Genomic DNA, 62405 nt, shown 5'->3' on the forward strand with positions numbered 1-62405 from the left:
AACAAGGAAGAAGTAATGCTGACTACACTTAGATCGTCCACAAGGGGGCAGCATTGAAGCATGAATAAAGCAGAACAACATTCATAAAAGAAACTTACAGCTTTTAGACCTCCAAGAGCTCACACTAAACACTCATACTGTAAATGTTAAAAGGGAAAAAAATTACGTAAAGAAATCGAATTGATGAGTAGATATTTATTGAATAAAAAAAATATTACATACAGATAGGTGGACGAAATACATTTATTTTCTGCAGTTTATGACAAAGCAGTGTTTATGACATTCTTTAATGTTTAATGACTTTTGGCTTAGTTGTTGTACACCTATCAGTATTTAATATGGAGTCCTTTCTTCTTTAAAACCTGCTGGATCTAAAGTGATAAAGACGTCTGCAGTACTCTGGTGTCACTCACTCAGTCCATGGCTGCTTCATCACATCCTGAAGATCATCTACACAGATTTACCACATAAGTTCACAATTTACTCGAGAATTCCTGAGTTATTTTTGTGCTGATGTGGACAATCAGGCTTCAGAGAGTAAAAGTTCTGCCACATATCTGTTTCATCAATTAACTAAAGCAGCTGATTGTAATTAGCTCAAATAACTCTTCAACCAGATCGACTTGAAGTAATTAGTGACATCACCCGTTTTGTGCTCAGGGAGAACCATGTATGCTGTCCTAATACTTTCGGCCACCACTGTGTCTCTCTGTCTCTGTTATGTGTGAGAGAGAGTGAGTGAGACAGAGAGATCTACTGTTACTGCTGTTTTGTTCCTGCAGCACTTAATTCCTCCCCGTCCTCACTTGGGCGGTGTGTGTCAGTAATATTACACTCTGTAACTCTATGACTCTGATGATTTGCTATAAAACACGTCCACCTCATGGTGAATATATTCATGACTGAGCTTTAAAATATCCAGGGAGTGATCAGACCCAACACGATCACTGTCACTCACTTTATTTTACCTAATCTGGTATTTTTAACTCTAGTTCCTGAATATCTGCATTAACAACGCATGTAACATAACTTACAAACCTACCTAGCGGGGCTGGGTTGCACTTGCACGTGCAGCCCCGCCCACATAGATTCTTATTGGTTGTAAGTAAATTAATGACATCGACGCAGGCTGCAGACAGGGGTACTTGGAAGTCTTAGACACACAGGCTACATATGTTGCAATCTAAGACCTCACCAGCAGGGGGCCTCATGGAGCAATATGAAAGTAAATATATATTTTTTAATGCTTAAAAAAACGTATATTTCATATGCCTTTATTTTTTAATCATTATGTGATTATACAAATCTATCTCTCAATAATTTTATTCATAAAAAAGAAAAAGAAATCAAGTAGGCTGAGGTTTTGTTGTTGTTTTTTCCCTCTATTTCTGAACTCAGCACCTTGTAATGTGTCTTTTGTGCTTGGTCTCTGGTTTCAGGCTCATTCTTGCCATGTGGCCTGTGAGTTCCCTTATCAGATACATTATTGTGTTTGATTGTTACATGATTAATCTGTACTTGGATGTAACACTACTGATAGTGTGCATACTGAGGAAAGGCGTTTTTCCACAAACTGCTAAAACTAAATTGTGACATGAATTAAGAATCGTAAATGAACAGAAGCTAGATTTGGACAATAAAAGCACCACTTCATTATAAGAGATAAAAACTGTTTTGAAAACAACAATCATGCAAAAATGAAGGATGATTCATTAAGAAATTGTACAAAATATAAACAAAATATCTATTGTTATTGAGATCACAGCACATGAAAGCAATATATGGCTACAACATGGCAGTGTTGATCAGAAATGAAAAAAGACTCTCAAGTTATTTCAAATATGGATTTGCTCAGAGCATCATACCACAATATATTTTTAAGTTTTTAATGAAACCATTCCAACACAAAACAAGCAAACAAACAAATAATGGACAGAAAACATCTGTAAAACCATCAACACATCTGCACTTACAGTAAGAATCAGTAGGTTCTCTGACACTTTATTCTTTGTTTGAATTCAAATTTAGTACAAATTTTATTTATTACGTACATTTATAAAGTCATACACAGTATGATATGCAGTGAAATGGTTGTATAACCGCCCATGACCTAACAGTCTGGTGATTGTGCTCCTAGATGTTATAATACTAATTATAGAAGCAACTAGTGTTTTGAGGATGTACGACAACATGAACTGTAAATATAAATAGATATAATGGGCTTCTATATTCACATATTATTTTGTCAAAATTCTAATGTATAAAAAGCATAGAACACATTGAGGCATAATATTATTTCTTATGAGAGAGAGGAAATACATTTACATTCTCCTGATTAAACAAATGGGTTCTAGCAGACAAGAGCCATGTGGATGTATATTCGTCTGGGTACAGGATATAGAAGGTGTTACCACATAAGACATCAGGAAGCACAGTGAGGGGTCTGTTCTCAGGGCACAGGGATCTTCTTATTAGATTCCTTCTTATTATCCAAATTTTCTGACATGTACTGTACATGGGTGGTGTCCATCTAGACCAATACTTCCACTGTAGTGTTGAGCTGCCTGGAGCAAAAAGGCCAGGGATGATTTATTTATTTTTTGTCCCAGTTTAGTCCTGTCTTCATTTCAGACTGTTTAAGTGTCTGTGGCTTTACAAACTTTGTTATCCAGTGACAAAATAGTCAGTCAATGACTGAAAGATTCCCTTCGACACTTCTCCTGTTACAGCTGCTCTCTCTGACTCTGAGCTGCTCACAGTTTTCCCATAAACCTCTTTACACAGACTGTGAGTCTCTGTGAGATCTGAAAGTTTCTGTTCAAGAGTCTCCAGCTCTCTGTTCTTCTCCTCCATCTGTCTGTTGAACTCTTCTTGCATCTTTGTTTTAGAGGCCAAAATGTTTCTCTGGAGTTCAGGCAGGATGATCTTTATGAGGTCCATCCTGACCTCTCCCTCATACACCTCCCTGATCTCCTCCATCTCCTGTTGGTGCCTCTCCTCCATCTCTCTCCTCTCCCTCTCTCTCTTTTCTTTGAGTTTCTTCACCTTTTCTTCCATTTCTGCCCTTCGGTCTACCTCTTGTTTCAGCTCCCTCTCAAGTTCTTTCTTTTTCTCTTCATCTCTCTCTTCTTTCATCTTTCTCTCCAGTTCAGTTGTTCGGTCATTCAGTTGTCTGATGTCTCCTTCATGCTCCTGGATTATTCCTTCCATTTTTCTCAGAGAGTCCTGCACCTCCTTATCTATTTTTTCCTTCACTTCAATTTCCTCTCTCATTCTTTTTTCTTCTCTTTCCCTCAGGATCTTAGTCTCCAACACTCTAATCTGAGCTTCTGTCTCCAGGTAGATCTCACTGCTGTAGAATTTCTCTCTGCTTCCTTCCACCATCTTCTCTATCTTCTCCAGCAGCTCTGAGACCTGAGAACCATCGCCACTCTGCTTAATGTTGAGACAGTGAAACCTGTTCCCACATTTCTCCACCAGTCTCTGGACCTCCTGGTCTCCTGATTGAATAAACTCCTCAATGTTCTTCTTCTGAAGTTCATCAGTGACATTGAATATGATCATGGTGTTTCTCCAACATCTCTCTCCAAAAATATCCTCCATTTTCTCCAGCATCCCTCTCTCCTCCCCTGTAGACTGCTTTACAGGTATGACCAGGAGGAAGGCGTGGGGTCCTGGAGCAGACAAATGGACACAGAGTCCCACGTCATGTCTCAGCTTCTCCAGAGAGAGTCCAGGAGAGAACCAGTCAGGAGTGTCCACCACAGTCACCTTCCTCCCAGCCACCTCCCCCTGTGTGCTCTCACTCTGCTGGGTGGATGTAGATGTAGCTGTAGATGTAGCAGCCTGGTTCCTCTCCTCTCTGCTCAGGATGGTGTTTCCTGCTGCACTCTTCCCAGACCCCGTCCTCCCCAGCAGCACCAGCCTCAGTTCTGCTACAGGAACCGACACTGGAGAATGTGGACTAGACGATTCTCCACCTACTAATGATAAAGAATAAATAATTTAATACAGAATCACTTACTGCATTGTGGTGATTATATTGTTCTCTGGAGTACGGTGGTGGCCTGTCTGAACATTAATGATGAAAAGGCTATGGACTGTATGACTAGAATTAAACGTTTGTGTTATTGGAAACCAAACCCCCCCCCCACCATGAGTGATCTTTGCCCTATCACATGACAGAGACCAATCATGGCAGGTGAAGGCTAACATGTGCTTCTATTTCTCATTATTAGTTACTAATACTGTTTTATGCTAGAGTTACAATATTGATCTTTTCACTGTAATCTAATTAAGTGTCTAAATCTGCTTATTCTGTCTCTTTATATACATCTACCCCTAAACTAGTGTTGAGTTACACAGTGAACAACTAACATTAATCACTTACATGAAGGACGAGTTCCCTCCATACTGTTTCTTCTCCTGATTGGTGCTGCTGAGTCCTGAGTCTCTCCACTCACTAGGAAACATCAGAACCAGTCAGAATGAGAGAGACATTCTTCTATAATTAATCACTTTCACTGTTTAAATTACACTTCCTTACAGTAGCTGAAGAGTTGCATCATTAAGTATCATTACAGTATATTTCATGTTCTTACATATGATTTATTAGGTGTAGATTTACTAGTTGTACTGATGTTTTTTTTTTAAACTTATTTTAATTAATACAAGTAACAAATTACTCACTATATGGATGTAACCCTTCCTTGCTGTTTCTTCTCCTGATGGGGGCTGATGATTCTGGATCTGTCTGTTCCTGCAGCTGCTGTGTTTTCTCCTCTAGAAGTCTGTCTTTCTCCTGAAGCTGTTTGTCTCGTTCAGTTAGTTTGTTTTTACTGGATTCCAGTTCATTCTCCACACTCTCCATTTGTCTCTCTTTGTATTTCAACTCTTTTTGATTCTCCTCTAATGTCCTCTTTGTTCTTCCTAGTTCTTCTTTCACCTCTCTGAGCAGTGTGTCCTTCTCTTCCAGTGTTTTATTCTTCATGTTAAGTGCATCAGTTCTCTCATTTAAAAGTCTGTCCTTCTCCTGCAGCTCTTTGTGTCCCTCCTTCAGTTTGGTTTTACTGGTGTCTAGCTCTTTCATTACACTCTCCAGTTGTCTTTCTTTCTCTCTCAACTGAGACTGATTTTCTTCTAACATGTGATTTGTTCTATCTAATTCTTCTTTCACCTCTCTGAGCAGTGTGTCCTTCTCTTCCAGTGTCTTGTCCTTCATCTGAAGCATTTTTTGATTTTCTGTCAGGTATTTGTCTTTCTCCTGAAGCTGTTTGTCTCTCTCCATTAGCTGTGTCTCTCTCTCAGTTAGAAGTCTCTCTCTCCCTCTAAGCTCTTTGTTTTTTTCTGTTAACTCAGTTTTCTGTTGCTCCAGTACGATCATCATCTCCTGTAGTTGTCTCTTCTCATCCTGCAGCTCCTGTCCCAGTGTCTCCAGTTTGTTTTTACTGGTTTCCAGCTCTTTATCTGTGTTCTTTAGCTGTGTTTCTTTCTCACTCAGCAGTTTGTTCATATTCTCCAGTTGTGAGATTTTCTCTTTAACTTGTTCAGTAGCATGTTGAAGTTTATTATTAGTTTCCATTAACACTGCGTCTCTCTCAGAAAGAGTCTTCTCATTAGTCTCTAAACGTTCTTTTAGAATCTTCAGCTCTCCATTTTTCTCATTTAATTCTTTCTCCTTCTCCACAAGTCTGTTGTCCTTTTCCTCCACTTGTATTTGTGTCTCCTGTATCTGTGTGTCTTTCAGTTTCAGTTGTTGATCTCTCTCATGTAGAGCTCTGTCTCTCTCCTCTAGCTCTTTACTCGTCTTCTCTAGTGTTGTATTTGTATCTTTGAGTTGTGCGTCTTTCTCCTCGATGATTTTCTCTCTGTTTCTCAGTTCTGTATCTTTATTCTCTATTTGTCTTTTATAATCCTCCAGCTGTTGGTCTTTATGTTCCAGAGATTTTAATGCTTCCTTCGGGTCTTTAAAATATTAAGCAGAAGAGTGAACTGAATGATTAATGTGATCATAATCAGTCATCAGTTACAGAAGTACAGCTTGTTATGACTAAAGCCAAATTTACAATATGTAATTATTTATTAGAAAAACTAAAGTGAGCAATTTAATTAATTAAAAACATTGACTGATTGATTTTAGTATAGTAAAACCATAAAGGTACTTTACACTCTTACTTATTATAATATCATCACATTTTATATACCCAAATGTAGGTCAGTTTAAAACTGGCTAAATGTTCAAAAGCTTTAATTTTAACTTTCTCAACCTTTTGAATTTTAAGGCCCAAAATAAAGAAAAAGCATAACATGAAAATAAATAATAAATTAGACTGTAATGTGTTTTGCCACCGTCAGCTGTAACGACTAAAATAAATATTCCATTTCCCACTAGTGAGACACCTGGACTTGCTTGGAAATAAGGAGATCAAGCCTAGGTGGGACGGGTGAGAGGCTGGCATGCAGAGTAGCACTCAATGTTGTATTCAGTTTGTTTTGTGCTTTTGATTCTCTGACAGTCACAATGGAAACTCTGACTGATATAAACAGGTGGTTGTAAAAGGGAACAGAAATGTGATTGTCCATTTTGACATGAATGGACACTGACTGTCAGGTTGTATTCAGAATGAATCAAGGTCAACCTGTTTGAACTGAAGCTTCAGCCTGCTGTCTGCTGATTCATCCTTCAGTTTATCTTCCAACACAGTGGACAGAATCATGTCTTCTGAACCAGAATCCACAGATAAAGGGTCCAAAAACCAAACAATTCTTTGTCCACTGAGAAGTAAAACTGCAAACTTTTGTGACAACAGAGTCTAATGCTGGGTTATACTGGATATGTTGACATGAGGTGAGGCTTCCAGACTTTTACTTAGGAATGAAAACATGACAAATCGTCCCTCCTTGACTCTTCTGTTGCAAAGAATAACTTCTCTTAATTCTAATTCCTCTTGAAAGCCATTATATTTATATATATACATTTCAGTGGTACAAGAACTGCAGATGATCTGCATCTAGTCTTTCACACAGAGCTGCACAACACATTGAGTTCAGTGCATTTTTATAGATATAGTTCACCATTTCCAAAGACACGTTCATGACTTCATGCAGTTCTGGTGACATCTGCTTTATAGCTAGACTTTCCCTATGTACAGTAAGAGACTGTGTGTCCACTTGGTGTCAGAGGTTCTTTTTTGGATCTGTTTTACAACACCACGATGTATCCCTGTCATCATCTTAGCTTATTGTCTGTGCAAACACCATTACAGTATTTCCAATCAAGCCCTATTTTAGTGAAGAAATCATCAACGTAACTCATAACATTATCTGTAAGCCACTGTTCTTGTGTAAAGCTCTTTGCAAAAAAAAAAATCTTCTCGCAAATTACTGTCCATGTGGAATCTAACAAAAACTAACAATAAAGCAGTGTTGCTAACGTTAGTGAACTTGTCCCCCTATATGGCAAATTATAGGCGTGTCTTTATTCTTTCCACAAGTTGACATTCAATGTCATCACTCATGAGAACAATTCTTCTGCTCATGGTGTCAGTAGACAGTGGTATGGACTGAATTGTGTTTGCAGTGGGTTCCCCATTAACTCCCTGCACAAATCTTAACCTTTATACAAAACAAGCTCCATCTATATGAGCAGAAACCAAATAACTATCTTTCAACAACGCTTCTGACTGCACTGTTAATATTGTGATGACTTTCTGTTGTGCCAGAAACACGACCCTTTTCATTATAAAATATTCTTTTGGCTTCCCAACACATCTTGGGTGCTTTGTGTTTAAGTGTCTCTGAGCTTTGATGGTTTTTTAGCTTCATTTGACATGATTTCAGAACATTCAACACACTGCCTGCCACTATAAATACACAATTAATGTATTTACCGTCACTGAATACATTACAGTACATGTCTTGGAGCATTCACTAGCACAGGTTTATCTCCCACATCATAGTTTTATTTCAAAAAGTTCTCCATTTTGTAACTGTGTCCAAACATTAGCTAGCTAGTGGCAAAACATTTGTCTCTATCTGATGATGTGTCCATCGGCACTGATATTCTAATGTAACAGTACAACAGCCACGCCCCACTGGGTGAGAACGCCAGCTTTAGAGCAGGATGTCAAACTCAAATCACACCCAGTACATGTAAGCATTATTTAACATTATTTAACTGCCCATGAACTACAACTATTAATTTTTAATTATTTATTTATTTATTTTTCTGGTAATTAACATCTATTAAACTAGGCATCAAGTCTTAAAAAAGAAGAACAAAGTAAACAACTGTTAAATAAATAATCAATAATCAAGTTAAAGAAATATCAAGTGATAACATTAAATATATTGATGCTGTTTTTGTTGTTGTTTTAAAAAAAAAAAAAAAATTCCCCAACATCAAAAATATCTAACATTAAGAGATTTATGGAGAACTCACACAGGACTGTCTCTGTTAGGAACTGACATGTACTTAGTCTCCTGTCTCTCTCTCATCTTTTCTTTTCCCCAGCAGACTGTATTTATTGCTCTGTACACTGGGTGATGTGTTTCAGATGTGTTTCAGGATTTGGCATCAATCACTGAATCCCATTTAAGGTGTGTTTGGACCCAGCGCCTTGAGTTTAAAACGTGTGACTTAGATTAATTCATAGTTACAGATATTAAAAGTTAAGTGTGCATAGTGAATATCACTAAGTTTTTACTCCTCCATAAACTCTTTCTGTGTGCTTTCTCTATAATATTTAAATAATGTTTATAATAGAGAATATAATAATAGAGAGTGTGGGAAAAAAGTTGTGAGTTTGAGATGCTTACTGGAGATCTCACTATTGAACACTTTACTGTACAACACATGATCAGGTGTGTTTACTTTTGTAGCTCCTTCCACACTCACCAGTCTGTAGAGCCGAGTTCTTCATTTTCATTCTCTCATCTTCTGTCCATTTTCTGTCTCTCTGTAGAAGGGAATAAATCAGTGTGAAGGTTTTATACCTGACTCCATACTGTATGTACATAAAGTGTTAAATACACATGAAGTGTTTCTCTGTTCACATCACTGTGTGTGTGTGTGTGTGTGTGTGTGTGTGTGTGTGTGTGTGTGTGTGTGTGACAGGTGATATGACTAACATTATACACTAACCTGAATAATATACGTATACGACACTGATTGTGTTTGTTGTAATTGTGACAATAAATATTTTCTTTTTAATGTTTGTTATACTTTCATGACCATCAGTCAGCCATGATTAAAACACACAACACAATTCAGACACTGAGAGTTTGTCATGGATTTGTTCTCTGAAGTGACATTAAATTTGCCCTACAGATTTTAATAAAATGGTTTTCAGTAAATTAAAATTAAGTAATGGGTTAGGGTTAGTAATGTATTTTGTTTTGTTTGCTTGTATTAGGTTTAGCATTAGCACGATCATTAGCATTAGCCTTTAGTTTGTAGCCGAGCCACAGCCATAGTTCACATGTGTTTAATGTATAAAGGAAAAACTTTTTTATTTAACATATTAATCTGTACTTGCATCCTGCCTGTTAAATGTCATTAACAAACAGCTCAATGTCCATGTTTCTATTCAATGTGTCAGTCGTGTGATAGTTTTTCTGACCATCACTGTGAGCTGTAACCATAGTAACCCATCACTGGGTAATAGACTTATTATAACAATTTAAGAAGTTTTTAAGCTGCTAGTATCAGTAAGAGATTTATGAACATTAATAGTTTAGTACAGTTTACTCACCTGATGAACACGGACGTCTTTTACTTGATAATCTGACAAAAATACAAAGAAAGTTTGATTAGATTCCTAAAAATGCTTTGGTAATTTTTGTAAATGTCTCTGTATTATATGGAATAGTATTAGATATAAACATTCTGTGTCTGTTCTCAGTAAATACGTTTTGTCCTGCATTAGTTTGTCTCTCTTCTGTTTCTCTGCTGATTTTGGAAAAGAAATGGCTTTAGCTTTATCATATTAACTCTGTAAGAAACAAATTTACTGAATCACTCACTCACATTCTGTTATAATCTCTTTCATGCACTATTATCTAGCGTGGACTCTCTAACTCACTTCTCTCACTAAAGTTATATACAGTACACTACCTGGACAAAAAAGAAAAAACTGTAAACTTCATGAAAAAAATATGAACTGAAAAAAATCATAAACGAACGTGATCAGATATCAAACACTTGGAAAAGTTAAATCATTTAAAAAAAAATCCTCACTAAAATGACATTAAAAATCACAGAGCTCACAGGATTGGGACTAAACAGCTGTGTGACTATCAGAAAACCACTTGTTAATGAGGCTAATCAGAACAAAAATAATCTAATTAAATGTACTGAATGACCAGGTTATTACATCAATACATCATTATTCTTCCCAGATGTCCTGGACATACGCTGGGCTCTGTGAGCATAAGGAAGCATTTATACACAGGAATTATCCACCACATTACACACCATAAGGAAAGAGCGTGATCAAATGTAATATTAGTGTGTGTGACTTTTTGTAATATTAGTCAGTCTCAGTAACTTTATAAAGGAGTTATTACTATGAAATTACAATCCAATAAAAACCTTCAGTTTTTTATCTCTCAGTATCAGTGTGTAGGTCAGATTTGTGTGTGTGTGTGTGTGTGTGTGTGTGTGTGTGTGTGTGTGTGTGTGTGTGTGTGTGTGTGTGTGTAGAACACTAATGATAAACTAGACAACAGCATGATGAATGTTCTGCCAGCGATCACAGTCTGTTGTGTTCACTACACTATGCTCATGATGCTCATATATCTATGTGCTATTGCACTCTGAACACACAGCACAGTCCAATCTATTTCATCTGCACAATAAATATATTATTCATGCAGCATCAACACATCACTATCAGAGAAAAGACTTTATACTCACCGAACGAGTGCCTCTGTGAAAGTAAATAATAGAGAGTGAAGATTTAATGCATGATTACAAATGTGAATTGTTCCATGTGAAAATGTGAAAGTAACTGTTACTCTGGTTAAAACACAGCTGATGTGTGTCTTAATAAAAAAGAGGAAAACTAGACAACAATCAGTCATCACACACAGTAAATCTGTATAATGTAGCATTGTGCTAATATACCGCTAGTTCCCCTTAAGGAACAGAAATATCTTGTGATTTATTGGAAAATACTATTTTCTGATATCTGCATGTATTTACCAATATACAGTATGTCAGTATATGTGCATTTCCCCCTGTGTATTTTAAATCTATAGTTAAATATTCTGTAATATATCTATGTGCTATTGTAGTACATGAAGGAATATGTTACGTGGTGCGGTATGGAGAGCCGCACCATGAGATATTTTGATGTTTATAAGAGCCCTAACGAAGGGCTTCAGAGGGGGTGAATGAAACAGGAGGTTGTGAAAGTGCTTATGATGCGGATGGGAAGACCTTCCCGTTTTGAGATGGCGTGGGATTATTAATTAGGAAAAGGAAACAAAAAAAAAACTAAACACAAAAAAATAAACAGAGCTCCACCAAATACACGAGAACGGATGGGGCTCTGATAACTATAAATAAACTTTAGATCCTCTCAGGGCCTTCGATCTTACCGAGGATTTATAAGAGAGAAAACTGAGGCGTGTTGCTCTCTCTCTCTCTCTCTCTCTCTCTTTCACATCGGTGTCTTATGGAGACAGAGGCTGGGTCTTTGCCTCTCTCCCTCTCTTGAGAACGCTCTGTCTATCTTTCTTTCTGTCTTTCCTTTTCTTTCTATATTTTTATCTTTCTTTCTTCGTTTATATCTTTCTTTGGCCCTCATACCGTACCGGTGCTACCTAAATGATCGCATGAAGTGCGGAGGTATCAGACCCTAAATAAACACACCACCAGGTGTTTCGCGTTCACACTGATTACGTTACCGCAGCGTTGCCTGGCAACCGCGTGTCTACCTGGCCGCGCCTCGGCCTGTTCAGAACTCCGTGGGGTAGCAGCCTGTGGACCTGCCCGTTCTGAACAGTGCAGAGTATTTATGTGTGGTTCTGCCCCTCGTGAGACCCGTGTTACAGAATATACAGAATATCAGAACACAATTATGATTGACCTTCTTATATAAATAAAATAAAATGCCGATATCGTACTTGGACACTTGTAAAATATATATATTTTTAATCTTATATGATTGTGTATGCTTTTATATTCATATTTGAATCCTGAATTAAAATCTAATACACGTGATAAGTTTCTAAAATATCAGTGTTTATTATTAGTGTGAAGTCGAGTTATTTACTTACCCGTGCTGAAGGTGTCGTGTGAAACAACAGAGAGAGAAATGTAATGTTAGATAAAATATAATGAGAAAAACTACAATCTTCACACTGTGATTTCAGTACAAAGATGATTAACTACACCTTCTTTTTAGTAAATATAATAACAGATAGTTAATCATCTATCTATAGCTAATATTTAAATTATTAAATAAAAGTTGTGAATAAAGTAGAAGCATCACCATGTTCTTCTGTCTTCATAAATAAATTGATTTAATATGATGAGATTGTTCACTAATGTGTGTGTGTCATTTGTAAACACACTTAGAACCTTTTATCTATTAGGATCAGTGTGTAGGTCAAATTTGTGTGTGTGTGTGTGTGTGTGTGTGTGTGTGTGTGTGTGTGTGTGTGTGTGTGTGTGTGTGTGTGTGTGTGTGTGTGTGTGTAGAACACTAATGATAAACTAGACAACAGCATGATGAATGTTCTGCCAGCGATCACAGTCTGTTGTGTTCACTACACTATGCTCATGATGCTCATATATCTATGTGCTATTGCACTCTGAACACACAGCACAGTCCAATCTATTTCATCTGCACAATAAATATATTATTCATGCAGCATCAACACATCACTATCAGAGAAAAGACTTTATACTCACCTCTTTGCCTCTGTGAAAGTAAATAATAGAGAGTGAAGATTTAATGCATGATTACAAATGTGAATTGTTCCATGTGAAAATGTGAAAGTAACTGTTACTCTGGTTAAAACACAGCTGATGTGTGTCTTAATAAAAGAGAGGAAAACTAGACAACAATCAGTCATCACACACAGTAAATCTGTATAATGTAGCATTGTGCTAATATACCGCTAGTTCCCCTTAAGGAACAGAAATATCTTGTGATTTATTGGAAAATACTATTTTCTGATATCTGCATGTATTTACCAATAATCCTCTCAGGGCCTTCGATCTTACTGAGGATTTATAAGAGAGAAAACTGAGACGTGTTGCTCTCTCTCTCTCTCTCACTCTCTCTCTCACGTGGGTGTCTTAGGGAGACAGAGGCTGGGTCTTTGCCTCTCTCCCTCTCTTGAGAACGCTCTGTCTATCTTCCTTTCTATCTTTCTTTGGCCCTTATACCGTACCGTTGCTACCTTAATGATCGCATGAAGTGCGGAGGTATCAGACCCTAAATAAACACACCACCAGATGTTTTGCGTTCATGCTGATTACGTTACCGCATCGTTGCCTGGCAACCGCGTGTCTACCTGGCCGCGCCTTGGCCTGTTCAGAACTCCGTGGGGTAGCAGCCTGTGGACCTGCCCGTTCTGAACAGTGCAGAGTATTTATGTGTGGTTCAGCCCCTCGTGAGACCCGTGTTACAGAATATACAGAATATCAGAACACAATTATGACTGACTTCTTATTGAAATAAAATAAAATGCCGATATCGTACTTGGACACTTGTAAAATATATATTTTTTAATCTTATATGATTGTGTATGCTTTTATATTTCTATTTGAATCCTGAATTAAAATCTAATACACGTGAAAAGTTTATAAAATATCAGTGTTTATCATTAGTGTGAAGTCGAGTTATTTACTTACCGGTACTGAAGGTGTCGTGTGAAACAACAGAAAGAAATAAAATGTTAGATACAATATAAAGAGAAAAATATATAATTTACAGTCAGAATATCTTCATTAATTGCTTTTAGTTTAAAGATGTTCAGCTAAAAGTTTAATACTTTTATTAAAATAACAACATAGTGAATAATATATTATTTATAATTAAACAATTAAATACACGGTGCAGTAACACACATCTGTGATCAACTGGTGAATAAGACACGTCATATCGAATGAAAATGCTGAGCATCACCACGTTCATTCACATTTCTATCTGTATCAGGAAAAAAATATGGAAGTTACAGCATTAATAATTATTATTAGAGTTATTATTACACCATAAATTAGTTCCGTTTCCGGTGGTGTTTCCTCCTGAACTCTAATAAGCAGCTCATTTAGTTGTCATTAGATGTGCAGAGAAAATTATTGTTGAAAACTTCAGTCCAGTGAGACTGCTATGTGCAGTGCCTTACTTACATGAGTGATCTCTGCCTAAAGCTCAGACCAGACTATTAAAGACTAAAGAACTTCCACTCTGACAAATTCCATGTAACAACGCTTCTGTCTCTGACGCAATTTTACATCTTTACTTTTCCAAAGTCAATAATTTCCCATAATGAAGTGCGAGGCTTTAACTGTAATGCCACGTGCAAATCCACGGCCCACTACACACACACACACACACACACACACACATACACACACACACACACACACACACACACACACACACACACACACACACACACACACACACACACACGCACTGCTCTCTCGCGATTCTTTGTAAAGGTAAAGCGCAGGTTAATTTGTTTTATTTTTACTTCATATTTTGTATTAATTATTTTTATCTATTAATTTTTTTGGGCTGTGGACCGAATTAGTTTTCATTATTTCTTATGGGGAAATTCACTTTGATTTACAAGTGTTTTGAAATACTAACACACTTCTGGAATGAATTATGTTCGTAATCCAAGGTTTCCCTGTAGATATTTAGAATCTTTGTAAGAGTGCGCTTCACTTGTAAGAGTGTGTTGTGACGCCTTATATGCATAATCATACAAAACACTGTGAATCTGAATGTGATCTCAGGTCGTCCCACAGGCTACAATCCACATTGTGATGCACCTGGAACATTCCACACCCTTTGGAGGTCACCTTGGGAGGTGCAAAACACTATCGAGAAAATAAAGGACAGATTTCACTGGCAGGGGCTCAATGTGGAGTTATGTGACTTCTGTCAGGACTGTCCCACCGGTCAGTGTACAGCACCTGCTAAACCCGTCCCAAAGAAGTACTCACAGACCAAGGTACGCCATTCATGTCAAAACTAAAGTGTGATGTGTGCCAAGGAAGCCTTTGAGGAGCAGCCCTCACCATTCAGGTTGATTTAAATATCAACAAAGTTCTCCCTATCATGTGACGGCACCTGCAAAAGGCACAAGAGAAGAAGAAGCACACCTACGACCAGCCGGCTCAGTCATGCGTAAGGTGGGCGATCGAGTACTGCTGCTTCTCCCCAGTGCTACATTCACGTTTATGGCACGTTGGCAAGGACCCTTAACCGTTGTGGAACAAGTTGGGCCAGTAAACTATCATCTGCAACAGCCAGGTATGTGCAAAAGCACTGAGCTGTATCATATTAATCTTTTGAAATGGTGGATTGAACCAATTCCTCGCTCCTTAGCCGTTGCCTCTCTCTTACTGCCACAGAGCAAAGCCGCCACCTTATTCATCAGGGAGAGGATCTGATGCCAATGCAGAATCAGGAGCTGAGTGAACTTGTGGATCAGTTTGTGGACTGATTTGTGTAAAACACAAGTCCAACACTAAAAGCTGTAACTCCTGTTATTAGTCTCTGTTATTAATTTACAGCCGTATAGAAGTGGAGAAGTGTGTACACAGTGCATTAGTGTGTGCCAAGTCAGATACCTTACTAACTAATGTGTGTTCTCTGGACTGTTATACACCTGTTATTAACCACTAGTCAGATATTCTTACTCTAAAAATCTCAAACATCAGACATTTACATTTATGGCATTTGGCAGACACACTTATCCAGACCAACTAACATTTTTACATTTTTTAATAGTTACTCGTTATAGTTGAGGTTAGTTGAGGTTAGTCAGTAGTCCAATGTATGTCTCACTTTAACCTCAATGTGTGTGTTTGGTTTCTCAGCACTATATTTATTATCTGTTCTATTAAATATCAAATAACTCTAACAATCTAAAGGCCACATTTAGTGTGTAATTCAATTTCCTCTCTGATGTAAAAATGTCTCTGATGTAAAGTTATATTGAACGAATCCCTGATTAGCTGGAAAAGTAACATGTGATTCACTTATCAATCACTATTTAATTAGTATTTGTACTATTTAGTATTTTTAAAAGCTGCTTTTAGGCCCTTGTGCAGGTGTGTATCAGAGTGAAAAACACACTCACTGTTTATTGGACTAAAATAAACTCCACTCCACATAAGCACCCTGTATACTGAACCTCATACTGAATACTGAGTGTGTGTTTCATGTACTGAGATGAGAAGCACAGATGATGATGTAGAGTTTATACAGTGTGGAGTTCAGGAACACTTACCCATCACTACTGTAATCTCCTCTGTTCTGTCTCCATCAGTGACCTGACACAGGTAATGTCCATAATCTGACCGTGTACAGTCTCTCAGCTGTAAGGAGACGTTTCCTCTCTCCAGCTCCTGAGTGAACAGACTCACTCTGCCCTCGTAACGTCTCCCCTCTGTCACCTGTCTGTTCTTATAGACACAAACACAGTCTGTCTCCTTAAACCACCGGATCTCCATGTTAACAGCACTGATTTCAGGAGACAGACGACACGAGAGAGTCACAGCAGAGTGATTATACAACTCTATATCACTGGGACCAATGAGTTTAAACTCATCTGTGTAGGAAACACACACATACACACACACACACACACACACACACACACACAAACAGTTAGTTTAATATTCAATAAATAATACAGATAAATTTATCTCTGTAAATGTAACTTACTGCTTGCAGTCGCCATCTTTATCTCTTTCTGTCGGTTCAAACTAATAAAATCCTAAACACACACAGAAAGAGAGAGTCATCCTTTTAAACAACTTAACTCACACAAACACACTGTTAGAAAGCACAATTCCACGGTGTATTTGGAGGATTAGTTTAACAGGTTATTGAGTCGTTGGTGACTAACATGTACTTTAGCATGATGCTAACTCCTCTTACCTTTTCTGTTCCTCATATAAACATATCTGCTGCTTTAGCTGAAGTCTGTCCACATTTCACAGCGGCTCATCTTCACTATTTACCTCATTACAGTGTTTAAATATCGTGTGTAAATGTTCACTGTATAAATTCCTCCTGTTTTAAACCGTTATATCAGGAAGTGTAACGGTGCAGTTGTTCTGTTTCTGAGTCCAGAATTACTTTCACTTTCAGCTCTATTACAGAGAGAAAGCCCCGCCCCTTCACATCTGATAACCTCGCCCCCCGGGCTCAGCACTATTGGTTCTTAATTACAGTATGCACGTACAGTTGTGTTTAAAATAACAGGAGTGTGTTGAAAAAAGTAAGTTAAGCTCCATATCAATATAATAACTTTTATTTTAAATCACATAAATGCATTGGACTCCCTGCACATTCTATACTGAATCACAACATGAAGAAAAATGTGCTAAATGTATTATTAGTTTAATGCAATTGAAGAAAAACAAATATTAGTCTGTTCAGAAAAATTAGCAGTGTGGAGTTCAATTAGAGAGGTAAATTATTTTGTAAAAACAGGAGTCAAACACGTTCCCCTTATTTAAGGATAAACGCAGAAAAGGTTGTCCTGTGCATCTCTCTCTGAAAATCAGAGTAAAATGGGTGGTTTCAGACATTGTTCAGAAGAACAGCGTACTTTGATTCAAAAGTTGATGAGAGATTGGAAAACATACAAAGAAGTGCAGAAAATGATCGGCTGCTCTGCTAAAAGGATACCAAATGCCTTAAAATGGAGACAAAAACCAGAAAGACGTGGAAAAAAACGGAAAACTACCATTCAAATTGATCGAAGAATTTTTCTTCATGTTGTGATTCAGTATAGAATGTGCAGGGAGTCCAATGCATTTATGTGATTTAAATTAAAAGTTATTATATGGATATGGAGCTTTACTCACTTTTTTCAACACACCGCTATTATTTTGAACACCACTGTATATCCTAAATAATAACAATAATAACAACAACAACAATAATAATAATAATAATAATAATAATAATAATAATAATAATTGAATAATTGAATAATTGAATTTGAATTTAATAATAATAATAGAATTAATCTAAGCTTATTTCTTAAGCAGCTCTTTAATTCAAATATTAAACTCTACATTTGGTACAGACTGGACTCTGGTTTTATATGTGTACGAAGAAGCATAAACACATAAACAAATATCACGTTTAGAAACAGAAGATCTCCAGACGTCAGATTAAGGAGTAAAAGTGACTCTGTATCTAAACACAAAACATGAACAGTGTGTCATTATGAATGTTTATAATGTTTTAGACTGTGAGTTCAGTTCCTGTACATGTTTTAATACACTGTGTACAACATTTAGTATTTTACTGTATAAACATAACAGCTGTACATTTTAAAATCTAAACTGTAAATCTACATGTATTATTTATTCTGTGAATTTCTTCTAAATATGTATATATAATGTATATATACTGTATATTTGTTAAGTTTATATCTCTACTCATTAATTTGATGACTTTAATTTGACTATTTTTGTAGTGTACCTCTGGTATTGCTACTCTTAGATCGTCCACAAGGGGGCAGCATCTGCTCATGTATGTTATTTTGATTAATAAATGCCCTGATGCTGCCCCCTTGTGTCATTTATTTCTTCTTTTTGCCACCTAAGTCAAAAAAAGTGGTGGAACTCAAATTGACAACCTTTGAATATCTTTAAATCTGAGCTCAGAATCCCAAATCCACTGCAGATCCTGTGGAGAGTTTCATTACTGATGCTTTGCCCCTAATATTGAGTAGGTCGCCCTTTCACCACCATAACAGAGATGCACTGTGTGTTCTGACACCTTTCTATCACAACCAACACTGACCTTTTCAGCAGTTTGTTCTACATTAGTGTTTCTATTGGATCAGACTACACGGGCCAGACTTCACTCCCCATGTGGATCAGTGAGCCTCAGCCACCCATAACCCTGTCACCAGTTCACCGGTTTTCCTTTATTGGATCACATTTTATGTGTCTTGACCACTGCAGACCAGAAACATCCCACATATATACACAATGTTGTCCGCAATAGAAAGTAGAGTTTGATTTAGGAACATATCTAATGACAAAACTCACAACACGTCTCAGAACATTACTGTTCCACAGTGAGGGTGGTGTTGCTCAGGACCATCATTTGCCCTCTTTATTTGACTCTAGATGTTTCTGTAATACACAGTTTATGGAGTTCTAACCTGTTGCAGTGGATTGTGTGACTGCAGGAACCTGATTATTGCTTTTAACGTTTATAAAATGCCAAACTTCCCTAACTAGTGCACAGTATAGTGGATATAGTGAGTGTGGATCATGAATAATTTGGTGTTTCATTAGTGTGGCCTGGTGTTATCATCCACTACACACCTCGATCATACACAGCTACAAACATCACTCCTAAACATCTGGAGGAAAATCTTTATATTTTAGATAAGCAGAGCACAATAGAACATTTCATATTGTTTGTGTTTTTTATTTCTTTTCTATTACAATCTAGAAATGAAACACATATTGTACATGTGAACATTTATACTAGATAAAAAAAGAAAAAGAAAAAAAGAAATAAAATCCAATACAGTGTGTTGAGGGTCAACAGTAGCTCGTCATGCTTAATTAATCTTTAATGAATCTCTTTAATGAGTTTTGACTGACAGAAATTAAAACACTCCAGTCGTTTAAATAAAATGTTAAACTTTAAAACTTGGGAAACACTGATGATCTGAAGAGTTATAAAAGATGAAAATATTTAAATATGTAAATATGTATATTTAAACATTATTTAGTCAGTATATAAAATTGAAGTCAGATAATATTTTTTAAATTGTAAAAAAAAAAAAAAATGAAGCAGTTCAGTAAAACACCTAAACCATGATTTCTAATGAACATAGTCAGGAAAAAAAAAACGGGGGAAAAAACACTGACAAAATCAATAAATGCTCCACAAAATGAAACTAAATATATACATATATACTCAAGATCTCAAACACATTCATGTTGAGGGTTTGAAGCATGACACGTGATAAAAATCAGTAGTTACATGATGGATGAGTTTGTCGTTATGGTTACAGGATGCTGTTACTGGAGTCGTCTCAGGATCTCAACAAAAACTCAGCAACCTGGCTTGGAATAACTGTCTCTAATCCACTTCTTCAAGGTCTGAGGATTTTAAACACCAAGCAATAAAGATGATGATGTATTATTTCACTGTTTTTGTGTCTCTGATTGAGCATTGTGTCCAGAGCAGGTACCAAGTGGGACAGCAGGTGTGTGTGTGTGTGTGTGTGTGTGTGTGCGTGCAACTAACATGTTGATGTACATTATATTCACATATAGGGAAACCTGTGTGTGGATTCTTTCACCTAAAACCTGAACAACACTGAAGATCTGGACTGAAATTCCCATCAAGAATATTAAAAAACTTTACAAATTCAACTCTGAATATTAATTCAGGATAATTAATGTGTTATCATCAGTTATCATTTTGTGAATAAAAAGCGAGAGAGAGAGAGAGAGAGAGAGAGAGAAAGAGAGAGAGAGAGAAATGACTGCAGGATCAAGGATGTGTATCTTATAGTACATTGATTTAATCTGAATCGAATACAATGTTGAAAAAACAGAAGGCTAATAAATGCAACAATGACATCATCAAAACCCTTTATACTAAAGAAGAAAGTTAGTATCATCAAAAGATTTCAAACACTTTTTCAGGCCTGGGTGTTAATCAAATCAAATCAAATATAAAGACAGAGATGACTCGTTTGTTTTCCGACCTGGTTACGGTTACAGATTCTCAAGATATAGAAGAGAACTCCTTTAACAGAACATCCTGACTCAGGGTGTTGAGAGAAACGTTCTTCCTCACGTTCAGACTGATGGAGCGCACCAGCTCCTTGAAGAACGCTGTTTCCTTGGGTTGCTCCGAATAGCGCTCGAACTGGTCCAACCCGTCCTGCAGCTTCAGAGTCAAAGTGTCGTAGTTGGAGCGCACCACTTCCAGGACCTGGTCTTCTGAAAGCTGCGAGATGTGGTTCATGGCGGCGTAGGACTCGATCTTCGGGTTGAAATGGTTGACGATGGCGCGGACGTTAACCAGAGCGTGCGTGACTTTACTGGCCGGCTCCTTCCACTGGCCGACATTGGTGGAGACCCTGAGCACCATGCAGTAGAGGTTATCGAAGACCTGGTGCATGCGTATGATCTCGTAGTACAGCTCGTCGTAACTGCTTGGCGTCGGCAGGAACGTGTCTCCGTACGTGATGAACATGTTGAACAGGTGGACGACTTGTAAAGCCAAGTGGAAGATGTTGTGTTTGGACAACAGCGTGGTCTCATTCGACAGCAGGAACTTGAGAAGGTTGATCAGGGCCGACCAGAGTTCCCTCCAAGTGTAGTGTAGACGGATCCTGCACTTTTTCTGGTAGCAGATGAGCTTGTGAATGATCTGAACGCAGCGCATGTAGAGATCCATGGGAAAGTCCTTCATCATGTGCGTGACCACAAACTCCACCATGAGGTCCAGGACGGCGCAGGCGAGCGGCCGGGACGGGATGTTCTTGTCGGCTGCCTTCTTCCTGTGCCTCATCGGCATGCGATGCAGGTTGACCCGGAAGTTCATGTTGTCGTCGTGGAGGAAGGCGTCAGCGTACTGGTCCTCGGCAATGCACGTGAGGATGATGAGGCACAGCCGGGCGCTGTTGAGTCTGTGCTCATCTTTGGTGTCCTGCATGACGATGGACGAGTATTTCAGAAACGTTATGAGCAGGTTGCTGGTCTGCAGATTAGGGTCTAGCGGCAGCTCGGAGTTGTGCATCGTGTCTAAGGAAGGGGGCGTGGTACCGAGCGGGGTGGTGGGTGTCGTCGGGGTGGGCGTGACGGGCGTCGTGGCGATGTCGATCTCTGGATGACTTTGCGCCAGAACCGTGATGAAGTTCCTGTTCAGGTGAACTGCCTCGTAGAGCGCGAGCAGGATGGCTTCGTTGGTCTGAACCGACAGCTTCTCGTCGGCGTCCGCAATGAACATGCTGCCTACCATGTTAGTCAGCGTGGAAAAAAACCCACTGTGGTTGTCCTCCTCTTTATCCTTATACTGCCTGTTGTACTCCGTCAGCGCCTGCTGGATGACCACGCCCATTCCGGCCAGCGTCGGCTCGTCGTCCACGATGGACAGCTTCACGATGTACGGGTTGACGGATTCATACTTCCTGTAGTTGACCAACAGGGCCAGGAGGACCACGGCGTCGTAGCCATGCTGCGTCCGGCTGGAGACGTCCGACAAGATCTGCAGGATGGCCTCGAATATGCTGTTGATCATGACGTATTCCAGGATGGTGTTCTGACTGATATTGTCCGTCACCGTGACCAGGCAGAGTAACAGCTTCAGGCAGAGGCTCTTTAGACTCTCTGAGCCGTCCCCGCAGAGCAAACTGTCCAGGCTCTCCATGAGATCCTTCATCCTGAGCTCGGCCTTGTCGAAGCCCACGAGCATGTTGATGATATCGAAGCCGGTGGCCGATTTGTTTTTCTGATGCACGCCTCTGAAAAGCGCACAAAGAGTCTGCAGTGCATTGACCACCTTGATCTGGTGGTCCTCTTCCAAAGCCTGGACGCAGTGATGGAACAGGCTGTTGATGTTCTCCTTAATCAGGACGACCTCATCTCCGTCCAGAGCCTCCAGCTTGTTCTCCAGATACTCCAAATTCACCTTCATTAAAAACAGCTCGTCCCAGAAGCGAGGGTTCGACTTAGCAGGGTCGGATTTCGTAAAGATCTCGTCGTACATCAGAACCACCTTCTCCTTCAGCGGTTTTTTAGACGACGACGTCCTTTTCAACAGCCCCGATTTCTTCTCTTGTGACATTTTATATATATGTATATTTATTTATTTACCGTTTTCTTTTAAGAAAAAAAAAACAACTCCTCTTTTAAACTCGTACAGTTAAACTTGTTTACTCATGACTAGCGCTGAATTTGTCGCGTCACAAGCGTTTCACTTCCGGAGTCAGTCGAGCGGAAGGGTCCGGCCGGCGCCCTCCGATTGGTTGGTCAGTGCGTGACGTCATCTTTCCGCGATTTCCATATTTGGGCAAGTTCAAAATGGCGGATTGATAATAAAACATTCACGGTTTATTTTTTTTCTTCTCCTTGTTGTTGTTGTTCATGGAAATCTCTTATGTAAGTCGCATTGATTATAATTTTCTTCACATTAATGCAAAGTAAAAGAATTACATACGCATATATATTTTTCATTTTAATTATCCGTGCTCGTGCGCGGTTTTCAGAGCTCGTGCGAATTCCGTTGCTAAGCTAGCTGCTAGGATATTTAGCACGCTAGCCAGCCAGCTAACTCTTCGTCCAGAAAGTGTCACATTTTACATGATTTAAAACATATTACGTTAAACATAACTTGTTTTTAAGCTTATTCATGCATTTCTGGAAATTGTAGCTCGTTATGTTTTGTAGCTTGGTGTTTGTTTGTTAGCTTGTAGCTAATAGCACTAAGGCAATGGACATGAAAAGTGCCTGACATGTTGATTCTAAATTTTACACCTGAACCCAGTAATATACATGTTTAGGTTGTGTGTTTTATTTATATATATAATATTATATATCTATTGTAATGCAAAATGTAGAATCGTGTCCAAAGGGTGCACAAACTTTTGCATCTATATAAATAAAAGAGAGGTTTTCTCTGTACATTGGTCAGAACTTACTCCTTCAATTATATCCTTATGTTTCATACAACAGAGAAACTGAAACCAGCACGAGAAAATATTTTGTCTGTATTTCTGACAGAATTAAATAAAACGTGCAGTACCACAATATCTGCCTGACATTTAACCTGCACCACAAGTGAAATCTAAATGTTAAACAGTTATGTGGCGGATTTAATAATCTATTTTTAAATAAGATACTAATAAACTACTAGCTCAATGTAAACAAACACCACAAATATATATTAATTAGAAAAGCTAAATTGAATATTTTTACTGGGATTAGTTCATTTTTACTTGTAGTGGTATAAGTGAATTATAATGCGTCCGATTCATTTTCAGACAAAACTTAATCTTTTTCCATTTCTCATCTGTGATTCACTCTCCGGTTACCGAACAGGGAGTGTATTTGTCTGACGACGAAAAAGTAAAAAAGGCGTCAATTTAAATCTTACAGCATTTGATTTCTTTGTATTAATAAGATAGACAGAGAGTTCTGCTGTACAGAAAGACAGACAGACGTGTACATGGGCTTCAACCTGGAATAATAATATAGGTGATTATTTTAAGCTTTAACCTTCTGATTATTTCTACAGACTCTTTTTCTAGATATTGATTTAGTAGTGGTACACGCCTCATCCCCTAAAATACCGTGCGATTATGATCATGAAGATATGCTTTACTGTTGTTGTATATAAATATTTTTCCCAGTTACAGTCATCATGGCAGACAAAAAGAGCAAGGCCACGACAGTGAAGAGGGTGCTGACGAAAAAGGAGCAGGAGGAGATCAAGAAAAAGGTTGGCGTCTAACGAAACATGATTTAAAGAAGTTTGACGTAATCGTTCTCTTTGCTTCACAGACAAATTTGCTTCATAAATTTCATTGAAGTCTTGTAAAAAGACTTGTAGAGTTACCCAGAATGCATTTGTCAGGTTTATTTTTTCATGTGTTCAGGAGGAAGAGAAAGCCGCTGAAGTGTTCGAGGAGTTCTTGGCATCTTTCGATAGCAGCGAGAAGAGCGGCGTAAAGACGTTCGTACGAGGGGGAATTGTGAACGCTACTAAAGGTGAAATACCGCGCTGTTCTAGAAATTCTCGAAGAGCAATCGCCTTCAAAAATAATTACACATTAAACTAGAAAACCCAAGAAAAATAATGTATATTAATAAATAAATAAATAAAAAAGTGTGAGGCTGTGCCACTTTCACTGTGATTGAATAGGCCACGCCTTCTTAATGCTCTACGATTTTCCACTTCCCTTTACAGATGAAGAAGCGGCGGAGGTGAAGAAGAATAAACTCTACAGACCCGCCTCGAAATTCACTCCGGTACCTCAGAATGCCTCGCCTTCGTCTGCAGAGTCTAAAAGATCTGTGAGTATCTGACCTGCAGCCACCGAACGCCCAGTGCTCTTTTGCTCTTTTTAGCTGTTTATGCAAATGAGAATGTTAATCAGACGTGCGTGAATAACGGTTAGGCAAATCCACGCAAACGACGTGGGAAGGTTTACGCTCCGACTGAACAGACACCAGTGGGTGGAGCCAAAAGTGTACCGATGCTGTGCTGTACAGTTGTATAACTGGTCATCTTCACTGTATCAACATTTTACGAAAAGATTCTATAGTGTAAGAGCTAAACCTGTAAGGTGAGATTTTTCCACCATGGGGAAGGCTTCAGAATGGAGTGAAGGAGGACAAGAGGAGTTAGTGGTGTTTAGGTACCAAAAAAAAGGGTAATCAAAAACAGGACATTAAATTCAACTCTTAATGAATACAAAGTGTAAAATGTTAGAAGTTATTTAAAACTTGGGTTTAACTAAAATGAAACACAAATGATGGGGGAAATTTAATCCTTGTTTTATGTCACAGCCTCGAGTGTTTCAGTTTTTGTTTTAAAGTCTTACACTTTGTATTGTATTGTGTTAAACAGGATGTAACGTTGATGTTACACTCCGATACCTGCACATTGTAACTTTTTTGTTACCCTGCCTCCTCCCTTTTTAGGTGGCTAAAAAAAAAACGGAAGAGAAGAAGAAGAGTAACCTGGAGCTATTTAAAGAGGAGCTGAAGCAGTGAGTGTCAATTGTGCTCTCATTCTAAACACACACACACACACACACACACACACACACACTGCTTCCTGTTTCTGTCAGAGCTGCTATTGTGTCTGAGTAACCGAGGCCTGAGGCGGTAGAATGTTTTTTGCTGAACCCGGGTTCCTCTGGTGAATTGTACAGTTAATGATTTGCACACGAACAAACCTGATTAAACTAACAAACACAGTAATCATGTAAATATTCAGTAATCAGTGAGGTGAGTTTGGTTGAGATTTACATAAATAAGGTCCAATTTTGAAGTCAGCACAAGGACCGGTGTCTTTTGATGGGATCTATTTAAAAAATAATAATAATAAAAATTAAAGCTGCTTATTTTGGTGATATAAGTTTGTTGATCTTTGTTTCAGAATCCAGGAGGAGAGAGAGGAGCGCTACAAGAGGAAGAAAAACGACCCAGGGGGAGCGCACACAGATCTGGATGTACCGCTGACACGGCGCTCAAGTGAGACCACACACACACACACACACATGTAGATATATACAGAATTCTTTAAAATTTTCTAACACTTGAGTGCTTTTATAAATCATGGTTAATCCTGAGGGGGATTTACTTTAGTTTTACTCCAGTAAATGTCTGGAATGTCATCAAGTGGAAGATTGAGAGTCACAAACCATCAGGCAAAGCTGAGCAGTGTTTTTTTTTGTTGTTTTTTTTGAAAAGTGGTATAAAGTAAGAGCAATGTGAAAAAACTTGTGTAGAGCCAAAAACGCATGAAAGCTGTAACTGCAAATCAGGGTTATTATTCCACTAAATACTGATTTCTTAACATTTTTTTACCCAAAGCATTAACCCAATTTGTTTACAAATTAATTGCATTTTGCTTTTTATTTGAGCCATTAAAGCTCTGTAAATACTGCATGATCTTGAGTTATTTTTGATGTGTTGTGATGATGTAATTTCCCTTGAATAAATAATGATAGTTATAGTTTGAATTCAGGAAAAATATATGTCAAAATGAAACAACACTGTTTATCTCACCAAAACCTGCACCTGTGAGAAAAAAAAAAAGGAAAACTTAAGAAACGGATTATTTTGCAGTGGTCTTTTTTTTTTTTTTTTCTTCTCTCTCCTCCCCAGAGCTGTAGTTTGTCCAAAGGAGACATTTGTGCAAATATTGCACATACTGTGTATACTGTCGATCGTTTAGCCGTTGTGGGAATAAACATGTAAACAATAGAAATTCACTGTTTATCAGTAACAAGGAGGTCGTTAATACCCCTGCACTGCAGGGACTCGTTAAAGCGCTTAAAGGCTGCAGGAATAAACGACCTCCAATAATTATCCTGAGTGCAGTGAACCTGTGTCTCACTCTAGCCTTAAAAATAACAGATTTTTGTGTTTTAAATAAAATTTATGCTATAGACTAACTTGCTTATTGAAATTTTGTAACACAACTCTTATACTTTTATATATTATAAAAAAAATTGAATGAACAGAAGAGATAATTTAATGTTTAATCAGTTATGTGATGACAATTCATCATTGTAACAGTCTTTTCCGTGTTGTTATACTTTTTTTTTTTTTTTTTTTTTTAGTATTCGATGACGATCCCACCGTGCCCACTACAACTAACCTGTATATCGGCTGCATCAACCCGAAGGTAGGCTCATCAGTGATGTTACTGATCATGAGTAAGCTGACTTTTGTCCCTGTGTAAGAAATTAGACGTTAATACAAACCCGTGGTTTGTGTAGATGACGGAGGAGATGCTGTGTAAGGAGTTTGGGAAGTACGGCCCGTTAGCCAGCGTCAAGATCATGTGGCCCCGGACGGAAGAGGAGAGGACGCGAGTGACCAACCGTGGCTTCGTGGCCTTTATGACGCGGAAGGATGCGGAGAGGGCGCTGGCCGCTTTAGACGGTAACTTGATTCATTTCCCTGATGAATGAGACATGATTAGATCAAGTGTACCCTGTTAGCCATGATGTGGAAATGAGGGAAGTTCAGAGTGGGCGTGTCCTGGCAGTGTGGCAGCTGTTAGAACATCCAGAGACACTGGAGAGACACCGATCAGATTGTTTGATGATGCAAAGAGAAACATGAACAAGCGTTACTCACATCCACTTAATTAACGTTACAGAAACTTTAACCTGATTAACTTTACAACTTTAACAATTTGAACTAGCTCAAAAGATCATTCTGTCGATATATAGGTGGTGGCTGAAAGTATTCGGACAAAAGTGACTGTTATGTTCCTAAAATAATGGCACTCCAGATAATAAAAGTAATTTATTTTATGCAACAAAATCAATATTTGGTATGGAATCCTTTATTCTTTAAAACCTGCAGGATCCAACCAGGCATAGAGTATATGCACGAATGCCACCCATCTTGAATTTTTGCCTTGAGAATTTAAATTTTGCAAAAGATATACAAAGCATTTTCAGCATGTGAATAAATGAAGTAAGCGCAGGAAGTTTCATGTCTGGGAGCCGTTGTGCTCGCTTCCAGACATCCTGGGATGTACACCAGACTTGTGATCCAACTTCCATGATATAACATGTTTGTATCTTTGTAAAGTTCATAACTTTAAATGTTTGTATGTAGGGGACTTGCCGTATATACCTGCAGGTAGATGCAGGTGTCAACAGTCCTATTTTAAGACATGAAGGCCAGGTGTTCTGGAACAGTTCTTGCAAGAACAGTATTGTGTCAAGTACATTTGCAAAACTCATCAAGCTCCATGATGAAAGTGTCTCTCATGAAGACCTTCCCAGAAACGCAAGACCAAAACTCACCTCTGCTGCAGAGGAGAAGTTCATTTATAGTCACCAGCCTCAGAAATCACCAATTAACAACCAGCACAAGTTATTAAGCTTTACAGAGCTGAAGTAGCAGATATACATCTCAATATCACCTGTTCAAAGGAGATTATTGTGTATTTTGGATAAACGCTCTCAGCATTGTTTTGCAATACTAGTGTAAAAAGAAATAAAAATCAGTAACGGAAACAGTAGAAATATTGATTTAGAAAGTGATCCCAAACTTTTGATCGGTATTGTATATTTGAGACAGAAGTTCATGATTGAATTGCAGAATTTTTTTCCCTATACATTAACCTAACCTTTTATTTTTCTTGCAGGTAAAACAGTGATGGGTTTTGAGATGAAGCTGGGTTGGGGGAAGGCGGTGCGAATCCCGCCTCAGCCCCTGTACACTCCTGTAGGAGTGCTGAAACCCACAGCCCCGCCCCCTCCCTCAGGGCTCCCATTCAACGCCCAGCCCCGAGACCGCTTCCGTAACGACTTCTCCAAATCTCGCGGCCGCTCGTCAGAGGATTTCTACAAGGTAAGAAAAAATAAATAAATAACCCTGCTCACCGGTCAGGGGTGTGGCAGAGATCAGATCATGCCACGCCCCTTGTATTGTTAAAGTTTTTTTTTTTTTTTTTTTTGCTTTAGTGTGAGTTTACTGTGTACAAGGCCAGTTCAAGAGCTTGCATAGTTTCTTAGTTTTATGTCCAAAATTATCATGGAACAAAGAAAACATCAGAACAATTATTATAAATATATCCATACAAATTAATAATATTAACCCATATGTAAAGAAACACTAGACTCATAATATATACTGTAGTAGATTGTGGTGTTTGTTTATTTTCTCTAATCGTATGTCGTGTGACTTTTGGGTAAGTGGTATTAAATTTGTACTTCACATACATCATAGCTTAAAGCTTGACTTGATTAGGATTAGGACAGTGAGGATGTGTTGCAGTGTTGTGTATGGTTTTATCATCATTTAACAAATCATAAACTTACGTTATTGTTTGTATCTTCATCACGTGGTTTGACGTCACGAACAGACTCTGTACGACGCCGTAGTGACAGTGGTTATCCCATCAGAAAGGTACACGCTCTTTATCCATTTAATATCACAGCATGACTCAGCAAAAACCACACTTTACCCACACACACTGAACACACAGAACAGTCCCAGATGGCAATGACTAACATTAAAGGTAGCACATGTTCTTTAGTTAATGACTGTAATTACTGTAACGGTGAACTGCAGTGCAAACAACACACACATTGTATAAGTCAGGCGTAGATAAACCCCATGCGGTGTTCAGGAGACAATACACATGTTAGAGAAGAGTGTACGGTAATCGGTACACACACGGTAAAAAAAAAAAAAACAATGTGTAACTTCATTTCCTCCCTGTCAATGTCTTTTCTTGAAATTACAATTGTTAGGTTATAAAAACTTATAAATTCAGATCTCCAGACTTGTACAGGTGTTTTTTTTTGCCGTCAAGCACCATAATGAAACTGGCTCTCATGAAGGCCGTCCCAGGAGGGCGAGACCAAAACCTTCGTCTGCCGCAGACGAGAAGTTCAGTTAGAGTTATCAGCTTGAAAAATGACCAATTAACAGCACCTCAGATTAGACACGTTATGAAGTCTTTACAGAGCAGAAGTAGCAGACACATCTCAATATCAACTGTTCAAAGGAGATTAATGCATTTTTGGACGCCTTCAGCATTCCTTTACAATGTAGAAAGAAATAAAAATCACGAACCATCTTGGAGTAAGAAAGTGTTCCAAAACTTTTGAACGGTAGTGTAATTTCTACAAATAACTATTTTTTTAACTAGTTAAAAATTACACTGCTTTGTTCAATACAGCGGAACCTCGATATACAAATTTAATTCACTCTGGAAGTGAGTTTTTAAGGCGAAAATTTGCATTGTGATACGAATTGTCCCATAAGAAATGATGTAAATGCAGGTAATCCGTTCCAGACAGTATACAGTCACCCCACCCACACGAATTTTGGATGTGGTTAAAAAAGAAATGGTTATTTTTATAGTTTAAACCTTAAATCTCCTCCCAAAACACTTTAATTACAATTCAAACATCAATTAATAAATTATCCCTAAAAAAAAAAAAAAAAAAAGAGTATAAAGGTAAACCCATATACTGAACAGTACTGTATGAATGTAAAATACCAATGTTACCCCTGTATATAGCCTACTGTAGAGTACATACAGTAATAATTCACTGTCCCAAGCCATGTTCTCCTCTACAGTACTAAAACAATTTATACTGTATTGTATTTTATGTGGAAATTAAGTTGAATTGACATTAATATAGATATTACAAAATTAGAAAATTATATTTTTGTTAATATTTAGTGTTAAAATTCCTGAAAAATTATCTATTGTCATTAAAGGATTGCAGAGGATATTTTGCGGTTTCCGCAAACAATTACTCAGTTACTGTAGGTACTAAGCAAGAATCCGTGAGCAACTCAGCCTGCGAACCCCACGACTTCATGGGGGTCGTCTGTATTACTAATTTGCAACACTATACTGTAATGATATAAATTCACATTTAACTTCACTTAACCTTAACTGATGATCCCTTTTTGCACCGGCTGCTATTTTAGCTACAGTTTGTTTTAAAATTTCCACTAAAAGTAGCTCTTTTTTTCTACTTGCTTCAGTTCTTGCAAAATTTTTTGGGACCCATGGTCTTGCACAAAATGCAAAAATTCGTAAACTCTCTTCACCAGGCTTTCAATTGACGCAAACAAGTTTTGAACGGCTCCCGGACCTAAGTTCAATTTAGCCGGTGTTCGGTTCAGTTTGTTCATTTGTATGCCAATAAATTTCTTGTACAATTTCAATTCTTAAGGTGGAAAATAAAGAATAGGCATTCGTATGCGGAGGTCCCACTGTATAGAGAGAAAATAAGCACAACACGTTTGTTATAAAGTGATTTAAAAACACCTAAATTTTTTTAATTAAACTAATTTTCCAGTATTTGCTCAAATCTTGCCTAAAATGTTTTGTTGCCCATTTAGAATACGACGTATTAAAAATAATTGCTGTTTTTATGCAACAAAAATATATTTGCATTTAATTTTAGAAACTTGTTGCCCAAAACTTCAATCATACCCATGTTTTCTTTCTTGTCGAAAATATATCTGACAAATTAAATATTGTCAGTGATTATACAAGTTACAAATGATTACGACTATAAATATTCGCGTTATGCCTCATCACCTGAGGTGTGCTTCTTGTGGACCAAATGGGCGTCTGAGAGCCTCTACTGTACTCGGAGTAGTTCAGGCTTTTAAAACTACAATGGCGTTTGAGGTTGAGAAAGAACTGACAAATCTAAAACCGACTGGATGAAGGGGAAAGAGAGAGAGAAAAGGAGGGAGGGAGGAGTGTTCACTTATTCATGCTCTCATATCCTTTGTCTTTTGTGCGGCCAGGAACCTGCTGTGCCTCATCCACAGGATGATTGAGTTTGTGGTGAGAGAGGGACCCATGTTCGAGGCCATCATCATGAGCCGAGAGAAGAACAACCCAGACTTCAGGTGTGTGGGAATGTCAGGGTGTCTTCACTTCTTCTTTTAAAATAAGGTCCCAGGATTGGTAGTTTATATGAGTATTTATTGTTTGTCGTTTAAGTATTTTGCCATCCAGGCTGTGATTTTTAGTGACCTTGTAGGGAGATGACCAGTTTTAATGTTTTATTTGCAGAATTTTGCGTAATTCCAGTGTACACATGCAGTACCATAAAACATTTTGACACACTTTTTAAAGTAGTTTGTTTAGAATCCTGAAATTTATTGAGAACTCAAAAATTGTAACATCCTAAAACTTTTTCATAACTTATAAAACTTTAAAACACAGATTCATTTCTGGAAAAAAAAAAATTCAAGAACCTTCTAAACGTAGCCTTTTTTAACCATTCTGAACAGAGAAATATTGTTCAGGACGGGGAATTCTGAGCTGAAGATACTTATGACCTGCCCAAGTTTGACCAGAACTTTAAAGAATTTATTCTGTATTTTTTTCAGGATTAGATTTAAAATTTACAGACTTGTTGGACCTTTTTTTTTTTTTTTTTAGATTTGTACCTTCAGGAATCTTTCCTTCCAAGAACCTAAATTGTTTTTAGCTACTGCCTGTATTTTGCATTTGGCCCAGAAAGCCCTATTTGGGTTATTTTACACTGGAGTACTGGGAACGCTGGTGGCGGTGTAATGGAAACACTAAAGTGGGAATGCTGATGTCAGTGGAGGGGAACGTCGTAGTCATAATGCTGATGTCAGTGGAGAACGCAGCAGCTAGTGCAGTGGAGAACGCTGTAGAGGGAACGCTGTAGCAGATGCTGTTTTTTGAAAAAACTGTACCATGTAACTGTAGATGAAATTAGACGCCTAGTTTTGTTTAGTCACACTGTGTGTCATTCGCTTTACAGATTTCTCTTTGATAATAAGTGTCAGGAGCATGTATACTACAGATGGAAGCTCTTCTCCATACTGCAGGTAAACACACACACACACACACACACACAGATAAAAACCCTTTCTTTTTCATGAGAAACCTCACTCTCTTCCTCTTTTTCTTTCTCTCTCTTATTCACACACTTTTCTATTGTGTTTTTCTCTTTCTTCACGATCATTTCTTTCTGTCTTTCTCATTGCTACTTATTCTTATATTTCCTCTCTGAATCTGTTTCTTTTTTTTTAATTTTTCACCCCCTTTTTTTCTCTCTGTGTATGTCTTTTGTCTATTGTATCTTTCTTTCTCTGCTCCATTTTTCTTTATCTTCATCTCTCTCTCTCTCTCTCTCTCTCTGTCTCAGGGTGAAAATCTAAACGAGTGGAAGACCTCAATGTTTCGAATGTTCCGGGGCGGGTCTCTCTGGAGGCCCCCCGTCCTCAATCCCTACCTCCACGGAGACGAGGAGCCTGAGGAAGACCCTGTCCCTTTTCAGGAGGAGGAGCTAAAAAAAGGGCAGCTCAAACCGGAGTATGTGTTACGCTATTTGATCTGTATTTTTTAAACATTGTGGACGTTTATAGTATGGCATGGAAAACTGATGAGAGGTGGTAGAAGGAGATTTGTAATGCAATTTTGTGTGTGTGTGTGTGTCAGGCACAGAGAGCAGCTGGAGGTGTTACTCAGGGGTTTAACCCCCCGAAGAGTGGAGATTGGCGATGCCATGCTCTTTTGTTTGGAGAGAGCGGAGGCTGCAGAGGAGGTGGTGTCCTGCATCGCTGAGTCACTCTCTATGATACAGACACCACTGCAGAAAAAGGTTCTCTCTCTCTCTCTCTTTCTCTCTCTCTCTCACACACACACACACACACACACACACCCCTCCCTCCCTCTCTCTTCCATTCCCTTTCTGTCACCCACACCTGTTAATCCAATTGATTTGCCCCCTTATATTCTCTGTTCTTTCAGCTTTAGTTCCAGTTCAGCTGTGTTTTCTGTAAGCTTTTTAGCAGCTCAGCAACAAGAAAAGAGAAGAGGTTAGGGTTTTCTTGATAATACAAGGAAAGAGGTTGTGTTAAACGAGTGCAAGGACTCCTGAAAGAAAGAGTAATGATAAAACAGGAGCCTGGCAACGCCCTCACACAGCAGGCTGAGAGACCTCCATCAGCCGGTGCATCCCACATGGCATGGTTCCCAAAGAGACCATCTGTGTGACCATGCTTTGCCTCAGCTCTGTATCTAACCTGGAATGAAGTCTTGTAGTGAGGGGGAAGCAGTGGGTTATATGCCAGTCGGTGTCTTTGGTCCTCACTGTCCACTGAAGTTGCTGCGACTGTTCCTTCCAGGTCAAATCTGAGAGGGGGCCACCAATCACTAGAAGTTAGGCACAACTGTCTGTAGTGTTCCACTAAAAAAAAAAAACTTGCCTTTTTCTTTTATTACATGAGAACACTAGACAGCCATAAAAATTAAAAAAATTCCTACTTGTAAGCATTTCACTGCATATCCTACTGTGTATGACTGTGTATGTGACAAATAAAATTTGAATTTGATTTGGTTTTAAGACACCTTGTCAAATGTCTGTCATCCCTAGATTACATTTTTTTGGGTTTGCAGTGAACCCAGGCCTTTGGGTGCAATTGGTACCTCTCTCTCTCGAGTGGTGCAGATGAAGGGCACTCTTTTGATGTGAATGATCACATTATCCAAGTGGGCTGCCATAAACTTGGAGGGACTGAGGAGTTTGGGTGCTGGAAGGTGTTTGGAGCCCTGTGACAGTTTAAGGAGAGAACATGATGCTGCCGGTGGCCCACAGTGGTGCTGACTACAGTTTTGGGTCGTATATCCTTTTGTAAGGTCCAGAGTGAAGTGGACACTCCGCTAGCAGGAAGGGGTAGCTATCAAACTACGATTTTGACAGCGTTCCAAATGTCCAAAGTCATTACAGATTAAGAATCTCATTGGGCTTAAACACCACCACAATGGGACTAAAATGTGCTAGAGGACTCCTCTATAATGTCTTTTTGTTGCATTCTTGGCACTTCTCCTTCAATGGCCTGGTGCCATAACTCAAGGGCCTGATAGGGGAACCCTGTCACCCGACCAACCCAAGTGGCATTTTGATACCATTGTACTGTGAGTGGGTTTTAGCTGGACAGGATCACATCTGAGAACTGCTGCCTCATTAGTTCATTAATGTCCTGGAGTTGAGCGAGGGGCGGGAGGGTCTTTGGCTTTAGGGTTTGATGGAACATCTCTACAAGCTCATCCCTTCAACAACCGTACACAGATATTCTGATGTCCCCAACCTGCAGCAGCTGACACATATCTGGCATCAGACAGGAAAGGATGCCACTAGGTCTGTGAGCAGATTTTTTTTTTGACATTCCAACCCAGCTAAAGGACATCATTAGCTCTCATTCCCCATCCTAGATCCCTAGCCAAACTTCTCAAGTATTTCCATAAACGCACAAGATTTGAAGACTTTCCTAGGCATTGATGTACACAGGGCCCTACGAATTTGTTCAGGGTCACCCACTTTGTCATTTCATGGGGGGATAGTCAACTGGGTGTTTGGGGCTCCAAGCTGGGTATCCAGCTGATAGGTCCACTGGTGGAATTCTGCAACAATGTACCAGGGGAACAGGCTGCAGAGTCTTAGGTCTCTTATGGCTTGCGGCTTCTACAGGAAGTACAAAAATGCACACTGGGTTTCACTTGACAGCATTGGTGTCAAGGCCAGGGCCCACTCCTCCTTTGCCTGTTCTTCCTCTCGGGTTGTCCTCTTGAAAGGTCACAGCCATGACATCATCCGCAGGGGGGAGATTTGACAACAAAGAAGAGTGCAGAGGTTATTTTTATCGGTGGAATGATAAGGATTTTTATAAGGAATTGGAGGGGTAATGTCGGGTAAATCAGAGCAGAACCTGTTGAAGAGAGTGATGAAGTGGGAGCCTGGTGACGTCTGCAAGTAACAGTATAAGGCTACAAGCTCCTGAGGTGAGCTGTGGCAGGACTGTCGAGGCATCTTTTAGGGGACATTGCTATATCCTGCAGCAGGAGAATGGAGAATATCTTCATCGCTGTCTGTCCTGCCCTACCCAGCAGCCATGCGTCCCTTGTCTTTTCACCAAACTGGTGCTGGCCTGGAGCTGCCCTGTTCAACACTATACTGACAGTTGTGTTAGGAGTGTCACTTCTTTTGTGCGCAGGGTGGTGCCTCACCATCACAATTACCAGGTTAAAGGTAGAGCAGTAATGTGACACTCCTGCCGGCAGTAATGTTAGAACTTGCTATATGTAACGAGACAAACCTGAATCAACAAATACAACAACACTTTACTCAGCACCACAGGTATCGCACAGCTTGTACTTTTAGGTGCTTGATAATCAGCTGTTTTGTTTGTGTTGTCGTGTAGGTGGCACGGCTTTATCTGGTGTCGGACATCCTGTACAACTCCAGTGCCAAAGTCTCAAACGCATCCTACTACCGCAAATAGTGAGATCTATCTTTTAATCCATGTTTTATTACATGTATCATTTGCACTTCAGTGTAACTTGAACAGTCTGAATATATATATATATTTTTTGTGTACAGCTTTGAGTCGAAGCTGCCACAGATCTTTAGTGACATGGGCGAGGCGTACCGGAACATCCAGGCCAGGCTGCAGGCCGAGCAGTTCAAGGTCAGGGAAGAACCATGTCACTTCATTCGAACCCTTTTGTTTGCTTGCAATTACAATTCCTCATGCTTTTTTTAAAAACATTTTTTCAGCAAAAGATCATGACTTGCTTTCGTGCTTGGGAGGACTGGGCCATATACCCAGAATCATTTCTGATCCAGCTGCAAAACATCTTTTTGGGGCTCATCAAACCGGGAGAGGAGCTGCCTGAAAGGACAGAGGTGACCTGCGTACCTGAGATTACGGTCACTGTTTAATCCAAATACAGTAAACGCGAGACATAAACTGATTATATTGGGTAATAGAAGTCTTCTAATCCTTTCCTGTCTTCTGCAGACCGCTTCTCCAGATTTAGACGGCGCTCCTTTAGACGGCGTTCCGCTAGATGGGGCGGAACTGGACGGGACGCCGCTGGACGACCTGGATGGATCTCCTATGACCTGGGATCCATCGTCCATCGACGGCGTCCCTGTGGACGATATCGACGGTGTCCCGCTCGGCCCTGCCATGGACGACATCGACGGCGTGCCACGTGAGTGTGACAGATTTTTATTTTATTTTATTTTTTTAAAAACAGGCGTTTCGTTTATAACGAACCAAATGATTTCCTAATAGAGATCTTGTATAAAAAAAAGTTTTGTTTATGTTGTGGATAATTACAGTTGGGTATCATTTGAGTTTTTTTTACTATACCGGTGCCAAATTGGTATTATAAAAAAAAAAAAAACGGTACCGCTGCCTGAACTGATACTAAAAAAGAAAAAGGAGCCACAAGTAAATGTTGGATAACATTTATCAAGAATGCTTTCTTTCAAAAAATTTAATAAAATAAACAATATATTAAGTTTTAAGTAAATACGAAAAATTCAGTAAGTAAATACAAATCACAACCGGAACAAGAATTTACACACTACCTAACCCAACTACAATAATTTAACACCAATATAACAGTACAGTAGTTTATATTCTTGGTAGCTACAGACCAGCTTTAAATTTCAGCGAGACTTTCGCAGAAATTTGAATATTATTTTGCAGACCATGTTATCTCTAGTGTTAACGTTCTCTTTAACACCTCTCCTGACTTTGCTTGGGTCAGTCTGCTTTTAACTCGTGTCCTCAAATTGGGTCACACGTCACTGTGTCGGAATCTTTCGTTGTAAAACACAGCCACACGTTAGAACGTTTAATTTCAGACATTTTAATTAAAGCATGTGTACATTAGCTAGCTAACCCTACCTAAGCAAGTGTAATTACTGCAATCATGTGGACGCGTGATTTCAGTCTGAATGGGATAACAGCAATGTGACACTCGCGTTACTACAAACATTAGGTGGATTTGTATTATTATTATTAGAGCTTTCCGATTTGTGTTCATGTGAAAAAAAAAATTTATGTGCGGTGAGGGCGATGAACGCTTCCTACATCTGTTTCAGGATACCATGGGACAAAGTGGCAGTGAATGAGTTTCGATTTGGTTCTAGTACATATCGGTTAAATAGGAACCAGTGCCACATTGGCACAGTGTTTCGGTACCCAACCCTATGATTAATATACATTTATTTGGACACAACTAAGTGCTGCTCCCGACTCAAATTAATTGCATTTCTATTTTTTTTATGCTAAATATAAACAAATTATTGTTTACGGTCTTGTGATTCAGCTAGACAACCCATTAAAACATGAACACTAGAGGAAACGTAGTTATTACAGTCAAGCATGTGGGATCTATTTATTTATTTATAAGCAGCAAATCATGTTTTTAAAGCAAAGCAAGGTTGTGCAAATGAACAGTGGAATTTTTCGTAATCTATTCTTATAATGTATTTTTCCTGAGGTAGAGAACTTGTACACAGTGATGTAGTTATTATATTTGTAAAAAATCTCTCTCTCTCAGTGGACGAAGGCTTGGATAAGACGTTACCGAGCATCGCCTTGTCTAAGTGGGAGCGAGTGGACGACGTGGAACATTCAGGTAACTACAACCTCCCTTTCTCTCTCTTTTTTCACGCCTTCATCTTCTCTTAATTCCTGCTCTGGTTTTTAACTCTCCGCCGTCTGACCCCGCAGCCAAGTCCAACTCCGAGGACGAGATAAGCATGAGGTAAAGGTCCTTCAGCGCATTTATTTTAGTTTTCTTCACCAGATAGAGCAGTTCATCTGTCAGAGCTGTGGAGCACTTACTCTATAACTCAAAGCTTGTTTTTCCGTTAACGCTCTCTCAGCGGCGTGAAGGAGAATGAAGCGGACTCCGAAGACGACAGCAGCAGCGACGACGACGAGGCGGCGAGCCCCAGCAGGTTCGAGGGGGCGGAGTTTAAGAGCAGCCTACGCAACTTCGAGATGTCCGAGAGCAAACGGACACGACTCCGAGAGCTGGAGGTGAAAATTTAAATATCAAACAAAGAAAACTTGAGTAAATACAAAATGTATTTTTTAAATGACAATTTCATTTTTTAAGGGAAAAAAGCTCACCGAACCTACCTAGCCCTTTTTCTATGTGGAAAAAGTAATTGCCCCCTTAAACCTAATAACTAGTCGTGGCACCATTGGCAGCAATGACTACAGTCAAGCATTTATGATAAACTGGCAATGAGGCATTCACATTGAGGAATTTTGACCCGCTCTACTTCGCAGAATTTTTTTGAATCCGGCACATTGGAGGGTTTTTCAGCATTAACCTTCTTGTTTAAGGATCTCAATCAGATTAAAGTCCAAACTTTGACTAGGCCACTCCAAAATATATATTTTTAAGGCAAAAGGTGGACTTGTTTTCCGAATTACTTCTGCGTAACCCAAGTGCACTTGAGCTTGAGGCCATGAACTGATGACTGAACATTCTTCTTCAGGATTTTTAAAGGCATTGTGATTTTATAAGAATTCTCAATACAAGTCATATCTGCACCTAGGTATTGTGTTTGATGATTTCCGAGCCTGTGCATTGTGTCATATAAAGGTGTTTTTGTCCTGTGGCAGGTGAAGGTGATGAAGTTTCAAGACGAGCTGGAGTCAGGGAAAAGGCCGAAGAAATCTAACATGAGCCTCCAACAGCAAGTTCAACACTACAGAAACAAACTGCTACAGAAGGTATGCGCGCACAGATTGGCATTACCTTTTTTTTTTTTTTTTTTTTTTTGAAAATCTAAGATACATTAAAATGCCTTTGTAAAATCCTACTTCTTTGTAGGAGTTTGATAAGGACGAAGAGGAGAAGAGGGAGAAGTCGTCGAGCAAGCAGAAAGACAAGGTGAAGAAGGAGGATCGCAGAGACCGATCGGAGGACAAGAGCAAAGGGAAGGAGCGGGACAGAGAGCGGGACAAGGAGAGGGACAAAGAGAGGAGTAAGAAAAGCGAGGACCGGGACCGTGAAAGGAGCAGGGGACGCAGCCGGGAAGGCGAGGACAAGAGAGAGAGGTATGGACATGGGGACTTGTCATTTGTCATAATTTACCTCAGGACACACTTTTCTAGGAGATTATTCACCATCGTACTGATCACATCACACTGTTGCTTATTTTCCTAAAAAAACACCAATAATAATCTGTTTTTTTTTGTTTTTCTCCGCGTTCAGGACGAGGTCCCGTTCTCCGCGCAAGTCCAAGCGTTCCCGCTCGCCGTCCCCACAGCGCAGGTCCTCACGCCGCTCCTCGTCCCGATCTCCACACCGCTCGCACAAGAAATCCAAGAAGAGCAAACACTGACCTCTGTGACCTTCTGTTCCTCAAGCAGCTCGATGGACTGCACCCACGAACTGCTCACACCCAACACACACACACACACACACACACACACACACACACACACACACACACACTTTCCCTGTAACGCTTGGGCCAGGAGTCACTGTTTGTACGTCTCTCCCAGAATCCTACGCTTTCGTGGCTGCTCTGATTCTAGACAAGGCCTCAGCCCAGGGTTGTGTTTCTCTCTCTCTTTTTTTTTTTTTTTTTTTTCTTTTTTTTTGTAAAATGAAGTTGAAACGTTTATTTGTACAGGTTGTCTTAGTTTTGTCCTTTTAAAAGAAAAAGGCCCTCTGTAAAGATTTAACATGATTCGTCTTGCAGTCTTTACAATAAACAGCTCTTGGTGGTGACTGTGATTTACATCGTATGGAAGCTAATGTCAATCTGTTGCGTGATAACACACACACACAGAGTGACAGGTGTGTCTCAGTCCTCTGCGAACTCATGAAGCCCTAACAAACATCCCGGTGAGGTCATGTGACAAGCTCTTCATTTGTGTACAAAACGGTGTATCTGGGTAGCACCAACTTTTTTTGGTTTTGTGAAAGTTTCATCCTATTTAATATTGCTAATGATTAAATAACACATCTCATTTTAGATTTAACCAGATCTGACTGCATATTTTCTTTTCTTTTTATTTAAATTGATATTAAACTAATTTAGAAGATATCGCTGTGACATACGTCACATACAGAAGGTCGTTTAGCCCAGGGAAAATGCCATGTAACAAACCATGTTCCATGTGGGGCTTCTTTGTTCTGTGTTACATCCACTATCATTTCCTTTAAAGAAGAAATTGGTTAAACAGGGTATTGAGAAAGAAAAAAAAGAAGAATATAGTTGCAAGCAATGATGAGCGGGCCCAAGCACCTGTGCCATCACCACCCGGGCACACCACGCAAACTGTTTTGTTTTTGTTTTTTTGAGGTTGTTTAGACCTCCCAATAGCCCCATGTGTTGGAATAAAAAAGTATTACACCATGATGTCACAACATAATTTCACTCAGGATGTTATTCGCCAATTTTCTGCATTTTAAAAGAAGCATCACATTAATATCATTCATAATTATGATATATAACTAAAGAAGTTATTAGCCACTTTTTAAACGTTTAAAAGCCTGGGTACGGCTGAACCGTTTAAGAAATCATGAAGTCACATGACTAACAATGAAAACCTTTTTGACTCCGCCCACTTTCTCTGGTAAACTTTTACTTTTTGCAGGGATTTATTCCTCTAAAGGAATATTAGGATTACTTTCAGTGTAATTAGTTTTGTTTTGTTTTTTTTTTACAAATGGAAATTGGTTTCACCAATAATTAATAAATCTCTCTTCAGTGTCTCTAAATTCAGAAATCTTCCATTTTAAGAACAATTTTACACTTCAGTTGTTTTCCTTTAAAGTAATGATGTGTTTTAGATCACATTGACCCCTGCAGGTGTATCATTCACCTGTGAGAGATGAACAGTGCTTTTTTGTATACACACTAGTGATTGGAAGTTTGGATCATTTTAGTGACTCGGTTCTTTGAATCTCGTTCATCAAAATGAACGAATCTTTTTTGAGTCGTTTAATTCATTCCATTCTTTTGATAAGACATAAAATAAAATGTTGCATATTCAATAAAAAAGACCTCCAAATCGTCTACATACACAAATTCTGGCTATAGTGCCAGTAATGAAAATATTACACTGCAGCTAAGGACATATTATAAACAGAATGAGTAGCTCACCATCATATCTTCTAGTCTGAGTCGTTCGTTCTTTTGAATCTATTGCACTGCATAGCGCCTATGGGAGTCACGTGACAAAAGAACAAACGACTCATGAACAAACGACTCACTCGTTCTTTTGACTCTATTTCATTGCATAACCTCAATGGGAGTCACGTGACAAAAGAACAAACGACTCGGAGTAGAAGAGTCATTGAGAAAGAATCGCGTAATTCCGTTTCCTGTACATAACCTACGGGGGTTTTGCGATGCTTTGCGCATGCGCGCCCAGTAGAAAATGAACGAATCACTCTCTGAGATACTCGTTCTTCTGAGTTACATAAAGTATTCGTTTAAAAAGAGCAAATCGTTCATAAACGACCCATCACTAATATACACACACAGTCTTACAGTGAGTCTTCAGTTTTCCTTTTTTTGGTTTCATTTAATTCATATACGAGGGCGAATGAAAATTTCTCCGCACTCCGGTTATATTAAAATTTGTGTTAACCGCACAGTTAATTTCATCAACGAAAAAATTCGTTGACGACGGAGTTTTTTCTCCCCTGTGTCTAACAAGAGATGAGACGTCACGGACATCAGTGTCTGAATTACCATCCAGTATCGTTGATAAAGAAAAAAGAGACTAAAAAGTGGTTTGAAAAAAATGTAAACTAATAAAACATCTATCTTTATTTTCAACATGTAACTTTCGTCACAATCTGCTGCGATACGCTGTTTGTTCATTACGGCGCGAGCAGCGGTGTTTCCCGGGTCACTGCGCGCGGCATATCAGGAGTAGTTTGCGCGCGCAGTGACGAGACGATACGAGCTGAGTCATCATTAGCTCTTCGTCATCACAGCAGTGTTAAATCAGGACAGAGACAAGAAGCGATATTTGGGATCATTTCTCTCAGATTAAACCGGAGATAAAAATAAGAAGGAAAGCCGATGTGTCGTAATATCTAAGGGGAAACAGTGTGGGAAACACAATAGCTAGGAAAAATATCACAAACCTAAAGAGACACATTAAGGCATCCCATAATAATCACCCAGTTCTGCAGCCTCTCTGTAGTAATTGTGTTATCACATGTTAACATCATTATGGTGTGATGTACTTTATTTTATAGTTAAACCAAAGGTGGCACAGTGGTTAGCACCGTTGCCTTGCACCTCCAGGGCCCAGGTTTTATTCCCGGCTGGGCTCGATTCCCGTCTCTGTGGAGTTTTCATGTTCTCCCTGTGCTCGGTGGGTTTCCTCCGGGGTACTTTGGTTTCCTTCCACAGTCTAAAAATATGCAGGTTAGGCTAATTGGCGTTCCCAACTTGCCCATATTGTGTGAATGGGTGTGTGTGTGCCCTGTGATGGATTGGCAACCTGTCCAGGGTGTAGCCTGCCTCGTGCCCTAAATCTCCTGGGATAGGCTTCAGGTCCCCGCGACCCTGAATACAGGATAAAGCGGTATAGAAGATAATTAAGGGAGTTAAACTGTTGCCAAACACGTTAAGCTAATAGGTTAGCGAATGTTTCTGACCCACAGGAGCTACAGTATCCCTAAAACAGTCCAAATGTGTAAAAACATATTTAAAAATAAAAAAGTTTTTTAAAAACTGTATTGTCCATACTGCTCCTATTGTTTTGTAGTTAAAAAATATGGACATGCAGCAATTAGCTGAAAACATCAGATGAAAAAATACATTTTAAATGTTAAGATAATTATTTTGTGAATTTTTTTTTTTAAAAAATGGGTAGGGCTGGACTAGATTAGCGTTAATTAATAAGTATCTTATTAATGTAATGTTATATTTCCATTGACTACAACTAAACTAAAATGTCCAGACTTTTAGTCGACTAAAACTTTGATAAACAAAAATATTAGATTTAATCAGATTGACTAAATATGATAAAAACCAACAGGGTTTCTCTTATCTGTTGTGATATCTGATAAATGATCACAATTATCTGTTGTGATCACTTATCAGTGAATCCAACAATTGAATTAGGACTTAATTGTTGTCTTTAGAAATGTGATTTAAAAACAACAATTAAGTCGTAATTTATCCGGGGACTAATTAATTAGTCCCCATTCAATTTATTAGTCCCGGGATTAATTAGTCCCTATTTAGACCAAGACTAAAATAAAAAATAGCTGACACAATTAACACTAGTTGGCCGCACTCTTCGATCAGCGCTTTTCGTTCAATGCCATTGTCTCCCCAGTCACTGGACGTGTTACATCAGTTGATTTGTATCTGCGGACGTTATGTTCTCACATGATGCACGTCCGCACACTTCTGCTCTCACTGTCAACACACTTGGTTTTGAGGCGTTAAAATGTCCTTCCTATAGTCCTGATCTCCCACCATCGGATGAAGATTCACAGGTCTTCATTCTGCTCACACCGGGGTGTAAAGTGTGTTAGAATAAAGAAATTAACTGATAAACCACAGAAACCCCTGACGAGGATAAAGCATTTAATGAAGACTGGAGAAAAAAAAAAAAGATAAGTGAAGGTTGACAGATACCTCGTTTACCCGACATTTCCCCATCTTACATGAGAAAATAATATTTTAAATTCCTATTGAAAAAAAAGTGGTTCAATATTTTTTTACAAGCATATAATAATAATAATAATAATAATAATAATAATAATAATACTGATAAACAAACAAACATGAAAAATCTGAAATGGTGAGCTCGAACGGAACGAAAAGGATCTGATTAGGAATCTGTGTGTGTGTGCGCGTGATCAGATAAATATCTGTGATTTATGATATGTGGCTCATTAATAACAACATTTAACACAAATGCAACACAAATAAAGGAGACAAACAGCAGCAAAAAGAAAACATTCGGAACAGCGTTGTAGGGCTATCAGGAAGGGCGGGGCTATCAGAAAGACGGGAGGGGTTATCAGAGCGGGTGGAACAATCAGAGAAAAAGTGGGGTTACGAGAGAGGGTGGGGCCATTAGAAAGATAAGTGAGTTTACCAGAGAGGTCATGTTGTGTGAGGGGTGAGTTTATCAGAGGGGGGTGGGGTCAGAGCATAACGAGAAGAAAATAGAACTGCGTAAAAATTGCGGATATCTGAACTATTTTTCTGCTTTTTTTTCCTCTTAACCACAAGGATAAACATGTTTTTTCTGATTAACGACTTTCCTTCTGATCCAAACACCATGGAGGAAAACGGATGTAACTGCGATTTACAAAAAAACTAAATAAAAAAAACAATGCAGCTTAGATTTACCATTTATCAAAAATAATAATAATAATAATTAAAAAAACAACACTGAAGCACCTTTTCCCCCTTTGCTTATCGGGCTATGGCCAACTTTGACTAATCTAAGGTTCAGATGATCAGATTACAGTATCAAACCTGAGAAATACTGGGCTGCAGCTTGTTGAAGAGGCTCTAAGACTGACTCTGTTAGCAAGTGTATCGCACATTCTTTCGGTTTCCGCCACTGATACTTGAGTGATGTTAATACTGAGGTCTCATACTGTAAGAGTCGCACTGATGGTGAAAAGTTTTTCGCTCCTGTTTTCTTTTTGCTGTTGAGCTGTGATGCGCGTGTAACGAGCCTCTTTTAATAAACTCTTTCGAAAAACCGTTTGCATGAATGAGTTTAGCTTCAGAATACACTGTTCATTAAAATCCAGTTTGGAAATTTTATATCTTTTGTACAGGTTTGTATAAATTTCCGCACTAATGCAAACTGACTTTAAATTATACTTTTGAATTTAAATAATTGATTTTACATTTAAGTTAATCAAGTTAATGAACGTGTATGATTTGTCACCTGAAGGCGGCGCTCTTTCACTGATTAGGTGACAATTTCTTTTTCCCTTTAATGAAACATTACCCTTTATATACCCTATGTGGGTGTGGCTAAAACCAAATTTTTCACCTTCATCAACATATCAATGCTTGACAGTTAAACAAAATCTTTATCTCTGATGTAAATTTTTTCTTCACACAAATCTTTAGATAAAGTTTAATAAACGAGGCTCATCATGTGTTATGTTGCAAATTAACGCACGAGCTGAGATTTTATTCCCACGAGAACATTTTATAGCTTTCCCCCCCTCGCACCAACTTCCTCCGTAAGAGAAAGAAAGAAAAAAAAAAAAAGATACATGACATAAGAAGTGCCTTGTGTTCTGGATACGTTCCTCCTCTTCCTTCTCCGTTTCCATCCTCCCCCTCAAAGTCCTGCACCACTTCCTGGGTCCCTGTTCCCTGCACAGAGGGCGGGGCTTGACCGTGTCCCCGCCCCCTCAGAGCACTCACCAGAAGCCGTAGACGATTAAGGAGCAGCGAGCAGGGTTTATAAAGCCCTCTGATTACAGACATACGATAAAGTGATACTTGTGGAATCAGTTTTCTTAAACCTCGAGACGGTCAGCTTATAAGCGCTTAGTATTTTTTCACGTTGACAAACACTTTGATGGCTCCCGTGAAGTCGGCAGAGAGGAGGACCTCCGTGTGGTCTGTTTTTAATGCGCCTGTTAAAGAAAAAAAACAAAGGAAAAAAAGAACGTTAAGTAAAAAGCTTAGTATTACACATGCAGGTTGCCATGGATACAAGTGTCACCTGATGGGATGGGTTCGGAATCGTCCGTGACGTCGCTCTTGCACTCGGTATCGGGTTTCTCCGCCCCCGGCTCCTGCGGAACGATCAGATCCGGGTGGGGCGCAAAGATGGCCGACGTCACGACTGCGTTATGGGCTAGGAGACAAAAACAGTCATGGTCGTTGTTAGATTGAAGAATTGGCAGGAGGAAGACGTTTACAAGACGTAACAGAAACATTGATTTTTACCTTTAATTCCTTCCCAGAAGTCATTGCGGTCCCTCCGTACGGAGGTGAACTTGCTCAGGTCGTGGTACGTGCTCCAGATGTACACGTATTTATCCTCGGAGCCGCTCACAATGAACGAATAATCGTGACTAAGAGAGAAACAAAAAAGTAGTTGTTATTATAATACCTTAAAACATTCTGATCAAACAGAAACCTGCTGATCAATTTGGTCTGGAACAATTCAGTGACTCAAGTCAATACACTGGTGCGAACTAATAAAATAATATATGTTTTTTGACAAAACGAGATAAATCCACTTTATCTCAAGGCTATTCTTGTACTTAACAAGCAAAAAACGGTTGTCAACCGTGGTAAACTTTAACTTGTATTTGATCAGCAGGTTATCAACATGACCATCGCTGTACCTCATATCTGCCCCCAAATTTTATTTATTTATTTATTTTAATGCTCTGTCACTTTAAAAGCGTCGCTCCTGACCTGAAGCTAGCTTTGATCTGACTGCTGCTGTTCACGTAGCCTTTGTACTTCATGGAAAGTGACAGGTCTCTCAAGTCATACAGGCGAATGCGAGAGTCGTTCGATGTCACCAGGATCTGTTGAGGTTTTTAAATGAATAAATAGATAAATAAACAAACAAAAACAAACAAAAATCATGTTCTACATTCACTCTCAGCAGTGTGTAACTGGACTCCAAACACACGTGTGTATTAAGCACGATTAAGGCTACCTTATTCTCTCCAGGCAGAGGCTCGATGCCGGTGATTTTGCGGCCCACGCGGTTCCGCCCCCTGGTGGAGCGCACGTGGATCTGCGTGTGGTATTTAAGGCGCTAAACAAAAAAGAAAAAGTAAACAGAGCCAGGTTACAACAAACACGGGTATCAGTTATCAGTGTAAACAGCACACAGCGCTGAAACTCACACACACCTGTTAGAAAATAAATAACATGACATAAACAGGTACTATAATAACCAAAGGTTTGTGAACCCCCATAATCATTCATTAAGCACATACAGGTGCAAATGTCCGAGTTGCCCGCAAACTTTCAGCCATATAGTAGTGTATTTCCAAGTAACAGTCAATCTCATACACACACACACACCTCCGTGTCGTAGAAAATGCAGCGTCCGTCGTAAGTGCCGATGACGGCGTATTTGCCGTTCTGACAGAAGTTGGCTGCGGTGATGAGACGCGTCTGGCCGTCCACCTCATTCCACAGGGCCACCTTTTTGTCCGGAATGTTCCACAGGCGCAGCTTACCGTCCAGGGAGCCGCTCAGAAAATACCGGTCGTCCTACATGACACACGCACACACACGTTATCACTCCATCATTCACTCATGCTGCCAAGTGTCCGAATCGGATAAAACACTCACTCTGGGATGGAAGGCGATGGCTGTGACGAAGTCGATGTGCTGGAAACAGCAGAGACACTCTCGTCTCGATATGTGCCACAAGCGCACCGTCTTATCCATGGACGACGACAACAGGAAGTAGTTCTACCAAGACGTAAAAACCTCAATCAGTATGGGGTATCTGGAGTGTTATCTGATTCCAATTTCTATTCCTACAATAAATAAATAAATAAATAAATAAACAAAAACAACTCTCTGACCTTTGACCAGGAGAGATCGAGAAGGTCGGCTGTGTGGCCTTTGTACTTGCAGAAGGGAAGCTGTCTGAAGGGAACGTTTCTGTCTTCGAGGTCCGAGTCATCCATTGCTGATCCTGCCAGCTGACACACCGAAAAAGAGAAATTACATTTTTATGTTTAAAACTGAATGCCCCCTTTTTTAAATTCTTTTTTCAATTAAAATTAATAAAAAATTTTAATTTTATGTTTCTGGGTAAAAACCTGGTGCTGTCAATTTAATATCATTAAATCAGTGTTAAAGTAAAAAATAAATAAATAAATACATATACACAAGTACTCCCCTATTTATGAACCAGTTTCGTCACAAGGGCACGTTCGTAAATTGGATTTGTTTCCAAGTCTGACAAAGTGAGTCTTGTTTGCCTTACCAATAGTATACAAATCCACGTGACTTAATCTCTGTCCCCTTTCCCCACACTGCCATCATCTGGCCAAAAACACGCCTAAGCAAATGAATCTCACAGAGAAATGTGAAATGTCTCTGCGCCTTTGTATTGAACTGTGAACTCCGTCTTGTTGAGGATTTTCCAAAATTATGATTATTCACCATCAGGACAACTTTACACGGGACTTCCGGGTTGGATATTGACAAGATTAGTGAAGCTCTAAAACCTCCTCAAAAAAAAACATTTAAATAGAGATTTACGTGAGATATATAATTAAAATAAAGGGGGAAGAAACATGGAAACTAGATGCAAAACTAAGAAAAAGGGGGCACTAACTTTCACACATAACTAGCATATCTATGCTAATATGTACAGCTTTCCTTAATCACTATTTTCCAGAAAGTCCCAGCTATGGAAGAATTTTACAGTTTAATAGAAGTCTGATTTAATTAAGATTTCTGGGGTTTATTACACAATTATTGAGTGCGAGTGTGTGTGCAGTGTGTGTTTGTGCCTTCTTACCCCTCCATCAGTGTCAGACTTGGACGAACACAGACTCTCTTGAGACGGCGAAGGCGAAACACGACCTACAGCGTAAGAGCAAAATACGATTATATACGGTACATATTAGGAATGAACACACTGTGTGTAAAGCCGTTATAGTAAAATAATTAAGGAAGAAGAATCGTACCTTCTGTGTTGTATTTGATCCTCATGTTGTTGAAGTAGTCGTAGGCGTTTTTTAGGACCCAGATTCGAACCACGTTGTCCTGACCGGCTGTAGCCAGGAGCCGGCCGCAGTGAGAGAACTTCATCGTCCAGACTGCTCCCTGAAAACACACACACGAGACATATCACACACAACGTACAGTATTATCACAAATCAACCGACCCTATGTCCAACTTCTCCTCCTCCTCCTCACCATGTGCTCCCCGCTGAGGTCCTGCACCACCCGGATTTGATCAAAGTCGAACGGACCCTTGAAGCCGTGCGCCGCCTTGAATTTGACGGGCCGCGTGTACGGCATGCCCTCGTCGTCGCTCGAGGACGGCTCGTCCTGCTCCGAGTGGAACACCTCGTCCCGGACACTCTTCACCTTGTTCACCGCCCTTTCGCCGTACTCCTCCGCCAGGTGCTTCGCCCGCTTCACCGACTTCCCCAGGAACTTCTTCAGCTGGGTGCTGCACAAAAAGGGGGGAGAGAAAAAAAAAGAGACAGTGAGAAGAGGAAGGCGAAAATAAGGAGGGGAAAAAAGAAAATTTGAAAATTCGGATGAGAATGAAAAAAAAAACAGATGAGTAAAAATACAAATAGGAAAAAGATGAGGAAACGGCAAGGGAAAAAAAAAAGATTGAAAATTTGAAAGGAGGTAGAACAGGAACAGGGAAATAAAAAGACTACAAGAATGATGAGAAAGAATTGATCTAAAAACAAAAAAAACTAAAACAAAAAAACTAAACAATGAGCGGGGCCAAGCACCCTGTGCACTTGGCACATGCATTAAAAGGGGGCATACCAATACCATGATGACATAATTTTAGAAAAGGGAGAATTCTATGTTTAGAATAGAATGCTGAAAAAAAAAGCCCCAAATGCGGACAAAAAAACAGCATGACACTATTATGTCACTTAATATAATGTCACACAGAAAGTTGTTAACCACTCTTCTGCATATGTTTAAGGCGTTGTCACGGCTGACCCGTTTGAGAAACCAAAAATCCCTCCGCAATTTTGCATCCTTAATGTCTTGAGATCGCATAGGCCTGGTTTGTAGGCGATCGTATAAATCCCCTAGGAGAAGTACATAAAATTAAAAAAAAATCCACTGGGTGCGTTTCGCAAAGGAGCCAAAATAACTTATTTCCTGTTGAGTAGAGCACACTAAAACCCCCAAAAAGCCCTGGATGTCGAAAAAAAATGTTTATAATAATAATCTTTAGAAGAACAAGATGGCACTCGGACATTACGTCATAATAGGGCTTGATGTCCTAGTGCTGGGGCTCTAATAAAAAGTATCATAAAAAATAAAAACCTACAGAGGAAGAGATGAGGAATGAAATTGCAAAGAAAAAAAGTATAAACAACAGAACTAGATGTTTAATTAAAAGATGCTGAAAAAACAAGTTTTTATAAATATTTTTTTTTTTTACGTTTTCTGTTTGAGTTTCCCTCCGTCCGTGTCGGCCAGTGCAGGCTGACTCTTCTCGTCATCGTCTGACTGAGCGGCGTCGTTCCTGTGGACAGAGAAGAGAAAAGATACGGCGTGTGAAATTAAATCTGTCCCTACCACACAGTACAATAAAAAAAGAAAAGAAAAGCAATCATGCCAAGTGTTAACGCTAGCCTTCAGTCATCATCAGCCATTTCTGGAAGCAGCGCACTTTTAAATTCCTTTACTGCGGTTAAAAAAAAAAAAGAAATAAAATGATAAAAAATTGGTAGGAGATAAGCAGCGGCGGTGGCGGCGGCGGCGCTCCGGGGAAGAAGCCGTGTGGTGTCACTTCGGTTCCGCTGTAAAACGAGGCCAGATCGAAGCGCGGAGAGAATGCGATTACGGATACATTTCATTTCAGAAAAGACCCCTGGGACACGGCGTGACAGATAACTACGCGGCAGAAGTTAAAGGCGTGAAGAGGTGTGGGGGCTGGGGGGGGGCCAGCTCGCTCACTCTCTCGCCTTGTTTTCACGCTGATGTTACTCAGAGGACTTCTATAAAACTGAAGCTTTTCATCCTTGTGCATCAAGTCTGTAGTTTTATTCTAATCGATTCACATTCGGTATGGAGAACATCATCTTGTACATTTGCTCAAAATGAACCGGTGCTGTCACGACCTTCTCATAGTAACTACTTGACAAACTTTTCTGTGATTTTGTCATATTTAGTGTCCCTGGGGTTACAGCTGGACAATGCGGTACCACAAAATCATATTATATTAAACTGGGATATGGTGCACTTATACCAATCGATACCAGCGGATTACGAGCAGATTATTTGGAGAAATTAATACTAGGGATGGAAATCATCAGGGACCAGCTGATACGATATTATCACAACACCGCTATGCTAATTCAATTTGTATTGTGATTCTGTTAGTGTCAAGGTTTTATAAAATATCGCAATCCGATATTCTTTTTTTTTTGTTTTGTTTTTTTATTGCAAATAATTCGCTTTTAAGACACCGAATGCTGTGTTGCCTGTCAATGTGTGACTAGTTTAGAGTGCACCACCTGCAGGACTATAGAGAAACAGCAACATTTTACCTCAAAACGCAAATGCAGAGTCCAAAAAATTCATACACGCTTCAGGAAAAGAAAAACTTGTAAAAAATATTAAATACTAAATTTATTGCTATACGTTATGATAATAGTATGCTAATAATATAATATTATTCATATTAATATAATATACATCATATTATTTTTCTTTTTCCTAAAGTGTGTATAAGTTTTTTGGCTGACTCTGTATATATAAATAAAATAATAATAATAATAATAATAGTTCGATTTGGGAGTCAGGGTGGCAAAACATGAATTGTCAGAAGAATGAATCACAATGCCCAAATGAATCGATTCTTTTCCACATCTCTAATAAATAATGTACCAAACCTTTAAAACAAACATTATGGCTTATAATATAATATAATATAATATAATATAATATAATATAATATAATATAATATAATATAAACCACAATACTTTAATATGTAATGAAAGCATGACGAAGCACAATCTGTTAACCTGAATTTGCAGAAAAGTTTTATGGGACATCAAAAACAAAAAATTAGAAATACAATATGTGGACAAAAGTATTTGGCCCAACCTGCACTTACAATGTCTCCAAGTACATATACTTCAATACAGAGTCGGTCCCCCTTTTACAGCTATAACAAAAACACTCAAATTCTTACAGAAATACTCCAAAAATCTTGCAGGGAGGCTTTTCAAAAGATGTTGGAGTGTTTCTGTGGGAATTTGTTCCCATTTATTCTGTAGAGCCTTTATGAGGTCCGGCACTGATGTAGGTCTGGCTCACAACCCCTGTTCCTATTTATCCCAAAGGTGCTCGATGGGGTTGAGGTCTGATCTCTGTGTTCGGGCCAATCGAGTTCTTCCACACCGAACTCATCAAACCATGTCTTTATAGTCCTTACTTTCATGTTGGAAGATAAAAAGGATCTTCCCCAAACTGTTGCCGCAAAGTTACACAGAAGCATACCTTAGATGTCTTGGCATGCTTAAGTATTAAGATTGTGACATAAACACAATCTTAATGCTTAAAAGTGTGAAACTGGGGATGAGGGCTCTGATTGATTGAAACACCTCAATTCAATAATAACAGGTTTGGACAAATACTTTTGTATTTGTGTTGCAGTGTAGCATAGGAAAAGAAAAAAGAAAAGATATTGAGACCGAGTTTATCACGATATCTATACGGCCAGCCATAACAGTTATATGGTGAACTGTATACAGCATTTTACTTACTCGTTTTCTTTTAACGTTACTACCAGTCAAAAGTTTGGACACCCCTAATTCTAACTCCGTGTTCTTCTCTGAGTTTTATAAAACAATGCCGAAGATGTCAAAAAAGAAAAAAAGTTAAATAATCTCCTTTGACCAGTCGATATGGAGATGTATCTGCTACTTATGCTCTGTAAAGCTTTATAACGGCTGTTATTTAATTGGTAACGCGACAAACAAGGTGCTATTTGTTAATTGGTGAGGCTGGTGACTCTAAATGAACTTCTCCTCTGCAGCAGAGGTCATTTTTGGTCTTGCTTTCCAGGGAAGGTCTTCATGAGAACCAGTTTGTTTATGGCGCTTGATGGGTTTTGCAAATGCACTCAACACAATATAGAACTGTTCCAGATCAGCTGACCTGATCATGTCTTTAAATAATAACTGACTGTTGTTGTTGTTACTAAATTAGCTAATTCCCAACGTGTACTTTTAAAGTTTTTAAATCCCCAGTATTTTTCTAAAATGTTGAAAATAAATCACTGAACAAACAAAAAACTTTGAATTAGAAGGCGTGTCCAAACTTTTAACTGGTACTGTATGTTAGAAATATCTTAAAGTAAAGCGGTGCATTGAGGGAAATTGTGGTCTCTTATTTGATACTGAAAACCCTGTGTGTCGCTTGGTATTTAACACCACGCCAGGTGCATTATGGGTAAGGGTGTATCCGTACGTGATGTACTCCTTGGTCCTCCTCATGATGTGCAACGTGAGCGGGTTGATTCCAGCTGGGAGTTTCTCCTCAGCCTGGTTCAGGGGGATCTCCTCACCGGTGTCCAGGTTCTTAATCATCACGCTCGCCAAGATCTCCTGCATGGGCACGTAAACACCGCCCGAGTGAGTGAGTGAGTCGACTTAAATCTAACACAACCAGACAAACACCGACACGTGTAACCGGACATTACCTCATCAGTGAGCTCTCTGCCAGAGTTAGAGCGCGGTCTCTGGGGTCCAGGAGTTTCACTACCGCTCGGACTGGGCTCTCGCTCGTCAGTTTCCTACACAAACAACAACGTCAAAATATATATATATTTTTTAAAAAAGCTAATTTTTATTTTTAAAATGTCAAATGATATAAAAGTTGTGTATGACGTTGCTGCTCACCTGTGCAGTCACCACTTTATCCCCACTGGTGGCGCTGGCGAGATCCAGAGAGTGCTGCAGCTCCTTGGCGATTCCTCTGACGCTGGCGTTTGGACTGACCAGTCCGCACGGCTCGTCCGATCCCTGTCCAGACACTGACCAATCACAGGGCACCTCGTTTTTTAACGTCATAAAATCACTTCAAACGAATAAAAATACCTTGACACAAAATGCAGCCATAATAAATCGGGGAGACTAGCTCATATACATTTTTTGTATGCATTATTTTTGTTTATTCATTAGTCTGGAAACACAATAAACAAAGTAAAGGATAAACAAATAAAAGCGGTCTCACCCTCCAGCCTTGTGGGCCGAATGATTTCCTGAGACTTCTTACTGGCGGGGAGAGAGGGCCGTGCCGGGGGCGGTGGCCTGGGTGGCGGAGCCCCACTGGGAGGTGGCGGTCTCGAGGGAGGAGCTTTCTTGGTGCTGGCGACGATATCCGGCTCCACGGTGAACTGCCTGGGAGGCTTCGACGGGCCCGAGTTGTTCAACTCTGGTTTGTCTGCGAGCGGCACCTGATCCAAGATATCCGCCGTCTTCTGCGTTTCTGAATCGTCGGCAGACTGAGACGGTCCGAGGGCACGCGTGATGTCCGGAGGAGGAGGGGGAGGAGACGTTTCTTCCTGAGATGCCTGTGCTCCATCCACAGCCACTTCCTGTGTGTCCCGCTCGTCCTGCGCATCCTGTGCCCCTGGGTCCGGTTCCTCGGGAGCTGCTGGGAGATCCGGGGCTACTGGAGGATCTGGAAGTGAGGAGGCGGAGCTTTTATCCTCAATGCTCAATAGGTCCTCCTCAACTCCGCCCCCTTTCTGACTCTCCTCTATAATACTGTCGATGATCTGGAGAAAGAGAAAGATGGACAGATTGAAAGAGTGAAAGTTAAAACTTCTCACTCCTAGAGTGAGAACTCCTAAAAGATGATGTCATTGTTGTGATTTAATCAGATTGACTTATCCAAACACATTTATTTAATTTAAAAGAACCTGTCTACCAGTTACTACGCATGTTAAAAAGAGGATTAACCAATCAGGATGGTGTATTTTTCCCAACTGTTTAAAAGCTATTATCTATAGCTAGTTAACACTCTCTCATTGCTCATTACTGCACTTTAAATTTGACACAGTTTATTCCTCATGAATGCACCTTAAATTGTAAACAGTTTCTTTTTTTTTTACTTTTTATATAATATGTGAACTGGCTGCTGTAATGATACAATTTTTCTTTGGGATTATTATACAAAGTTATTTTGCTCGTTTTCAATCCTTTGATGGTGTAAGTAATAGTTTCCTGATATCCACACGTGATATACGATCGCCATCACACTAATCACACACGCAGTCGCTGGTTTTAGTTCCTCTTCCCTCATCCTCCTGTTTTATCAGTTCCTGGCTACGCCGCGGACTCCCAGGATCTCAGGACGAATAAAGTGCCGTCCACGAGTTTGTTAAGGAAACACACTGCTGAATGTCAAAGCAACAATAGCGTCTTTTGTTCTCAGATGGAGTGAGCTTGGGACTCGGGCCAAAACACACAAACCCACACAGATCTGAGTTCTCGGAATCTGAATTCCACATAGACACTGTAGCGCGGCGATCAAGAGTGGGCGTTACAACCTAACGATCGGCCACTCAGCTCACATTCACAAACTCGAGAGAGATAGAAGAGAGAAACTGGTGTAACCTGGAGAGAGTCGTCATGGCGAGGCTCTGACGCAGCAGCTTCTTCCTGTACCTGGTTCTTTTGAGTCTATGGAGACAATCAGATAGAAGACAACGATCACTTTTTCATGCTGTTGAATCTATTGGAGTGGTATTACTACTTATTCCACAATGTCTAATGATGTTTACTCTGACTGTACAAAATAACCTCAGCAAATTTAATTAACTCAAACAAATAATTATTAAATCATAAAAAATACACCAAAAATGGTAAAACCTGACTTAAGACAATCGGTGTACCGATCGTCAATGATTGACAGTTACGTGCATTAATTGATCGCTTTGAAATATTAAACGACAGTCCACGAAAACCCTTTCCCGCCCTACCAGTGGCATGCTCTAGTCTGCACTTCCTAAACGTCCACGCTTTCTGTCGCGCTAAACGGACAAAACGCCCCGCCCAGCGATTAAACTAAATGATATACAGGCCACGTCCACTTCAGGATCAAACCTTAACACCGCACTAGAAAGATCTAGATGCAGAGCGGGGCTACAGTTAACAACACCTTCTTTGTAGTTCTGACCATCTGGAACTTATTACAGCGTGATGACATCACAATCATAATAATAGTTTAAGCAGAGACTCTGAAGCAAACTCAGTCTGTAATCAAATCAAATCTTGAGCGTGTCAGTCACTTCGACATGCTGATGTGATAACCAGACTAAACCCCGATATGTGGGCGGGGTCTCTACCCTCTCGAGAGACTACAGAATAAAAAATTAAAAAATTTCACAGCACTCGCAATTTTAACACTGACTCTACGACATAATTTAAAAGAAAAAAGTTTAAATGTAACGATGAAAACATGATCTTTGTGAGAGGGATTGTAATTAGTACCTGAGGTTGCGGGAGGACGAACTTCGCAGGTGACCTGAGGAATTAAAAGACAACACCGTCAATCAGGATCGTCATTATTACAGAATTCAAATGTCTTTCCACTTAATATAGTTACAGTGCTGTAATATTCCTGATTTTCTTTCCATATTTGTCACACTTGATTGATTCAGCTCATCAAAAAAAATTTAATATTACACAAAACACAAATGCAGTTTTTAAATGAAGATTTCATTTATCAAGAGAAAAAAAACCTTTCCTTTAAATCATGAATAAACTCTGATTAACCACAACTGTTTGGGGATAAATGTCACTCGCCAAATTTGCACTGTAAACGGCTCGTCTTTAAAAAAAACAAAAAAAAAAAAAAAACAGGTAAACTAACCCTTACAACTAACGCAGGTGTCACAAAAAGGCAGAACTCACAGGATACTCATTATTATTATTATTATTATTATCCTTATTACTACTATTATTTGCTCAAATATTTTTTGCTTAGTCATGTGTGCATAACTGGTTACAAAAAAATAATGTTTAATTCATCATATTGTCTAGGGTAGAGCTGGACAAAAGACGTCCAAGGATAACTCTATACTGCCCAATCCTGCCGCCATATATATTTAACATAAAAAAGAAAAGAAGACTAAAAGGCTCTGGGTTTTAAAGTGCCATCTTACACCAAAAAGAGTTTAGTTCTTTTAAGTTTTTTTTTTTTTAACTTCGCTTTACTCTTCATTTCTATATCATTACTTGTACATAGTGTGAATTTTACAGCTAACAGTTTTCTATATTCGTATAATTTTATTATTATACTCTTTATATTTTTTATATCTTATTTATATTTCTATTTGAACATATTTTCTTTTTTTATACTGTTTTTTTTTTATCATATCCTTATTTTAATACAATTTCTTTTTTTCAAACTTTTAGGTCATGGTCAGTCATTACAAGCATTTCACTTCATATCATATTGTGTATGCGACAAATAAAATTGGATTATTTTTTCCCCACACACATATGAGTGGATAGAGGAGAGAGTTTGTAGGTTGGATCTTAGAAATGTGAAATAAATAGAAAATATCAAATAAAATTAAAATATTGTTTTAAGGATGATATATATTTAAAGTTTGTTGTATGTACGGTAGTTACACCGCCGCCACTGAGGAGGCTGCAGAAATGTTAACACAGATGATAGCGTTTCTGTCACCTCCGGCTTAGAACGCAAAAAGCCAGAAGGATCACAAGGACCCGCCTTCACATTCTGTATTCATGATGAACGTCAAGATCGAGCAACAGGGCCATGACAGGAGTCCATGGGCAAGGATGGCTAGTCAGGTAGTCTGACCTGATCTCACAGTGATGAATGAGTGTGTCGTCTGAATCGTTTAAGTGTGACACATATGCAAATATAAATATTTTTAATCAGTAAGGGGGGCAATACTTTTTCATAGCACTGTGGATAAAGACAGACAGACAGACAGACAGACAGGAGTTTATCATTTGTGACGTTTCTGAAACATCTTTTAAAAAGTGACTGATTCGATTCAAAGAGTCGGTTCACTGATTCAACTCAGAGTCGACTCTTCAGGAGTAAAAAGAGTAAAGGTTAAACAAACATTCCTGCGCAACCAGTACCACTTTCACTGCATATTAACCGATTTATTATCCTACACAAATTATTTGTACACATTACCAAAAACCTTTACATTTACAACAACATAAGACTGATATGAATTAACTAAAACCTGTTTGTTTTTCTGGGTGATCTGTCCTGTGTCAGGTGAGATGAAGTCTGATAAGCACCTGATGCAACGTGTCACACCTTAAGGTCTTACACAAGACAGATTTTTTATATATATATATACATTTTTAAAAATAAGCATAAATAAACCCCAGGCTCATGTCGTGACAGTCATGATAATCAGCACACACAAACAGATTATCAGTATAAAGCACAAACCACAAGCAGGAAGTGCAGGAGTTAACTGAAGTGAGTTTCTGATATCAAACGAGCCGCGGCCCAAATACCGCTCTATTGTAAAGCAAGTGCACTACACACAGCGCGCGCAGTCAGTATAACAGTATGACGCCGAACACCCTAAGAAGTGGGCACGCATAGAACCCTAATCCTAGATTTGACATTCGGCCTTGCTAGCTCGACTTGCAAGCTTAATTCACCTGTTTTCCGACAGCATAAAATTTTCAAACCTTTCCTGGTCTTATCCCAGGAGTGTGTACTCACACATGCGGCGATGGAGACAAGTTGACATCCTCTGCTGCGTCGTAAAACTCCTCGGCATCACTCGTATCAGACGCCATTTATTTACAACACGGCTAGCTTAGCTACCAGCTAACCAAGGCCCCGAGTTGTTGTTTTGATTTTAAGGTAAAAATTGACAAATAAATAAATACATAAAAAGAAACACTAGAAAGAAAGCTGACAGGTCCTGTTGATCTCCTCTGGCTGACTAGCTTATGCAGATAAAGCTAGCAGCAAAGCTAGAAATTCACCCAATAAGAAATAATGGGAGAGGCCCCGCTGTCACTGCCCGTCTTTCACCGCGCATGCGCACCATCTTTGCGCATGCGTACGCATCACATATGCGCAACCTTACTAGCCGGTGATGCTAGTAAGGTTAACACGTTAACGCGGCCGCCATATTGGAAAAGAACCAGCTAGCTTTGGTCTATATAAATAAACGAACGTTTTTGTCTGTACATTGTTCATTGGTTTAATGTAATATTATACTTAATTTACACGTCTCTGTACTAAATGTTTGATTGTATTTATATGCAAAAATATGATTAAAGTGTTGAAAATTTGTAAAATTGCTTAGATTTTTGGATTGTTTATTTGCATTTACACTATTTCCTATAGGAAACATACAATTTTGTCTTAAGAATTCACCTCTGGACTAAATTAAATTTATATGACAAGGTACTGCTTTTTTTTAAAAACAGTTTTACTGATGAAGTGTTATAACTGAATCTTACCAGACTGGAGTCATTTTAAGATGAAACTTTATCTGATCTACTTTTTCCATATCTCATCAGTGATTCACTCTTTGATTACCAAACAGGGAGTGTATTTGTCTGACGACAAAAAAAAGTACAACAAGGCATAAGATACTCAACCTTCAAAAAAATATCTTTATATTATTAACATGTATATGGGCTTTAACCTACAATAATAATATAAATGATTGTTGAAAGAAAGCCCTGTTTGTAGTTTGCAAAAGGATAGGTTGACAAGCCAGGATTACCGGAACAATCTAAGGTTTACAAAAAATCTACGAAACTAACAGGTTATTAATATAAACATTTTTATTTAAACATAAGAAACAGAAACTATATTACATTCAGCCAAAACATTGTATCAGTGCTTAAAAGTGTCTCACATAGGCAAAAAGGTAAATAAAAAGGTGAATAAAAAGTAAACTGTATTTACTTTTTATAATACTTATTGCTTCTTAGCCCCCGAATCATGCTTAGTTTTTTGTAAATATGTATATACATTTATATGAAAAAAAATGCATTTGTAAATACAATTCCATGTTCTTTCAGGTTGAAGATCTCGTCACATGGATTCCCCGTGTGTCTCTTATGGGATGCGTCTGGTGTCTGGAGATGATTCTCTCTACCTAGAAGATGGTTCTGGCCTCGACTGGTGTTGGCAAATGTTTCTCTGGGGACTTGACAGTTCGATAGTTTAGGACTGGAACGTCCTACAAGTCTACCTGGGTTTTCAATAACTACCTGGACTCCATATTAACATCAATTAACATCAGCTATTATGGCTGAACTGCCTGCCACCTAACACACTGTATAAATGCAGATCATTTACTGCTTTCTGTTTCACCCAAATGAGGATGGGTTCCCTGTTGAGTCTGGTTCCTCTCAAGGTTTCTTCCTATTACCATCTCAGGGAGTTTTTCCTTGCCACTGTCGCCCTCGGCTTACTCACCAGGGACAAACTGACCATTTTGATTCATACACATTCAAATTCCATACAAACTTAAATAATTATTTTGATTGTGTAAAGCTGCTTTGCGGCAATGACAATTGCTAAAAGCGCTATACAAATAAAATTGAATTGAATGTTCTTTATGTTTTAGTGTCCATAATTTTATTTGTTTATGTTTATTAAAATCTTTCAGTGATCTTAATTGTCATTCAGGTAAAAATTGGTCAGTTTAGATTTCACTTAAAAAGATATAAACCTGAAAAAGTGTATTATTCTAAAATGCAAAATTGCTAAGATGTTGCAACAATAATTTGACATGGTTACAGACACTACACTACTCTTTAAGCTTTTAACAAAAACAATTAAGCAACAGTTTTTACAAGTCATATGTTCAAGAAGCTTACACCCATTTTAGAGTCAATACTTATGAAGAAATATGAATAGTTTGCATTTTATACTGGACTGTAGTCCGGACTTTGAAAAAAAAAATTTCTCCCCAAAAATTACACCAGATCAAAAGTGGTGGATAATTTAAAATAATGATAAAAAATACAGAAAAAATGTGTTAAAAAAAACCACATACATTTATAATAATAATAATAATAATAATAATAATAATAATAATTATTATTATTATTATTATTATTACATGATAGTAGTAATAATATTATATTAATACAATATACATCATACTGTTTTTCTTCTCCTTTTATGTTTTTTTCTTTACCTACATTTCCTATGTTATGAGAAATTATGTAGAAAATGATTTCCAAAACAGATTACACCAGATCATAAAGTAGTAGTAGTAGTGGTATTATTAATATTTTTATCTATAATAAGATAACATTGATATTATATTAATAAAAAAATATACATAATACTTTTTTGCCTTTCCTATTTAAGTTTAATGATTATTTTTGTCTTTCTTGTTTCCTACATGATTATACATAAAGTAGTGGATAACACCTTACAACA

General features: G+C 38.9%; 4 protein-coding genes across 5 annotated transcripts; 1 reads left to right on the top strand and 3 right to left on the bottom strand.

Moving 5' to 3' along the window:
* Positions 1-2664: 2664 nt before the first annotated feature.
* Positions 2665-16705, bottom strand: LOC128511920 (trichohyalin-like). The gene is made up of 5 exons (XM_053484971.1): positions 16483-16705; positions 5000-5964; positions 4690-4918; positions 4391-4462; positions 2665-3983 (listed from the first exon to the last, which is right to left on the bottom strand). Exons 1-5 carry the CDS (start codon positions 16703-16705, stop codon positions 2665-2667), a joined length of 2808 nt encoding a protein of 935 aa, XP_053340946.1.
* Positions 16706-19955: 3250 nt separating this feature from the next.
* On the bottom strand, positions 19956-23174 carry armh3 (armadillo like helical domain containing 3). Its single transcript, XM_053485155.1, has one exon. It carries the CDS (start codon positions 23040-23042, stop codon positions 20976-20978), a length of 2067 nt encoding a protein of 688 aa, XP_053341130.1. The 5' UTR covers positions 23043-23174; the 3' UTR covers positions 19956-20975.
* A 78-nt stretch (positions 23175-23252) lies between these two features.
* zgc:163098 (uncharacterized protein LOC100037380 homolog) lies at positions 23253-41037 on the top strand. Of its 2 annotated transcripts, none has more exons than XM_053485134.1 (24): positions 23253-23356; positions 24607-24695; positions 24853-24964; positions 25164-25270; positions 25901-25968; positions 26361-26455; positions 27550-27614; positions 27709-27874; positions 29097-29302; positions 29817-29860; positions 32237-32341; positions 33232-33298; positions 33619-33785; positions 33912-34074; positions 36674-36753; positions 36853-36940; positions 37030-37182; positions 37274-37469; positions 38832-38909; positions 39005-39038; positions 39160-39316; positions 39911-40021; positions 40122-40348; positions 40506-41037. In XM_053485134.1, the coding sequence occupies exons 2-24, from the start codon at positions 24618-24620 to the stop codon at positions 40633-40635; spliced, it is 2697 nt and encodes an 898-aa protein (XP_053341109.1). In that variant the 5' UTR covers positions 23253-23356; positions 24607-24617; the 3' UTR covers positions 40636-41037. The 2 variants fall into 2 exon arrangements, with proteins under 2 accessions (XP_053341109.1, XP_053341110.1); XM_053485135.1 differs by having other exon boundaries at positions 23254-23356; positions 37030-37158.
* A 3808-nt stretch (positions 41038-44845) lies between these two features.
* wdr44 (WD repeat domain 44) lies at positions 44846-60017 on the bottom strand. Its single transcript, XM_053485137.1, has 19 exons — positions 59709-60017; positions 57470-57503; positions 56594-56659; positions 55206-55752; positions 54872-55005; positions 54673-54765; positions 54441-54577; positions 51401-51484; positions 50173-50431; positions 49941-50079; positions 49772-49836; positions 48825-48944; positions 48586-48708; positions 48313-48504; positions 47939-48040; positions 47689-47804; positions 47212-47339; positions 46985-47119; positions 44846-46895 (listed from the first exon to the last, which is right to left on the bottom strand). Exons 1-19 carry the CDS (start codon positions 59783-59785, stop codon positions 46807-46809), a joined length of 2640 nt encoding a protein of 879 aa, XP_053341112.1. The 5' UTR covers positions 59786-60017; the 3' UTR covers positions 44846-46806.
* Between the last annotated feature and the right edge of the window lie 2388 nt (positions 60018-62405).

Source organism: Clarias gariepinus, chromosome 24 (genome assembly GCF_024256425.1).
Source record: "Clarias gariepinus isolate MV-2021 ecotype Netherlands chromosome 24, CGAR_prim_01v2, whole genome shotgun sequence".
Lineage (NCBI taxonomy): Eukaryota > Metazoa > Chordata > Actinopteri > Siluriformes > Clariidae > Clarias > Clarias gariepinus.

Excerpts from the sequence above, each read along its gene's own strand:
- wdr44 (XM_053485137.1), bottom strand. The coding sequence starts at position 59,785 with ATGGCGTCTGATACGAGTGATGCCGAGGAGTTTTACGACGCAGCAGAG. Across the intron at positions 48,709-48,824 it reads TCGATCTCTCCTGGTCAAAG|AACTACTTCCTGTTGTCGTC; the intron begins GTCAGAGAGTTG and ends ACGTCTTGGTAG. Across the intron at positions 47,340-47,688 it reads CAGATCAAAGCTAGCTTCAG|TCACGATTATTCGTTCATTG; the intron begins GTCAGGAGCGAC and ends TTTCTCTCTTAG.
- armh3 (XM_053485155.1), bottom strand. The coding sequence starts at position 23,042 with ATGTCACAAGAGAAGAAATCGGGGCTGTTGAAAAGGACGTCGTCGTCT.
- LOC128511920 (XM_053484971.1), bottom strand. The coding sequence starts at position 16,705 with ATGGAGATCCGGTGGTTTAAGGAGACAGACTGTGTTTGTGTCTATAAG. Across the intron at positions 5,965-16,482 it reads GGAGATTACAGTAGTGATGG|ACCCGAAGGAAGCATTAAAA; the intron begins GTAAGTGTTCCT and ends AATATTTTAAAG. Across the intron at positions 4,919-4,999 it reads TTTTAAATGAGAGAACTGAT|AGGACATTAGAGGAGAATCA; the intron begins GCACTTAACATG and ends GGAAGAACAAAG.
- zgc:163098 (XM_053485134.1), top strand. The coding sequence starts at position 24,618 with ATGGCAGACAAAAAGAGCAAGGCCACGACAGTGAAGAGGGTGCTGACG. Across the intron at positions 33,786-33,911 it reads AAAGGGCAGCTCAAACCGGA|GCACAGAGAGCAGCTGGAGG; the intron begins GTATGTGTTACG and ends TGTGTGTGTCAG. Across the intron at positions 38,910-39,004 it reads GGACGACGTGGAACATTCAG|CCAAGTCCAACTCCGAGGAC; the intron begins GTAACTACAACC and ends CTGACCCCGCAG.